Source organism: Notamacropus eugenii, chromosome 5 (genome assembly GCF_028372415.1).
Source record: "Notamacropus eugenii isolate mMacEug1 chromosome 5, mMacEug1.pri_v2, whole genome shotgun sequence".
Classification (NCBI taxonomy): domain Eukaryota; kingdom Metazoa; phylum Chordata; class Mammalia; order Diprotodontia; family Macropodidae; genus Notamacropus; species Notamacropus eugenii.
Window position 1 is genome coordinate 76,747,887 of NC_092876.1, and position 72,089 is coordinate 76,819,975.

Genomic DNA, 72,089 nt, shown 5'->3' on the forward strand with positions numbered 1-72,089 from the left:
ACAATCCTTGGGTGGGATTCGAACCCAGCTCCTCTGACTCTAGATTCACTTTACCATTCTGCCCCCCTTTTCTTCTGGGAAAAAGACTAGTGACACCAGCTACTGGGGCTGCAAACAGAGCCATGTTGAAGAACTTGAGGATAACAGCACAAGAGCTAAACCATTATATCATTCTCTGCAGAAGTTACAGATTGCATCTACTGGGAGTTGGGAAAACTGAAAGAGACATGAAACCTATATTGGAGAACCGAGGGAGGGATATTGTGGGGGGAATGCTCCACCTGGACGATACTATAAAGCACTAAAAGAGAAGTGACATGCGAGTTCTAAGTTGTTGGCAGAAAGCTATAGTTAGCTCCATACATTGAGGATCTAGAGAAGGTATCACCTATTTGGAACCCTTGATACTGAATAACTATAAGTGATGGTAGCTATTCAGGTCTTTGAGGAAAGGAAGGACTGCTTATTAGTGGGTGCCAGAATTATCCTTGAGCTTTGTATAAACTTTGGCTTCCTTCAGCTTTGGGAAATGTGTGCTCCTAAGGAGAATGAGTGATTGTACACTGGGTCATGTAATATAATCAAATTCCTAAATTTTCTAGATGGGAGCAATGGCTGGAAATGTGAGAAATCTGCCCCAAATATGCCTAGGCTCTATGTACTTAAGATTTTCTGGTGCAAGAGTTTCCCACCACCCCACAAAGAAATAATGTAAAGAAGATTGAGGAAAGGAGTGCATGCTTGAAAGTTTGTTTCATGAGAGTTAACCTGTTCTTAATGCATGAGGAATTATATCTGATTCCATCCTATGTGTCTGAAAAGGGAGTCAACTTGAGTATGAGAATAGTTAGGGGAACATATGTTATATATGAGACAAAGCAAAAAGGTGGAACTCTGGTATGTGAGAAGCTGTAAGGAAGAATTGGTCTATATATGTGTTAGGGTTGGGGGAAAAAATCTTCCTCTGTGTTGAAAGGAAATAAATAGTAGTTTGTCCTGTGTGTTAGAAGGGTTAGAAAAGAACCTACCCAGTTTGGTGGGAGACTGTGGGAAGGCTTCCCTATCTGTGAAGGGAAGCTGCTACATATGTAAAGAAATAGGGAAAAGTCTATCCTATCCTATGAATGTTGAGTTTGAGAGGAGAATAATCTGTTGCCAGATTAATGTTCCTTTTGTGTAGATCAGCTCATATCCCTCCTCCACTCAAAATCCTACAATAACTCCCCTGTTTTTTCTCAAGTAATGTTAAAAATTCTCCATCTGATATTCAAAACTTTCTACAATCTGGGATTTCTGTACCTTTCTGAATTCCTTTATATAACTCTCCTCCACATAATTTTCATTCCAGGCAAATTAGATGATTCTACCCTATCCACTCACTCAGCCACACACACATACTCTGTCCTTCAGCACCCCTACTCCTTTGTTTTCTTTTAAACTATTTTTATTTTATTTAATATTTCCCAATTATGAGTGAAAAATTTTAACAATCATTTAAAAAAAAATTTGAGTTCCACATTTCTCTCTTCTTCCCAAGTAATTCTCTCTGGCACTCTCAAGGAGTGGGGAGGTATGGGTGTAAGTGGGTGTAACTGATGACCTTTGACAGCGAATTACCTAATTCCATCCTGCTGCTAGGTGATGATGGCAGGCAGGTCCTAGGGATGGGGGGGAATGTCATTATCAGCACCACAATTTGGTGGATTGTAGTATGGAATAGATGGGGATAGCCTGGACCTAGAGTCCCAACAGACCCAAAGGTCAGAGCACATATGATAAGGAAGAAATAGTAAGAAGTTCACATGTCCAATAAATGATATTTTGGACACAGAGAGGTCTCACTCAACCTATGGCTAAACCAGAGTCCCAATCATTGAAACTATTCCTCAATGGTAGATATTAATAGGAAGTCCCAGATCATAGGCAGAACACAGTGACAGGGAGGCCATTGCTAATTGTCAAGCAGAGATCCCAGACCCAAAGCAATGAGTAAGAAAAACTAGATTCATGTGAGAAATGATGAGACAATGACTCAGATTCTGGGGCATAAAGTGTGTGTGTGTGTGTGTGTGTGTGTGTGTGTGTGTGTGTGTGTGTGTGTGTGTGAAATTTAGTACTAGGGGAAGAAATCAGTCTTTATGTTTTGAAAGCTGGGGACAAAGTTATGACAGAATGGGCAGCAAGGCTGATAAGATTGTCTGGGAGAAAGGCAAAAGGGAAGCTGGAATTCTAGGAAGAGTTCCCAGAGAGAGTCCCAGGGCTCCCTTTGGCAGTGGTTTCCCATTCTGGATAGGTAGGGTGGGAAGTAGAAAGAGCCCCAACCTCAGGGTCAGAACTGAATCCAAGTTTTGTCACTGACACCTACTAGTCATGTGACTTTAGGCAAGTCATTTGACTCCTATGTATCTCAATATCCTGATGTGCAAAGAAGAGGCAATAACCTCACAGGAATTGTGAGGAAAGCAGTAGAGAAAGTAGCCTGTTATTCTCTGGCAGGCAGGTCCTTAGGCTCTGGACTCAGGCCAGTGAGAACCTGTTTCCCTTGAATGCTAAGTTTGGGCTAAGTAGGTCTGGATGGCCAACTTGACCATTACCAGGGACATGGCAGTCGTTAGAGTTGCAGCCTGGTGTCTCTGATCTCACCTTCTTCTTCCTGGTTCTGTAAGGGAAAGAGACTAGTGTTAGGAGCCAAATGTGAGTTCAAGTTCTGGGTGACCTTGAGCAAGCTTTCTGCTCTGCTAGTAAACAAGGATAGCCATCTCTGCCCTGCTCTTTTCCCAGAAGCGTTGTGAGGATTAGGTGAAAAAAGGTTGGAAAGATGCTTTGCACACTGCGAAAGGGCTTTGTAAACTATAAAGTCCTTTACAAGCTATTAAGCCCTTTGTAAAATCCCGTGTAGTAGATGTCCTATAACATTATGCATGTCTGTGTGTTTAGGTGTATATCTCCAACTACCTGTATGTCTGGATTTGTGTGAGTCTGTCTACCTATTCCAGATTATGCCTATCCATTTATGTGCCTTCATGTGTCTGTATGTTTTTTCCACACTGAAAGTTTCCTTGGGCCTGCTCAGTTTTCGCATGGCTTCTAGTTGCCAGATGCTCCAGAGATTTGCCCAGGACATTACAGATGCCTGGAGAAGGTTTGACATGGGTCCACAGGTTGGGCACCAAATGAGATGGCTCTCTAGGTTGGGTCATAAACTTCTATTTCCTCTTTTGTAAAGTTGGGACAGTAGTATTTGCACAGTGTTCTTTTCATAGTAGGTGATTAATAATTGTTCAATTGAATCAAATGTCAGTGTTGGTGGGAGAAAGTTAGAGATAAGATCTGTCCTGGAAATCTAAAGTGAAACAATTAGGCAGTCCCTCTATCTCTCAGACTTTGATCCTAAAGCATTGGAAAAAAGATTAAAAGGTCATATACAGAAAGCCTCATACAAGGGCAGCTAGCTCCTCTTGCTGGGAGGCAGGGGTGTCACAGGAGAATTCAGTGCTGAGAGAGAATTCCAAGGCAGCAACTCCTGCTCACCCCTCAGGAGCCAGGATCTCTCTTTTCTTTGGATGACTTTCACCTTTGAATCAATCTCTCTTGGTTTATCCCCATATTCCTTGTCTCCCATGCTCCACAAAGGATGAGCAATGACAGTCCCCAGAAAGTCCCCAAAGGCTTAAGGGAGGGGAGGGATAAGGAAAGGCTACAGAATGAGTTTCCATGCTAGGTTGGATCATAGAAGGTTAATCCAAGAAACCTAGAGAGAGCATTTATCCAACCCTTCCCTCATCAGGATTCCCCTCTGAAACCTACCTGCCAAGTGTTTATATAGCCTTCACTAGAAGACCTCCAGTGATGAGGAACTCAATTACTTGTTGAGATAGTTCCTTGCACTTTAGGACAGCTTTAATTGTTAGAAAGTTTTTTCTTTATGTTGAGCCCAAAGCTTCCTCTTGGTAATTTCTATCCATTGCTTTTATGGCTTTCCTCTGGGTACAAGGAGAATAGTTGTTTCCTCTTTCACATGTCAGGACTTCAGATATTTTAAGACAGTGATTATCTGCCACCTACAAGTCTTTTCTTCTTCCGGTGAAAAGTTCATTCATGTCAATCAATCGATCAACAAGCATTTATTAAATGTGGGCTTGATGTATGCCAGGCCCTATACTAGGCTCTAGAAATACAAAGATGAATGTTAAATACATCCTGACTTAAAGGAGCCTACATTTCATCAGAAAATACAAGAGGAATGCATGTATGTTTATAAAAGTTATATGCAAAATAGATAACAAGGTGATTTCAGGACGCTAATATTTGGGGGTTCAATTAGCACTTGAATTGGGTCTTGAAGGATTCTCAGGGTTCCAACAGGAGGAAGATAAGACAAAGGGGCATTTTAGGCATGGGGGACATCCAGTGCCAGCTGAGGAAAATCATACCTGTGGTTCTGGTCATATGCCTTGATGTGAGCTATTGAGACTGGGTGCCTTATTCTAAACCAGGAATTTTTAAAATTTCTTATGCCTTAGACCCCTTTGGCAGTTTGATGAAGCCTATGACCATTCCTAAAACTACGTTTTTAAAGGCATGAAATAAATGCATAAAATTAAAAAGGAAGAAAATCACATTGAAATTCAGTTATCAAAATATTTTTAAATTAGTTTGCAGACCACAGGTTAAGAATCTCCTTGCCTTAATGGGAAGAGGTTGGATATGTAGACAGAAATAGTTAGAATAGCTAACAAATTCATAAATGTAGGTCCTGACATCCAAGGAATTCTACCAACCATAGATGATCTATTCAGGGTTGGCATATTCAGAAGGATCTGGGGTCTACTTACCATGAATCCTAGGACACTGGTGCCCTGAATCACCTTGTTACCTAGTTTGCATTTGTTAAAGTTTCCACCTCCCTTTGTGGACCTTAGTATAAAATCACACAGCTCCTAACAGCCTTGGACCACTCCAAATGTAAGTACAATCTAGACATGATTGTTTGGGTTGTAGTTCTGTGTGTCACTTGATTTCCTAGAAGATCAAATCTGAGGGCCAGAGCTGGTAATACCATAAGTCTTTGTATACTTTTTACATAATTGTTTGTTGAATTGAATCAGATTCTATTTAACCATGGTTCTCCCATCAACCACTGTGAAGTCAGTTTTACAGTATATGTGTAAGATTCTTCAAAGTATCTATACCTATTAAATTTCATCTTACTCAATTTGATGCCTTTTTCTAGCCTATTAAGGTATTTGTCCCAAGTCCATCATCTAATGTTTTAGCTTTCCCTCCCAGGGGAAGGTCCTTTGCAGATTTAGTAAGTATACCACTTATATCTTTGTCTAATAAGTCATTTATAATATCATGGAACAAAACATAGATTCTTTGGGCACTCCAATGGAGACCTACCAAGTTGACATCTCTTTGGGCCTATTAGTGACCACTCTTTGGCCATCTAATCAGTTCCAAATTCACCTAGCTGTGTAGTCATCTAGTCTACAAATCTCCATATCTGCCACAAAAATACCATGAGATTATATCCAATGCTATGCTAAAATCTAAACAAATGGTATCTTTGGAATTCACTTGACCTACCAGTCTAGTAACCTTCTAAAAAAATGAGGTTAGTCTGATATAACCTATTGTTGATTAAATCATGTTGCCTCCCTGTGGCCACTGCTTTCTTTTCTAGATGTTCACTCACCCTCATGATAGTAATTTCCATAATTTGGCCAGGAATCAAAGTCAAACTCACTGACTTTTATTGTGCTGCCTCAGTTCTCTTCCTTTTTTTGAGAACTGGACCATTTGCCCTTCTTCAACTCTATGGTGCCCCTCCAATTCTTCACAATCTTCCTGAGATTCCCTGGCAATGCAGTGATCTCATGGACCAATTTTGAAAGTATTCCAGGATATAGTTCATCTGGACCAAATAATTTGGACTTACTCAGAACAGCTAGATGTTCTTTTATCCTCCTATTTATCTAGGATTTTAAATTCCAATGGACCATTTGTGTGTTCAGTCAGTCAATAAGAATTTGTTAAGTGCCTGCTAGACATCAGGCACTATGCTTAGTACTGGGGATATGAAGGAAGAGACTTACCAAGTTGACATTTCTTTGGGACTGTAAGATTCCCTGCTCCCAAGAAGCTCACAGTCTAATGAGGAAGATAGCATGAAAAGAACTACATACAATCAAACTATATACAGGATAAGTCAGAAATAATCAGTGAAAGCTAGGCACTAGTATTAAGAGAGATTGGGAAGAGCTTCCTGTAGAAGGTGGAATTTGAGCTGGGATTTGGAGGAAGCTTGGAAGGCCAAGAGGAGGAGATGAGGAGGGAGAGTGTTCCAGGGAGGGAGGACATAGAGTATGTGGGCGGTGTAAGGTGTAAGAAGATTGGAAAGGTAGGGGTGCAGTGAACTCCAAACACAGGACTTTACATACGCTTTTGACAAATACAGCACTGAAAGTAGGGCCATTCTGAGCTCTCACCCACAATTTTTTGTTGTTATTGTTGGTGAATTGTCCAACTGTTGTTAACCATGAGCCATAGTATTCCAGGTCCTTCTATCCTCCACCATCTCTTGAAGTCCGTCTGAGCTCATATTCATTGTTTCCATGACACTGTCTTTCCATTTCATCCTCTGTCATTCCCTTTTCCTTTTGTCTTCAGTCTTTCCCAACTTCAGGGTCTTTTCCAATGAGTCCTGTCTTGTCATTATGTGGCCAAAATATTTAAATATTCAACTTCAGTATTTGACCTTCTAGCGAATAGCCTGAATTAAATATTGACCGATTTGACCTCATTGCTGTCCAAGGTACTCAGAAATCTTCTCCAGTACTCACAATTCAAAAGTGCTGATTTTACAGCACCCAGCTTTCTTTACAATCCAACTCTCACAGACATACATTGGTAGTAGAAAAACCATAGGTTTTTTCCTATATGGATTTGTCAGTGAGGTATTATCTCTGCTTTTTAGTATACTGTCTAGATTTGCCATAGCTTTCCTCCCAAGCATCTTTTAATTTCATATTTGTAATTGCCATCTGTAGTGATCTTTGAGCCCAAGAATATAAAATCTGATTCTGCTTCCATTTCTTCTCCCTCTATTTGCCAGAAAATGATGGGAAATAGTCCCTTGATATCTCTAATTTTCTTGAAGAGATTTCTTGTCTTTCCCATTTTGTTTTCTTCTATATCTTTGCATTGCTCATTTAATAAAAAAAACCTTTTATCTCTCCTTGCTATTCTCTGGAATTCAGCATTCAGTTGGACATATCTTTCCATTTCTCCTTCCTCTTTCCTTTTCCTTGGCTATGTGTAAAGCCTTATCAGACAACCATTTCACTTCCTTGTTCTTCTTTTTCTTTGGAATGGTTTTTTGTTGCTGCCTCCTATACAATGTTGCAAACCTCTGTTCTTCAAGTGCTCCATCTACCAGATCTAATCCCTCAAATCTATTCATCATCTCTGCTTCATATTCATGAGGGATGCTATTTAGGTTATATCTATATTATCTGAGGGTTTTCCTTCCTTTCTTTCATTTAAGTCTGTATTATGCAATAAGAAGCTGTGATCTGAGCCACATTCAGTTCCAGGTCTTTTTTAACTGACTAGACAGCTTCTCCACCTTTGGTTGCAAAGTATATAATCAATCTAAATTCTATATTGATCATCATGTGATGTCCATGTGTAGAATTGCCTTTTGGCTTGTTGAAAAAGAGTGTTGGCTGTGACCAGAGAGTTATCTTGATAAAACTCTATTAGCCTCTGTCCTGTAAGGCCAAACTTGCCTGATATTCCAATTATCTTTTTATGTCCTGCTTCAGTATTCTAATGATGAATGGGACATCTTTTTCAGGTGTTATTTCTAACAGATGTTATAGGACTTCACAGAACTGAGCAACTTCGACCTCAGCATCAGTGATTGCAGCATAGACTTACATGACTGTGATGTCAAACTGTTTGCTTTAGATTTGAACAGATATTCTGTAATTTTTGAGATTATATCTAAGTACTGCTTTTCTCATCCTTTTATTGACTATGAGGGCTACTGAATTTCTTCTATGGGACTCTTGTCCACAGTAGTATATATAGTGATCATCTTAATTGAATTCACTCATTCCCATGTATTTAACCAATACCCAATATGTTGGTATTTAATTTTCCCATCCCCTGTTTGACCATATGCAGTTTACTTTGGTTCATAGGTTCCTATGATCTTTACAGCATCAGATTTTCCTTTGGTCACTAGATGCATCTGCAACTGAGCTTCCTTTAACTTTGATCCATCCATTTCATTAGTGCTGAAGTTACTTGTAGTTTTCCTCCACTCTTCTCCAATAGCATATTGGACACTTTCTGACCTGAGAAGCTCATCTTCTGATGCCATCTCTTTTATCATTTTAATGCTGTCCATGGAGTTTTCTTGGCAAAGATACTAGAGTGATTTACCATTTCCTTTCCCAGTTGATCATCTTTTGTCAGAATTCTCCACCATGACCTGTTCTTAGTGCTCAGTTTCCTCTGCCATGATAAAGCAAGTGATCCAGGAGGTCTCTCTCTTTCATACAGTGTCATCATTTCCTTCACCTGCAGCCATAGTTCTATTCCTTATTCAGTCTCTTTTTTTCAGTGTTGCTACTCTTAGCCTCACTTTTTTCAGCCCACTATGAGCTTTAATATCAGCCCTATTGACAGTTTTCTTACAGTACTGTGCCATGCTTCTATGTTTATCCTCTTATTGCTGTCTTTGCTTCCATCATCAGTTGACATTTTTAAAATCAGCTAGATGGCGAATTCCCTGATGATCCACATGGTTCTCTTCATGCTACTCCTCCTTTTCTGCCTTCTAGTTTGATATGTGTATAATTCTTATGATCCTATATCACTAATACTTTTATTTCTGTTTCCATTAATGCTCACCCAAATGCTCTCTACTATGTCTCCTAACCACTGCTTCCTAGATTTCCTCATGTAGGTCACCATTCAACTAAAAGATCTCTCCTCAAATTTACCCATGATCTCTTAATTTCAAAATCCAGTGGCCTTTTCTTTATTATCATCTTTCTGAACCACTTTGAAACGCTGGTATTGGTGCCCTCCTCCAGGACACTGTCTCCTCTGTAGATTTTCATGAAACAGTTCTTTCTGGCTGCTCCTTCTCAGTTTACATTGTTATACTGCCAATCATGTCTAGGGTTTCTTTTCTTCATTCTCTAAACTTTCTTTATGATCTTATCAGCTCCTAAGGCTTCAATTATCATCTTTATACATATGACTATGAAATTATATAAATCCAGAACTCTCTTTCCTCAGCTCCCCCTTAAACCCACCCCTCTTCCTGAAACTTGACGATATGTGACCTCTGACTGGAATGTGGCTCTGGAAAGGATATGCTTTGTTCAAATCAAACAAGAAAGGTTAAAGAGAGGGTTTTGCAGCAATCAATCAACATGTACTTATTAAATGTCCATTCTGTTCCAGTTGCTCCTTCCTAATGTCCCTATATCTAACAAGATACCACCATTCTTCCAGCTACCTACACTCACAAATTCAGGCATGCTCAACTCTTCATTCTCCTTCATTCCCATATTTAAACAGTTATCAAGCCTTATTAATTCTGTCTTTACAGCACCATGCACCCATACTCTCCTCACCACCCACATGGTCACCATTCTAGCTCAGGTCATCATCACTTCTCACTTGAATTATTAATTGAATGATTTAAATGAATAACCTCTTATCTGTTCCTGCTCTAATCCAATCTCCATAGAGTTGCCAAAGTATTATTTCCAAAGTATAAGTTTAACCCTTTTGTTGTTCTACTCAAGAAACTCCAGTAACTTATTTTTGTCTCTAGGATCAAATATAAATTTCTGTTTAGCACTTAAAGTCGATCAAAGTTTGGCTCCAACCTACCATCCCAAACTTACTACACATTGCATTCCTTCATATACTCAGTGTTCTAAGCAATTGCCCTATTTGCTCTCTCTCACTTACAATATTCCATCCCATCACTGTACCTTTGCATGGGCTGTCCTTTATACCTGGAATGCACTCCCCCCTCACCTCTGCCTCTTGAAATTCCTAACCTCCTTCATCTGCAGCATCTCCTGCTACATAAGGTCTTTCCTGGTCCCCCTCCCTTATTTCTGGGTCATCTCCCCCCTGAAATTACTTCATATTTACCTTCTATACTTACTGCATCTACTTACCTGTACACATGTTCTTTCCCCTGGTGACATAAGCTCCTTAAGGACATAAACCATTTTAGTTTTTGTCTTTGTATCACATCTCCTTATTTAATCACAAAGTGGAAGTTACTCAGGAATTTTTCTATACCTCTACAATGTGTGAAAAAGTATTTAATGAATTTCAGAGGAGTATAGGGCTTCCATCATTGGATAAAAGGCAGCTGACACCACAGAAGAAGCATCTTATGATTGGTTGGAAAAATCAGACATACTCCTGGGTCTATGTATAAAAACAACAAATTACCTTGGAAGTTCATCAGTCCATCACAGGAAAAATTTCAGTTTGAAGTTCAGGATCTGGAGTCAGAAGTAGAAGAACACACCCCTGAGGAGGAATTACTCTTTGAGAGAAGGAAGGGACTTTTAGACTTTGTCATCTCTGCTCTTCCTCACCACATTATCCACATCATTGGAGAGACCATTTAGGTAGGGATGGACTTTTAAAAAATTGGGGGCTGCAAGAGAAATTTAAATAACAGGGCAACAAAACTTTATAACAAAGGTTAATGACAGCGTGGTCTAATGGGAAGGAGTGATTAACAACTTCTGTTATTTGAAGAATTATATAAACTAGGAGAGTTTAGAGATAATTTAATTAATGCTTTTGAAAACCAAATGAAGAAATTCGAAAAGTCACATGAGGATCCCACTTTATCCCTTATCAGGTGGATGAAGTAGAGAATCTTGCACACTTGGTCCCATAAAGATAACTTCTCTGCATAACCCAGTTCCTTTATGATGGACAGTAAAGGAGAGTGTGAATTTGTTTAGAGAGATGGGTTTGATGGATAAATCTATTATGCTGCTTCTACATGGCATGCCATTCCTTATGGCCAGCCTACTTTCAGTTACAATTAGATCATACCTTCTGGCTGGTGTGCCCCATGTGAAATAGATAGTACAAGTACATCCTCCATTTTATAGATAAAAAAAACTGAGAGGGGGAGTGACTGGATTTGAGGTCACATAGCAAATTAGTGGCAGATCCCAAACTAGAGTCCAGAGCTCCAAACTCATAGTCACAAGCACGTTGTACTACATAACACTATCTCTCCAAGCATCTCCTCAAAGAAAGCCTTGTATTTTTTCCAGTATGAGAAGGGCTGCTGATCCTTCTTCTCTATCCTAAAAGTTATGCAGTTCCTCCCCTCAGCCCCTGGACCTCCCCTTCTCATAACCTAAGCGCACTTTGATCTCTGTTAGCCCCTGGAAGTCCTGGGTTCACCCAGTTCTCTACTACCAGGCATAGTCATCACCACCAAACCTATTGGCTTTCATTCCTTTGAAGTAGCTCTGATGACCTCTTTAGGTAGGGCCAGGGAAGTTATTATGGGGACTAGAGACAAATTCTTTGGGGAAGGAAGAAATGACAGAAAAATGGTGTGTTTCCCAAAGGTGGAGAGTGGCTGGAACAGAATTAATAAGGACTCAGAATGCAATCCCACCCTAAAGGAAGCTTCTCTGGCTTCCTTTAAGTCTTAGAGGAAATCCGACCTTTTATACAAAGGCTTTAAGTCCTTAATGCTAGTGCCTTTCCCATGTTGATTACCTTCTATTTTTCATGTATTTATGGTGTTCAGTCATTTTCAGGCATGACCAACTCTTTATAACCCCATTTGCATTTTCTTGGCAAAGATACTGGAGTGTTTTGTCATTTCCTTCTCTAGCTCATTTTACAGATGAAGAAATTGAGGCAAATAGGGTCAAATGACTTGCCCAGGGTCACACAGCTAGTAAATGTCTGAGGTCAGATTTGAACCAAGGAAGATGCATGTTCCTGACTACAGACCTGATACTTTATCCACTGTGCCATTGACCTGCCCTATTCATCATGTACATAGTTTGTTTATGTGCTGTACTCCCCCATTAGATATGAGTTCCTTGAGGGCAGGGACTGTCTGACTTTTGTCTTTTTTTATAATCCCAGCACAGTGCTTTGCACGTAATAGCTGACTGTCTCAGTGTTCTTCTGTGAAGAAAGCAAATGAGCTATACCATAGGATCACTAAAATCTTTTCCACCTCTGACATTTTATATTCGATGTTCTGCCATCCCTGATAGTCTATGAACACAGTTGAAAGATCCCTCCCAGTTTTAACATTCCACATTATAAGGTCCCTTCTTGCTCTGACATATTTTAAAAGTCCTAAGTTCCCTTCCTATTCTGATAGTCTTCCAAGGCATCTTCTGGCTGTAGCATTTTATGCTCTAAGATGCTTCCTAGTTCTAAGATTTTATGTTCAAAGGTCCTTTCCAGTTTTAACATTTTACATCGTAGCTTCCAAGACATTTTACATTGTAGCTGTCCCTCTTAGCTCTAATAGTCTATTTTCCAAGGTTGCTTCAAGCTCTAACTTTCTTTATTATATTTTCTAGTCGCTTCCTACTCTGACATTCTATAGTCTATAATGGGGTGTATGAGGTGTTTAAGGAGGACTAGCACCTCTGGTATGAGGGTTTCCTGAACCCGTTTCAGGGCTACTCATCCACCTTTGGTGTCCACCTGCCAACCAACTCTCGTCTGTGACTCCAAGAAGTGGTAGCATGCACAGCATCCCCTCCCTAGTAAGACCATGTGGGCAGACACATAAACCAGGTTGAGGATAACCAATAGGCCTCAAAGCCATCAATGAGTTAGAGGATACCTATCCCAGGCATGTGAAGATTTCCCCCAATGGAATGGGCAGATGAGAACAATTTGTTCCAATATTCAAGAAAGTGGTTAAAGCAGGTGCTATGGAGCACTTCGTGTTTGATCAGACATTGAAGATACAGAGATCATCCACTACAACCCTGCCATCATTGCTCATCTTGACTGTATCTTGTCACTGAACTTTGATGACTCAAGACATCACCCCATGATGTCATTGGCCCTTTTCTAGACAAAAGACAAACAACAATATTGTATAGTCCCTTTCTACTCAGACATACTATGTCCCACGGTCCCTTTCTTGTCTAGCAGACAAGTTCTAAAGCTCCTTTCAGTTCTAACATTCTAAGTTCTAAGGTCTTTTCTGTGTTCTAAGTCCCTTCTTACTCTGAAATTACATGTTCTAAGGTCTCTTCAGATCCCAACAATCTGTGTTCTAAGGTCCATTCCAGCTTTAATATTTTATGTTCTAAATTCCCTTCCAGTTCTAAATCCTATGTTCCCAACAGTCCCAATTATTTCCTTCCAATGTGGCACTTGTCCATGACTAATGTCTGGCATCTTCTATGAACTTGAGATGGAATCCTTCTGAGGGTGATCAGAAAGCTCTGCAGTAACCTTTCTGCCCCTTGAAGGTCATGTTATTGGTAGGGAGTGGGGGATGGGATGGGGGAGGAGGCACCAGTGTATAGGAGCATAGAGCAAGGAGGAGACCATATCCTAATAAAAAGGTGGCAAAGTAAAGTGCAAAGAATGCTGGATAATTAACTGTATGGCCTTGGGCAAATCACGTAACTACTCTGAGTCTCAGTTTTTTCTTCTATAAAATGGACATGATAACAATGCTTGTACCACCTACTTAATAATGTTGTGCTCAGGGTGGGAAAAAACTATATGCGCCTTAAAGGAATATAAATTATGATGTCCCTAGAGAAGTCCCCAAGCCTTCTGAGCAACCTGTTGTGTGATCCCAAGGTTATTTAATAGGAGAAAGAGCCCCAAACTTGGAGTTTGAAATGACTTATGTAACCTTGAGCCACCTTTTTCAATTTAACTCTTCTTTTCTGAAGGGATTGGACCAGATGGTCTCTTTCACCTCTGACTTTCTAGGATTCTATGAAGTGAAAGATTTGAAGCTGCTGAAAATTATTCTCCTCCTTTGATTTCAATGACACTTCAGTCTCATGTTTCCCCTCCTACCTCTCTGACTCTTCTTTCATTGCCTCTCTTACTGGCTCTTTATCCTCCTTACTTTAGAATGTGTATCGCCAATGCAATATTCACAGTACCAAGAGCAACTATGAATATGTTGGTATAGTTATGAATTGCCAAGTATAACAGATTCTCCATAAAGAAGGCAGAAGAAAAACATTTATTCAAACACCAGAAAGCCAAATCCATCATAGAAACCAAGAAGTCTATACACATTAGTAGGCTTTCCCACACACAAAAAAATTCACAATCCTAGCAGCCTGCTTCCTCTGTCCTTCCCAGCTCTGACTAGTCTGATCAATTTCCTCTCAGCTCTGCTCCACCTCCACCTCTTCCCATTCCACTCACAACATGTGACTTAGGCTTCCATGTGATTTAAGAGATCACATGGGCCTATTAATGGATGGGAAAGATTTTCAAATTAAGCAAAAAAAGCCACACTAACAATACATTTGACCCCAAGATCTTTCTTATCCGTTACATAGGTCAATGGGGCAACTGGTATCCATAGAACTTTACAACAGTATAACAGGGATCACACAAAATAAGCACATAAAACAATATCTTAGGGTGGGACTTGAGCACAAGCACCCCATCATTTTCCCCTAGAATGAATGAGGCCTAAAATCTTAGGAGTAAAGGTCTCTTCCCCTATAGCTACTTCCCGTTGAAATTGGACATAGAGCTGTCCCTAACCCAAGAGATACCATCAAGAGGTCAGTTCTTTAGCTGGCATTCAGAGCTTGGTCAATGCCAGGTCCAGGGGTGACACATCACTATCATGGACAGGGGGTGACATCCAGCTTAAGCAATCAGGCATCTACACGTAGAGGGTATTAAACCTGCAGAAAACAAAACTGACAAACAAGGAGAACAGACAAAAAGTCAAAAAGAAACAAGGAGACAACAACCAGAAGCAAGACAGATGTAGGGTCAGCCATATTTCTGGAATCCAGGAACCCACTACATAGCCTCATTGCACTGCATTACAGTTTTCTAATTTGCAGTTTTGGAGTTGTCACTCTAGCTAGAGGTATACTTTCTTTAATCTGAGCCGGGGCGTGGCCACAAGGGTTCAGGAGGAACTGTAGGGGCGGTTCTTACTTCTCTATTCTGCCTAGTACAAAGTCTCTTTTCTCAGTACATTTTGTATAGTTCATTAGTTGGAATACCATCTATACTTCCAAAATCTAAACCTGCTCTCAATAGAGCAGTAAACAATTCTTTTCTTGTCAATCTATTCTGACTTTGAATCCGCTGGCTATTTACTCTTATCTCTCAAGAAAATTTATCTTTTCCCCAGTCCCCTAAGTCACTTAACTGTGAAATCTTGTCCAGCCCCTCTGAAACAGGGTACCCTATTTCCCCAATTAGTAGAGTCAGAACTTGTGGCTTATAAGCAGAAGGAGCCATCTTCACTATTATATTCTTTGGGGAAACTGCTAAGGGGGCATCATAGTACTCATCTGTGTTTCCAATCATTATGGCAGTCTTCATTAATTCCTCCTTTAACTTTCTCAGACAGTCCCTAAGTGAATACAATACCACAGTCTCTCTCTACTAGGTCACATAGAGTCAGTAGGATCCTGCTTACTGCATCCTTCTGTAGCCAAAGCTAACAGATGAGTCATGTTACCTCCTTGCATATTATAATCTTTAAAAGCTTGCTATACAAAAGGATTCTAATACCCAGGAATTCCAAGCAATTCACACCATCTATAGATACTCCTCTGGCCCCTTCATCACTGATTCTCACTATCCAAGATATCATCCTTTAGGTGAACTGAGTCAAAGTATCTCTGACCTCTGAGTAAAATCCTCAATTATCTCCGTAAACAATGTGTTGCTCCCCTGGTTCTCCTGTTTCCATCTTAGTATTGGGCATGATTCTGCCTGAGAAGGTTCTCCCTCTAACACTGTTTCAGTTTTCTACTCTGACTTTGTTACATTTTCCTCCCATGCACTCTCCTGGCAGTTGTCACCATGGCAGCTAGGCCGAGTCTGTACAAAGGCTGCATGCAAACTTCTTCTGCCAGCTTTTCTCTTCTTCTAGCTAAATGAATAGCTTTTTCTTCTACCACCTGAGACCCTTTAGCTTGCTCTTTTAAGAAGAGCTCAAATGCTAATAATTCCCATGCAAACTAGCTCTTTTTCCATCTGAATTTTTTTCCTTTAGCAGCTCATCTCTGCTTTTACACATAATACAGTAACCTGTTAATAAAATCCAACCTCTCCTACACAGCCCTGCCAGTTCTTCCCCTGGTTTTATTGATATTCCTTGCAAACACTTTTCCAAATCTCTAGGTTTCCCCTCCTGTAACTTCGATTCCCAGTTTTCACAGGATCCAGTGATTTTAGCTCATTCTCTTTCTAGGGAGGAATTAAGGTAAATTCTCCCATTCTGGGAATATTCATTTCTTCTTCTAAAGCCTTTCTGCCTCCAAATAGAGATTTTATGCCCTGCTATCCTGTTCATAACACCAAATGTGTCACCAAGGCAATATTCACAGCACCAACAGCAACTACGAATATGCCAGTGTAGTTCTGAATTGCAAAGTATAACAGACTCTCCACATAGAAAATAGAAGAAAAACATTATTCAAACACCAAAAAGCCAAATCCCAACACCAGGAAGCCAAACCCATCGTAGCAACAAAGAAATCCATGATAGGAACCAAGAAGTCTATACACATTAGTAGGCCTTCCCACAAACACTCACAATCCTAGTTGCCTGTTTCCTCTGTCCTTCCCAGCTCTGACCAACTTCCCCTCAGCTCTGCTCCAGCTCTGCCTCTTCCTGTTTCACCCATTCAGCAAGCTTCTCCCATCACATGTGACTTAGGGTTCCATGTGATTCAAGTAGGTAACATGGGCCTATTAATGGATGGGAAAGATCTTAAAAAAAAAATACATTAATAGTACAGAATGTGAATTGAGGATGGATTGGAGTAGGGAGAGTCCAGGAAGACCAATTAGGGAGCAATCACACTAGTCCTAGTGAAAGGTGATGAGACTCAGAACTGAGGGATAGTCGTATAATTAGACAGGAAGAGACATTTGTGGGAGATCTTGGGAAGGCAGAAATGGCAAGATTCAACAAAAGATAAGATGGGTGGGGCAAATGACGATGTCATTCCCTTCATGACACCATTTGGGATTTTCTTGGCAAAAATACTGAAGTTGTTTGTCATTTCCTTCTCCAGCTTATTTTACAAAGAGGAAACTGAGGCAACAGAGTTAAATGATTTGCTCAGGATCACACAGCATCTGAAGTTGGATTTGAACTCACGAAGATGAATCTGACTCTAGGTCCATTGCTCTATTCACTCTGCCACCTAATTGTCCTGTTTCATTCATACCTTTGTTTATATATCATGTTCATTTCCCAAAATATCCCCTCCTTTTTTCCCTACCCAGAAAGCTATAATTGTAACAAAAATTAAAAAGGAAAAGACAGTTCAGCAAAAACACCCAACATAGCCATCAAATCTGACAATATAATGTTCCTCTCCCAAAATTCCCCCACTTCTATGACTGAGAATGTATTTTCTCAGCTTTTCCCTGGGGTCAGTCTCCATCACTATACAGCATTCAATTTTGTTGTACTGGTTTTTGCATTTACATTTAAGTGCTTAGGACAGGATCTCGCACATAGTAGAAACTTAATAAATGTTTGTTCACTTGGCATTGACGTATTCACGATGTTTATTTTTTTCTGGTTCTCCTAACTTTATTCCACATTGTTTTATAACAAGTCGTACCACGTTTCTCAGAATTCTTCATATTTGTCATTCTTCACAGTTCAGTAAGACTTCATCACATTCATATACCACCATTTTCAGCTAGTCCCCAATCAATGAGCTCCTACTTCTACCCTCCCCCCTGCAGATCTTGGCTATCACAAAAATATAGTGGTATTTAAATAATTTTAATAAGAAAGAAAACATTGGTAGTTTACCAGAAACATGCCAGACATACCTGAAACCCAACATAGCACAGTGTGGAAATTCATGTCTACTAGTCTGGGGGACTGCATCCCTGCCCAGAGTCTACTGCAGGCTATTACCACAGATAACCACCAAGACCCTTCAACAGCCCTACTGCTAAAGTGGCTTTCACAAATGGAAACCTCCTCTTGACAAGGGTAGCCCCACCTAGAATCACAAAATTTGAGAAATGGAAGGGATCTCAGTGGCTATTTAGCCCTACTCAGACATGAAAGGAATCCTCACATGAAAGAAATGACCATGTAGCCTCTTCAGCCTCTTCCATAGTACAGAGGAATAAGCAATTGCCTTAGAGTCAGGGGAGTGGGGTTCAAATCCCACCTCTCATGTTTAGTACTTTTATGACCTTGAATCATCTCTTTCCTGAACATCAGTTTCCCCATCTGTAAAATGAGAAGTTTGAACTAGATGACCTCTGAAATGTCTTCCACCTCTAAATCTATTATTCTATTGCCTACCACTTCTCAAAGCATACCATTACACTTTTGCACAATTCGAATTGTGAGGAAGCTTTTCTTGACATCAAACCTAACTTGCATCTTTGTACCCTATACTCTAGGGTCAAAAAAGAACAAATCTAATTCCTTCTGACCATGACAGCCATTCAAAGACTTGATGTTCCCTGCTATGTTTTTTTCCGGGCTAAACATCCCCAGTTCCTTTTACCTTTGATATCAAAATGCCTGGGGAGTTATCACCCAACCAATATTCCATGAACACACCTCTGGAAATACCAGGCACAGAAGAGTGGGTGGGCTGTTGAGATTTTAGCCCCTCACTAGAAGTAATGAGTTGTCAGGTATTTAGGAGTTATAAAACCATTATTTATTTCATTTTTGTTTTATTAGCAAATATACATTTAATCTAGATGTGAAAGAGTAATCATTTCAGGTCATGTATTATTTAAGGTATTGGTTTGGGAGTGTGAGTCAGTCTAGTCATAATTTATGAATTATTGCTGGGTATTTTCATATTTCATATCCTAGACCAAATGAGACTGAATCATGGCCAAAGCAATAAAAGAACTGTCTGGAAACCAAGCTTGTCAATACATATGCAAAGAAACTCAGGACCTAGACTGGGACAAAGCCCAATAGATACCTGCACAAAAGGTTTACGGCAGGTAACTCAGAGTTTGGAATACCATCTAGTGGCTAATGGAGACATTACATCTTAAAAATCACCACTGAGGCCAAAGCCCTACAAAGGTATACTTTGCTTAACTGCTTTTCTGTCTCTAATACCATCATAAAGTAGGTATTTCTGTGGAGAGCAACAGCCTTCCTCTATACTAAAAAGGAGAAACAACTTCCTTATTCCTATAGGCTACAGCCTGACCACAAAGACTTAACTCTGTGAGCTTTTGCTGACCAGTGCGGGAATGTGAGCCACCCTAATCATAGGATGACATAGTCCCACCGTGAGACTTTCCAAGGGATGTGAGTCAACTTTGTGAAATTTTTCCTGTTGTCCTACGTTATGGAAATCCCTCCCTCTGAATCGACAAATATAAGCCCATCCTCTATCTTTATGTTAGACCATCACAGTCTTTAATTTCGTTGGCATCATTGGACTACATTTTGTGCCTCATGAAACCAACCATATAAAAGAGTTGTTCTGCCTGTCAAAGGGGTCCCTGGTTACTGAGGAGGCTTGGATTCCATTTATTGGCAATCATTAGTCTTGCTAACAAACTGATGCATGCTCACTATGCTAGTGTCTCCCATGTCCCACAACCAAATCCAAAGTTCTTGAGAGAGACCTTGAGAATGTCCTTGTATCTCTTCTTCTGACCACCATGCGATCACCTGCCCCATGTGAGTTCTCCATAAAATAGTCTTTTGGGGCAGTGTACATTTTGATTTTGAACAACATGGCCAGTCCATCAGAGTTGTGCTCTCTGAAGCACAGTTTGAATGCTTGGCAGTTCAGCTCGAGCAAGGACTTCAGTGTGATACCTTATCCTGTCAGGTGATCCTCAGAATCTTCCTAAGACAGTTCAAATGGAAGCGATTCAGTTTCTTGGCATGGTGCTGGTAGACTGTCCATGTTTCACGGGCATACAACAATGAAGTCAGAACGATGGCTCTGTAGACCTTCAGTTTGGTAGTCAGTCTAATACCTCTTCTCTCCCAAACTTTTCTTCAGAGCCTCCCAAATACTGAGCTAGCTCTGGCAATGCATGCATCAACCTCACTGTCAATGTATACATCCCTGGAAAGTACACTACCAAGGTAAGTGAGCATTCAAAACTTCTCCATTTGTTGTAACTGATGGTTCCACGTATGGATGGTGTGGTGATGGCTGGAGCACCCATGTTTTCTTGGTGTTAATTATTAGGCCAAAATTAGCACAAGCAGCAGAGAACTGATACATACTTTGTTGCATCTCAACTTCAGAGGCTGAATTGAGTGCACAATCATTTGCAAATAGTGTTTGTTCAACCCAAAGATCCAAGATTTGGGGATAAGAACTCACCATTTGACAAAAATTGCTGAAAAAACTAGAAAGCAGTTTGGCAGAAACTGAGCATAGACCAACACCTCCCACCATATAGTAAGGTCAAAATAAATAAATGATTTAAACACAAAAGGTAATATCATGAGTAAATTAGGAGAGTATGAAAAAATGTACCTGTCAAGTTGATGAATAAGGAAAGAGTTTATGACCAAACAAGAGAGAAAGAGAAAGACAGACAGAGAGAGAGAGAGAGAGAGAGAGAGAGAGAGGAATTAAAATAGATAATTTAGATTACATAAAATTAAAAATGATTTGCACAAACAAAACTAATGCAGTCAAAGTTAGAAGGAAAACAAGAAACTGGGAGAGGGGAATTTTTGCAGTAAATTTCTCTGATAAAAGCCTCCTTTTTCAAATATATAGGGAATGGAACCAAATTTATAAAAATAAGAGCCATTCCCCCAGTTGATAATAGGCAACTAAAATGAACAGGAAATTTTCGAAAGAAACAAGTCAAAGCTATCAATAACCACATGAAAAAATGCTCTAGAACACTCCTGATTAGAGAAATGCAAATTAAAACATCTCTGAGATACCACCCCACACCTATCAGACTGGATAGCATGACATAAAAGGAAAATGACAAATGTAGGAGGGGATGTGGAAAAATTGGGACACTAATTCACTGTTAGTAGTTGTGAATTACTCAAACCATTCTGGAGAACCATTTGGGACTATGCCCAAAGAGCTATAAGACTATGATGCTGAAATGCCACTACTAGGTCTGTATCCCAAAGAGATCAAAGAAAAGGGAAAAGGATCTATTGGCACAAAAATATTTTTAGCAGCTCTTTTGTGGCGGCAAAGAATTAGAAATCAAGGGGATGCCTCTCAGTTGGGTAATGTCTAAACAAATTGTGGTGTATGGTTGTGATGGAATATTATTGTGCTATAAGAAATGAGGAGCAGGATGATTTCAAAAACACCTGGGAAGCTTTATATGAACTCTTCTAAAGTGGAATGAGCAGAACCAGGAGAACACTGTGTACAATAACAACAACATTGTCAGAATGATCAACTGTGAAAGACTTAGCTACTCTGATGAAGACAATGATCCAAGATGATTCTGAAGGACCCATGATGAAAGCACTCTGACTATAGAGTGAAATGTTCTTTTTTACTTTATTCTCTTGTTTTGGTTTATGGTCTTTTGTGTAGCATGACTGATATGGAAATGTTTTGCATGACTTCATATATCAAATTCTTTGTCTTCTCAAAGAGCGGAGAGGAACCAAAGGGAGGGAGGGAATGTGGAACTCAAAATTTTTAGAAGTGTTAAAAATAATTTTACAAGTAATTTGGGAATATCTAATGAAATAAAAATATTTTAAAAGACCATATAGGTTTAATTTAGTTTTTTCCAGATACTTGAGATTCTGACAGGAAGTTTAGGGTATTGAGCTACCCTGGGACAAGGCTGCTTCGGACAAGGTTGAACTGAGATTAAGCTAGGTTTGGCTAGCCTTGGGTCAGAATGAGTCAGCAGGGCGTGGGTAAGGATCATCAGAAAATAGACACAGATACAACATGTGGAAACTTGACATGTTGAATCAAATCTCAAAGCCATAAAGGACCTTGGGGACATCTAGTCCAACCCATATCTGACTAGCCATGCATTCCACAACATCCCTGACAAGTGAGCATCCAGCAGTGGCTTGAGAACAGCCCACTTCACTCTGGGACAGCTCTTCTTGTTAGGGAGCTTTCTGGACATCGAGCCTAAATCAATCCACTTCTTGAAGCTTCCACCCACTGTTCCTAGTTCTGCCCTCTGCAACCAAGCAGAACTGTCTAACAAAACTTCCAAGTGAAATCCCTTTGAATACTAGAAAATGAAGCTCATGTTCCCTGCTCCCAAATTTCTTTTCTGAAACTTTTTGTTAAGCCATTTTTCAGTCATGTCCAACTCTCCATGACCCCATTTGGGGTTTTCTTGGCAGAGATGCCATTTCCTACTGCAGCTCATTTTGCTGATGAAGAAACTGAGGCAAACAGGATTAAGTGATTTGTTCAGTCACATAGCCAGTAAGTGCCCGAGGCCAGATTTGAACTCATGAAGATGAGTCTTCTTGAGTTCAGGCCCAGAACTCTCTCCACTGTGCCACCTATCTGCCCATCTTCTGGAACTAACCACCCCAATTTCCTTCAGTCACCACATAGCACAGTCTCTAGGTCCCTCTCCACCTTAATTGCCTTCCACTGGATACACCAATTTCTTGTTCTTCTTCCTATAATGTGGCATCTAGATCTGGACACAACATCCCAGATGTGGTCTAACCAGGGCAGAAGACAGTGAGACCATCATCTCCCTGAAGGATTCATAACCATTTTTGTGTCATTGATCCCTGTGGTTGTCTGGTGAAGTCTACTAAAGTCTTCCTCCTCAGAAGAGTACTTTTAAATGAATAAAACCCAATGTTACAAAGGAAATAAAAGATTAATAAAAATAAAGATGTGATTGTTCACAAGTTCCCTAAAATCTACCTATGATCACCTTGGATAGATTAAGAACCTCTAAGAATATTATTATCTATTAATAATCTATTAATGCAGAATATTACATTAGCTTTGAGGATCAAATGGGATATTTGTCAAACATAGCACTGTGCCTGGTACACAGGAGGTGCTTCATAAATGCCTGTTTTCCTCTCTCTCTCTCTCTCTCTCTCTCTCTCTCTCTCTCTCTCCTGCTGAGTCATGTTCTTGACTTGGATTAGTCTTCACAAAAACACTTTATGTCTTTTCTCAGAACAAAATGCCATGTAGCCACGTCTCCTCCATCATGTACTTATGGCTGTTCACGTTTTTGAAAACTCATTTTAGTCAGAGTTACCTACCTCTATGACAAACTTACAGGGTTGATGCTTGGGACTTTGTCCAGGACTTCGAATCACATCTCTTGGTATATTCATATCTAGCAACTCAAAGTGGGTTTTCCTTCAAGGGGAAATCCACACCATAGAATGGTGCCATGCAGAATGGGATGGGGAGACAAAGATGCCAGGAAATTTGCATGCATCCTTTGTTCTGAAAAAGGGAGGTGCAACTTGCCAACTGCTTTTGGAGATACGGCAGTCACGGTTTCTGAAGAGCCAGAAAAGGAAGTTCTCACTGCCAAATGGCACAGTCCAATGTCTGTATGACAGGAGGAGAGGAGGAAGAGAGAGAACCTCCCTTGCATGAGTGACCACCAAGGGATGCTGCAGACAATGACCTGATCATGCTGTTGTTGAGTGATTTTCAGTTGTATCAAACTCCTTGTGACACTGTTTGAGGTTTTCTTGGGAATGATACTGGAGTGGTTCATCTTTTCCAGCTCATTTTACAGATGAGGAAACTAAGGCACACAGGGTTAAGTGACTTGCCTAGGGTCACACAGTAAGTGTCTGAGTCCAGATTTAAACTCATGTCTTTCTGCCTCCAGTTTCAGCACTCTATCCACTACACCTGATCATACTCAGTAGTAAAAACTAGGTGCTGTCAACCCAGTATACAACCCAGTATAACTTCCTAGTTAAGACATGTCACTTGACATCAGAGGGGATGCTGAGAAGCTGTGGATCTCTCTTAGGCTCTCAGGGAGCTGGCTGCCTTTCGTCTCTTAGCTCTGCTTTTCTGTGGGTTGTAAGGCTAAAGGCCTGGTATTTGTCCACTAAGAGCCCATGTCAGACAGAAAAACCCCATCCCTCATCCCAGCCCTGTTCGAGATCAATTGAGGTCATTTACAAAGGTATAATTGCATATAATTCTTTAATCATAAGAAGTGATTTTTTAAAAAATCAATGTCCCTTGTGAAATCACGTACAGGAGAGGATATAGGAAAGAGATGTTCATTTAGCCTAATACTCATATTTTACAGATGAGGAAACTGAGATCAGGGAAGGAAAATAATCTGTCCAAGATCTCACATGCAGCAGGTCCCTCTTACTCCAAAGCTTTCCATCCTACCACCCCAGCAGTGTCTGCTTTGAACTAGAGTGAAGACAGGGTGGAGTGGAGAGAGAGCTCCCTCATCAGCCCTAGACCTTGGCCCACCTTGGTCCAAGGCCATGCAGGAGCTAGCCCACCCCTCCCAGACAGTGGGAAACACAACTCTGCTGAAGATATTAAAACCTAAATATTTATTAGAATGTATTTACACAGAAGAGGCTAAGTGGGAGATAGAAGCATAAGCCAAAGGGAAGGGAGGGACAGGACAGACAGACAGACCAGGAAGGCAGATAGATCTGACTGGCACTGGAGAGGACACAGACACCATTGGAAGGAACAGGATTTATGTTGCATACTTTAACTACAGCGATTGTAAGACTGGGTCTACTTACAGGGCAGAAACACTAGAGGCGGGGTTTGGGGGATAGGGCCCAGAGGTCACAAGAGTCCTTGCCTCCTCAGAGAGGTTCCCCACCTCCTCCCCTCACCTCCCTGGAAAGCATCCATCTGCCTCAGCCCGCCACCCCCCTCCCCAGCAACCCATTCTCAGGTAGGGGAGCAGGGCCAAGAAGGGATAGAGGGAAGACTAGAGGGCAGTTCAGATGATGCTGGTGGGAGCGAAGACAGGGCCCACACACAGAGTGTCTGCGATCTCCCAGCCACAGGACAGGGGTTTACACATGTCCTCTGCGTCCTCTTCTGAAGGCAAAAGCCTGCCTCGGATTGCTTCCCTGTGGGGGAGAGAGGCCCAGTAGTCACAACAATAACATTTGTAGATCTCCTCAAGGTTTACAGAACTCTTTCAACACTGAATATATTCAGTTCAGTTATTTTTCAGTTATGTCTGACTCTTCATGACCCCACTTGGGATTTTCTTGGCAAAGATAATGGAGAGATTTGCCATTTCCTTCTCTGGCTCATTTGACAGATAAGGAAACTGAAGCAAATTGCCCAAGGTCACACTGCTAGTCAGTGTCTGAGGCCAGATTTGAACTCATAAGGCACTGCCTCAGTCAAACTAAGACCTCAAAAAAGCTCTTAGTTTAAAAAAGTTTAGAAAGAACACTGCATCTGGGGTCATCTCCAGTCATCCTTATCTACAGTGTGCCACTGGACCCAGATGGTTCCAGAGGAGAAAGTAAGGCTGGTTATTTTGCACAGCCCTGCTTCACTTAAATCCAGTTCACTTGTATATCATGGCATCACCTTCCTCATGTCATGATCCTCTTTAAGAATGGATAATTAATAACATCGGGACAGAACACTTTACAAATATTATCCCAGTTGGATCCCCATAACTCTGTGAGGTAAGTACTCTTATTGCCTAGATTTTACAGATGAGGAAATTGAGTCTGAGAGAGGTCAAGTAACTTGCCCTAAGGCAAGATTTGAATTCAGGTCTTCCTCACTCTCGTTCCAGTACCCTCTCCACTGTGACACCTCCCTGTCTAAGTCATTAAGAGCAGGAAGGAACTATAGACATCACTGGAGCACTCCAGATTCAGATGTGGAAGGGCTTATAAGAGTCCATCTGTCCTCTGCCTCTCATTCCAGCAGTGATGTAACTGAGTCCCAGAGGGGAAGTTGACTTTCCCAAGGTCACACAAATAGTAAGCGAGCAGAGTCTGGATTCTAAGCCAGTTCCTCTGACTCCAAATCCAGCCCCTTTCCACTATACCACATCCCACGCGCTATGTTTAATACAGTGCCAGATACACAGGAAATGCTCAATAAATGCTCGTTGATTGACTGCCATTCTCCACTTTGGTGTGGTCAGTACCAGGCTAGGACATTTTACTCAGAGCCCCATACCCAGTCAGTTAATAACATGCATTAAACTCTAGCTGTGTACATTGTTCTGAGTGCTGGAGATATAAAGAAAGGTAAAAGACAGGCCTGGCTCTTGAGTACCTTCTTTTGGGCTGGCTCTGCTGTTTGTGTGACCTTGGGCAAGTCACTTCCTCCCTTCTCTGAGTCCAGTGTCCTCAGGTCTAGATTTAGGGGATTGGGAACAGATGAACTCTAAGGATGCTTTCAGCTCTGAGATCTGGAATCCTATGATCCTAAGCACATTATGGTCACAGATAAGTAATCTGAGAAGCAAGAGATCATTACACACTGGGGGAGGGGGTTCAGAGAAGGCTTCACAGAGAGATTTCTCATCTGAGCTGAGCCTTAGAAAGGTGGGGTCAAACTCGAATAGAAAGACTTGGAAAACCACCTACTAACATTATCTCTGTTCTGTTGTATCTTTATTTTGTTAACTATTTCTCAATTACATTTTAATCTGGTTCAACCCACTGTTTGACACCTGTGCCTTAAAGACTCTAACAGGCAGTGATGAGGTGGGAGCATATTCCAGAAATGGAAAAGAGCTGGTGAGAAGGCACAGAGGAGAAAACAGAATACAGATAAGTAATCCAAGGGAATGGGAAGATAGATTGAGTGGTTTGCCGTTTCCTTCTTCAGCTCATTTTACAAACAAAGGAACTAAGGCAAACAGGCTTAAGTGAGTTGCCCAGAGTCACACAGCCCAGTATCTGAAGCAGGATTTGAACTCAGGAAGATGAGTCTTCCTATCTTCATGCCTGGTGCATTATCCTAGCTAGCCCAATAGTATTAAGAGAGGCAAAAGAGAGAATAAGACTGCCTTGGTCAAATGACATTTGGGGCGGTCTTTGGGAATAGTGTTTTAGGAAGGCTATGACAAACAGGAATAGCGTGGGATCTGAGAATACTTCTCCTAGAGAAGAGAGAACTTTGCAGGAACAAATATTTGGAGAGTTGTGACAGGAAAAGGGGATAACTCAGGGAGCTGTCCAAATGCTGAATAGGCTCCCACTCACTGGAGGTCTTCATTCCTTGGTGAAGGATGTTATAAAGGTGCTTCCTAGTACAGGTTGGACTAGATGCACTCTAAAGTCTCTTTGAATGCTGAGATACGATTCTGCCCAGAGCCACTGGTCCAAGGACAACACTCAATTAGTTTTTCATAGAGCCAGGAAGGCTGCTCCCTAGTAATGGCAGGTATTTTGCACCAGCTACCTCTCCACCCCAAGCCCAAACTCCTTACCAGGTGACTCTAGACATAGCGTAAGTAGTCTGGCAGGTTTGGTGCCCACTGCAGGAAGCTGTTGTGCCTACAGTGTAGGCTCCCATGTTCTCAAAGATGAGCCAATCGCCCAGCTGCAGCTCTGGCAGCCAGAGGCCCTCAGCCACACGGTCCAAGTCATCAGAGGTTGGGCCCCAGAGGCTGCTGCTGTACACATGCTGATCTAGAGATGGTTTCTATAGACATAGGAGAGGGAAGGGTAGCAGTCACTAGAGAGGCCCACCATGTCGCTCCCCCGAACAAGGGCCAAACAATGGAGCTGGCAGATGACAGAGACAACCAAGTCACCCCACAGAAACCCAGAGAACTTAGAGACAGGAGAGTGGACTGGAAAGACCTGTGAACTGGGAGTCAGGATCACAGACCTAAAGCTAGGAGGGACTTCTGAGGGCTCCTCATTTTACAAAGGAAGAAAACAGAAAAGAGGCAAAGAATTTGTCAAGTGTTCACTATATATAAGGACTGTACTAAGAACTGAAAAGGCAGCTAGGTGGAGCAATGGATACAATGCCAGGCCTGGGGTCAGGAAGATTCTAACCTCAGATACTTATTAGCTGTGTGATCCTGGGCAAGTCACTTAACCTTGTTTGCCTCAGTTTCCTAATCTGTAAAATGAGCTGGAGAAGGAAATGTCAAACCACTCCAGTATCTTTGTGGAAAATACCCAAATGGGGTCATAAAGAGACAGATACCGCTGAACAAGGAGGGTGAAAAATACAAACAGAAAATCAGACAAGACAATCTCACTGACCTCAATGAGCTTATATTCTAATTAGGGGAGATATATGTAGGAGAGATCAGTTGCAGAAAAGGTGTAATGGCTCAAGGATCCTTAGGGCACGTAACTAAGAAAGGGGGATCTTGGTGAGATGTAGGTAGGAAGAGTAAAACTGAGACTGTTGGAGGACATCCATTAGCATCCCACAGCAGTGTGGTGAGCTCCACCCTCCTCTGGGCAAACACAATTCAGGCTGGGGCTAAGGCTTATTGACCTGCCCAGATCACACAATTTTATAAGTGGCAGAGGCCAGATCAATAGACAGCTGCTTCCTAATAATGACCTCTCATTCTAAACTTGGTGATCTTTTCACCTTATCATCCTAAGCACACCTGCCTCCCAACTCTCCCCACCACCACTCTACACACACGCTTAGATATCAGCTCTTACACTCACTAGCATCATGACTCTGAACAATCATTTCTCCAGGCCCCCTGCTCCCCATGTGTAAAAGAGATGGACACAGCAATGGATCACTAAAGTCCTCTCTAGTTTACAGTCCTATGTCTGGCTCCACCTATGTACCTGGCCCATCTTATTTCCATTTCTTTCCAACAGAAAACCTCTTTTCTCATAAGAGCCAGTTTATATAACAAAATCACAGAATTTCAGAGTAGGAAAGGGACCTCAGCGACCCTGTAACCCCAATCCAGACCCCCGAAAAAAGAATCCTTATTATAGTATACCCAATAAATGGTTATTTGGCCTTTGCTTAAACAGCTCTGGTAAGGAGGAATCCACTATCTTCTTCAGGCATCCCATTCCACTGACAAGTAGCTCTAATTTTTAGGGATTGTTTCCATGTCAACAAGCCTAAATTTATCACCCATTGCTCCGGGCTTCAATCTCTGGAGCAAGAATTGGGGTGCAGGAGAAAAAGAAAGCACTCAATAAGTACCTACTAGGTGCCAGATATTGTGCTTAAGCACTTTACGAATACCTCATTTGATTCTCACAACCCCAGGAGGTAGGTGCTATTATTATCCTCATTCTACAGTTGACGAAACTGAGGCAGCCAGAGGTTAAATGACTTGCTCAAGATCACATAGATGGTAAGTGTCTGAAGTCACATTTGAATTCAGGGCTTCCTGAATCCAGATCCAACATTCTATCCATTGCCCTACCTAGATGCCTAGAACAAGTCTAATCCATCTTCCAAATGGCAGGCCTTCAAATATTAGAACATGACATTAGAACATTGGAACATGACTCATGCTCCACCCTGAAATCTTCTCTTCTCCAGGCTAACCATCCACAATTCCATCATGATTCTCATAGATCATGATCTGAAGGTTCCATGATAGCCTGGGGGCCCTCCTTTCTCCAGTTTATTGGCATTCTTCCCAAAATGCATTTCTGCCTTCCACCTTTCATTCTTTTTTTTTTGCATACATCAGATATATTCCCACCTCACCTCAGATTTCCCCCTGCCAGGGTTACCCTACTCACCATCAGCCTGATCCAAATCCTACTCACTAATATAGCTGAGTTCTCTGGTACACCCTTAGAGTAAAAGATGAAGACACAGATTAAGCACCACTATCCAGGGTTCTAATGATAAATGTTTAACTACCAGCTTTCAGTGATGGGGGGGAAGGGAAATGTATACGTGATAAATTTCTAAGATTAACCTGCATTACTAACTTTTTCCATCACTTTCTTAAGCCCAAACAACCAATAGAACAATAACTTAAGCCCTGATTTGTTATATTTGCTGATCTGGGAAGTGAAAACATTCACAATGAAAATTTAACAATCAGCTCTCTGAAGCCATTTGATCTGGCTCTAGCAAATCCGCTGACCCTATCAGAATTATATTCTAGATCATCTTTTAGAAGACTTCTTCATCAGACTCAGCGTGTATCTGAACATTAATCCCTTGACAAGGAGGGATGGCACCAAACCCTACTAGAAGATAGCCAGACATCCACAGAAAGACATGAAGACAAATACAATCTCCCCAGGCTACCTCCCTGTGGGGATAATCTGTTCTCCCTACACACACCTTAGTGTCTACTAAGATTTTACAATTATATAATCTCAGTTGTTCCACCTGTAATCTGTAGTCAAGCTCCTCTGCCTCTAAACTATTGTGGACTGTGTCCAATCTGGAGAACTCTCTAAAAGTCTCTAGCTCATACTTCAATCAACATGGCCAGCCCATCTTACTTTTCCAATCTCCGTCTTTTATGCCTCTTCTGTATCATTTTTTAATAAGTTGTATTATTTTATGTATTATTTTTAAATCTCAGCCATCTGAGTGTATTCTGTCCTGAACCTTCTTGTAACAAAGAAAAACAGTTAATCAAAAACTATTGATAACATTGATCTCATCTCACAATAAATGTAACAGCTGTTCTCCACAAAGTAGCTTCTTCCTACCCCTCTAGTCTTACACTTAACGCCTTTTCACACACTCTGTTGTCTGGTGATACTGAATTACTTGCTCTTCTCCTCCCTCCTCCATTCTGACCACTGACCTCCCTGGCTTCCTTTAAGACCCAACTAAAATCTCACCTTTGAGTGGTACTTTTCCCTAAGCTCTCTGAATTCCAGCACTTTCCCTCTTATTTCCTACATTTGGCTTGCTTTGTAAATATCTGTTGGCATGATAGCTCCCTCATTAGATTATAAGCTCCTTGAGGGCAGGAACTCTCTTTTGTCTCTTTTTGTAGCCTCAGTACTTAGCACAGGGCCTAGCAGAAGAATATGTGCTTAACAAATATATATTGAATTGAATTTTCCATCTCTGTGTCTTCATGCAGGCTGTCCTCTATTCCTGAAACATTCTGCCTCTTAACATCCATCTCTTAGAATCCTTGGCTTCCTTTTAAGACTTAGCTAAGTACCACCTCCCTACAATAGTCTTTCTCCATCAGCTAGAACACTCCTTATTGTGGTCAGAGGAATATATACACAGAGTTCATCATCTCCAAGGTAGACTGGGCTAGTTCTTTTCCTTAAAAGGTATTGAAAGCATCCTCCTGACTTAACTGACTCAGGAGTCTGAAGGCTTGGGATATTGACATATCTGGGAGTGCCAGAAGCCATACAGAGGGAGTAAAGAGGCTCCATCTGGTTTTTTTCCTCTAAGTGATTTCTTTGATCCCAGAGTCAATTAAGATTTGAGTCTATCTATTTTGGCCTGTGGCCCTACATAGCACTCCCTCAAACCTTTGCCTTACCCTTCAGTTTTATTCTACTGACATTTCACTTTCCCCTTCTCCCACTAGGCCAGGCAACTACAGCCACCATACCAAAAGGACTGGCCCTACTAAACCTGATGGAGTCTTAACCTTGGGAGACTAAGATGTCTGGTTCGTATCTCCTTGTCCCGTTTTATAGCTCCCCTGCCTTCATAAGGGTCACCTCTCACTCCCTTACTATCCTGGACCCATTGACACTGCCCAAGTTAATGATTAGGGGCTCCACATGAGAAGCACAGGTCTTGGTGAACCTAACCTTTCTACCTCTTAAAGGACCACACCTTCACAAGCCTTAACACTGGGCCTCATCACAGTGTGGTGATGACTTTGATGTCTTGAAGGTATGTCAGCAGAAAACAAACTCTGACAAGCTCAAGGTACATACAGGCTGTGTCTGTGACCCTTGCAAGGGCCAGCCTTCACTACTGGAGGAACTGAGCTAAGTCAAAAGAAGCATGTTGGCTATTGATACAAGACAGAACATAAGAGGAAACTACTAGGAGGAAAGATAGTTCATACCCTCTGCTTGAAAGAGCAAAAATAAAGATGCTGGCAGAACTATTCACCAAATATGTTCCCAAAGTCAAGGAGAAGTTTCATTTCATGGGACATTTGCTTTTCTCCTCTTGAAGGGCTCACAAAGGCAATACAAGCAAAAGGAAGCCAAGGAGATGAGTGTGGCAGCTCACTGTGTGTACCTTTGATACTAATAGCTAGTATTTATGTAGCACCTACTATGCGCTAGGCACTGAGCTAAATGTTTTTTACAAATACTATCTCATTTGATCTTCACAGAAACCCTAGGAGGTAGGTATCATTATCATCCTCATTTTATAGTTAAAGACACTAAGGCACACTGAGGTAAAGTGACTTGCCCAGGGTCACATAACTAGTAAGTGACTGAGGCAGTATTTGAACTCAGGTCTCTTTGAATTTAGGTCCAGCACTCTATCTACTACCACCCACTGCCTGTACTACAGAGGTCAAGAGGTGGAGAAATCCTAGGAGGAACTCAGCAACATCTCCAGACCAAGTTGACACGTACACAAATTCCTGGTGATATGAACATGAACAAAAGGGAAGATAGTGGGGGAAAATATGACAGAAAATGTCATTCTTCAACAAGAGAGGCCCAAGACCTATGGACTGATCCAAGATCTCCTACCTGTGTATCCTGAATATTTGCTTCCAGAAGAGAAAAAGGAAGTACTAGATATAGTAAGGACCAAACAACATCACCAAACATGAAACTGGCTATTTGAAGACAGAAGAAATAGATTCAGATGTGGTAACATATGCCTGCAATCTCCAGAGACTGGGGCTAGAGTTGAGAGGTGCATTAGGGCTAATGCTGAACAAGTGACCAAAGGGAAGGAAAGGAAGCAAGGAAGGAAGGAAGGAAGGAAGGAAGGAAGGAAGGAAGGAAGGAAGGAAGGAAGGAAGGAAGGAAGGAAGGGAGGAAGGAAGGAAGGAAGGAACAAAGAAAGAGAGAGGAGGGAGGGAAGGAAAAGAAAGAGGAGAGAAGGGAGAAAGGGAAAGGGAGAAGGAAGAAAGCAGTGTGGGAATTATGTCTAAATCAGCTGGGTACAGTTCAACTTCACAGAATGAACTGTGTAGTTCATTCCCATACAGATTATATAGGGATGAGAAACAATTATGAGAAAGAACTGTCTCCATTCATTGAAGGCACTCAAGGTACAAACAAACAATCGCAAAAAGTTTTCCTCAGCATTACCTACAACCATGTACCAAGCGAAAGATTACACTGTACTAAGTGTATATTATTTTTAAAGGTATTTTACTCAGTGGTTAAAAAAGGTTCCCACTTCATATACACCAAAATATTAATAGCAGCCCTTTTTGCAGTAGCAAAGAATAGTAATAGCTCAGATTTATATAGACTTTTAAGGTCTGCAAAGCACCTACTATCTCCTCTGGCTCTCACAACCACCCAGGGAGGTAGGTGCCATTGTTACTTCCATTTTACAGATAAGGGAAGTGAGGCTGAGAGAGTAAGTTAGTTGCAGTCAGTTAAGTTGCTGAGTCAGGATTCAAAGAACTGGAAACTGGGGAATGGCTAAAACAAAAGAAACTGGCTAGACGAATCCTGATGCAATGGGTGTGATGTTAATAGCCCTGCATTGTAAGAAATGATGTCTATAAAGACTAAAGCGTGGAAAGACTTCTATGAACAGATGCAGAGTGAAGCAAGCAGAATCAGAAAGTCTACTGGATGACGACCACAGGGTAAATGTACAGGCAAAACAGAACTGAACACTGTGTGATTAAAATGACTAAGCTTAGTCTGAGAGAAAAAAGGAGGAAGTACACGCTCCTTCCTCTGTAGAAGTAAGGAACTGTGGGTGTGGCACCTTGCATATATCATCAGACTTGGTGAACGTACCGGTTAGCTTTCTTGAATTGCCTTTGTTCCCTCTTTTTTTTTTAATTCTTTGTTACAAAGGGATGGTTCTCTGCAAGCGGAGAATGAAAGGTAAAATCAAAAGCTACCAATATTTATTTTTGTCTTGGCAGAAGAAAACTGAAGCTTTCCTCCAAGATGATGTCTCCTGCGTACGATACAAGTTTCTTTGATAGATGCAACCAGAGATAATTTTTTCAATGATCCACTGAACAGGAAGGTCACACAGCACGCATAGAGACCACTGATGGTTATATGGAATCCAAAGGATCTGAATTCAATTCCCAGTTCGACTGTGTGACCTTGGGCAAGTCACTCAGTCTCACTAGACTTCAGCTTCCTCATCTGTTAAATGGAAGGGTTGGAACAGATAATCTCCAAGGTCCCTTCCAATCCTATGATAAATTTTGTAGTGAAAAGATTAAAGGCCAGTTCTCTGCTGGCAGAAGTCTTTCACATGTGTCTCCAGAAACTCTGGAAACAGCAAGAAGGATCAATGTCACAGGAAAAAGTCTGTTCACTCTTTTCTTGGTTTGAGGAGGAAGAGCCAAGAAATAGAATGGAGATTGGAGAGACAGGCTAAGAGGAAGAAAGGGTGGTAGCAAGTTCATTGACTTTGGAAAGCTACAACCAAGGGTGTATATAGGTAAATATTTAACAGCAGGCTCCCAAGAAGAATAAAAAAGTACAAAGGACATACTTTTAAGTTTAATCTACATTATTAACACTTTCTGAAGTCTAGATAATCAACAAAACAATAAATCAAACCCTGATTTGTTAGGTTCATCAATTTCAAAGATGTAAAAGTTCACCCTTAAAATTTAGCAATAGGCTCTCTAGAACCCAGTTGGGTCCAGCTGTGCCCAGCACACCCCTGGCTACAACTGTGATTGCCACCTCTGCTGCAGATATTGAGCATAGCTTAAAAGAGGAAGATGCGTGTTGGCCAAAAGTGCTCACCTCTTTTGGACGGTGTCCAAATGTAAGACGTATTCCTGATAGTGAGTGAGTTCTTTCAAGATGCTCCCATTTATGGATGACCTCATGCTAATTGCATCAAGCCCCAGAATATCCCCACAGTACTTTAATGAGATTCACAACCACTATTGTCTAGACTATGACATGTATCTGGCTAGACAGCTCATTGAGTTAATCCATCAGTACATTTGCTGTGGTCAGACACTGAAGATGGATAATAAGAGAGGCCAAGGATGACAACTGTGAGTTGTACTGTGCTTAAGAAATTGAATCACACTTCTGATAATTTAATCTTTTTTAACCCTAGTATTTAACTCTACTAACAGAAGCAGTGGGTGGCACCATAGATGGAGCAGTGAGCCTGGAGGCAGGGAGACCCAAGTTCAAATCCTGCCTCAGATACTTAGTACTGTGTGACTGAGCAAGTCTCCTAACCTTTGTCTCCCTCAGTTTCCTCAGCTGTAAAGATGAAGATAATGATAAGACCTACTCTGCCCGGATTATTTCAAGGATAAAATGAGATAACATCTGTAAAGTGCTTTTCAGAATTTAAAGCGCTATGTAAACGCTATCTCATATTAATGTAGTTTTGGTGACGCTGCACGAGTCACACATGAACATCACAATCGTCACCAAAGCAGAAGAACCACTGGATCTTGAATCAGGAGACCTGAGTTCGAGTTCTGGCTCAGCTATTTACAAACTGTGGGACTTTGGACAAATCATATAACTTTTTGGGGTTTAATCTCCTCGTTTGTAAAATGAGGGTAGACAAAATGACTTCTAATATCCCTTCAACTTCTAGTTCGGTGACCCTATCAAATTCCTTCCCATCTCTGGGTCTCACTTTCTTTATGTGTCAAATGAAAGTGTTAGACTAGATGACCTCTGAGCTCCCCCTTCTAGCTCAAAGTCCTGGAGTCCTTAGAATAGTTATGTTCCTGAGCAGCTGAGGATCAGACATCATCCAGTTAGAGTTGCTCAGCGATGCCAGATTGGAGACAGTTGCTCAGGTAGCTAATTCGATCTAAGCTTCAACAGTACTATCAGGGCCACTGAAACACTTATAATGCTGACATTTAGCTGAGGGCTTGAGGACTTTCAGGTAAGAAATGTTGGTTGGATAATCAGCTAAGATTGAAAAACCAAAATTACTTCAAGTGTCATATGTTGAATTTGCATCTCACCTTCCACCCAATGCAGGAACCCCACCTCCAAGACAACTGGGTGAAGTGATCACCCAGCTGCCACTTCTATGACGGAAGGCCAATACCTCCCAAAGTCACCCATTCCATCTGTGCACAGCTCTAGCTATTAGCTTACTTCTACTAAGCCAGTATTAGCACACTGTAACAGAGAAAGTGCTGGACCTGGAATCAGAAGAAGGCAGAGTTTACATGCCATCTTTCATACTCATTAATTGTATAGACACGCACATGTCACTTACCCCTCATCTGTAAAATGAGGAAAATAGTAAGGTTATATCCTCTCTCACAGGAGTGTTTTTTGGATCAAATGAGCTAATGTCATAACACTCTTTGTAAAACTGGTTTTTAAATGTCAGTTAGTGTAAGTATTATTAATTAATTATTATCAGTTTGTTAATATTTTATTGATTGTAATAAATATTGTAATTATAATAATATTGTCATTTTTTTATTATCAGATTATGATCAGTTTTTGAACAGTCTTTTTTCCTTCCTTCCTCATCATCCGAACCTTGAAAGCCCCAAAAGAATAAACAATATAAAACTGAATTGCTTGGAAAGTTTTTATGTAAAGACAGTCAGTCATTCTGTCTCCCCAAAGTGGGGACATTTGATGAAACAGGACATATGACCTGCTTTAAAGGAAATGTGCCAAATACCTCCAGAGAGAGAAGCAGCAGAGACAGTGAAGTTCACAGCGTGAATTCACCAGATGATTACTCAGTCCACTTATCAAGAGCCCCCCAGGCCCAAGAGATGACTTTTCCTGAACACTGAACCTCCACTGAATGACCTCAAATCCTGCTAAATCACTAGCCTCCCTCCTGGTTTTGCCTGGGGACGATCCAGGAAGCAACTGCTAGCACTCCAGGAGTCAGAATGTGTGACAGTCTTAGTGAGACACACTGCATTTGGGGAACCAATTATTTCACTCCTTCTCCCTTTGACCTCTGAGTGGATGGAGAATTGAGGGCTCAGGACCTTTAAAGCCAAAGTTGTTTATTTCCAATGTCTGCCTCAGTTCACGTGTTGTCTCTAAATCATATGTGAGTAACTCTTTCAAGCCACACATAGTTGGGAAGGAGACTAGGATCTTAATGGCAATGGGAACATGAGCCAATCACAAGTCATTGTTGGATTATTTCATATCTCGAACTAAAGGAGACCAAAATTGGCCCAAGGTGATCTGCATATGCCCAAAAGCACTCAGGATGACTGAAGGAGAGTGGGAGGCTACTTTGCACAGCTGTGCTTGTCAGATACAATCATGCACAAGTCAAGACATCACCCTCATGATCCCATGGGTCCCTTCAAGAAAGAAGGTCAACCAACAAAGAGACTCAGAACCTAGACAAGATCCTATAGACTTGTGCTGGAAATTTATGGCTTGGAGTGCCACCTGGTGCCTTGTGCAGAGATTTCACTAGGCTTAGCCATTCTCTAGAGAATCTATGTTTGCCTGCTCTTGGCGTTAGCCGAAAGCAAATGAACCCAAGGAAAGGAACATCCCTGCTCTACACTCACTATTGAGAGGAGATAGCTTGGAGGCTTGTAGTAAGAAGACTTGGGTTCATATCCTGGCTCTTACAGTCCTTGGCACTGTCCAATGGCTCAGCATCAGAAATGGATAAGATTTTATCAGTAGAAATGATATTCAGGGAGAGGCATTAACAACTAATTTATGGCTACCCACTAAGGATCAGGAGACCTTCCCATCTGGCTTGCAACTGAAACCTTCTCTACGCCATAGCTGCCCCATTAGAACGTGAACTCCTTAAGAGCAGAGACTATCTGATTTTTTGGAGCTTAAAGTAGTGTTTTGCACATGGTAAGGGCTTACTTAATTCATGCTTTATCCATTCATTCAGGCAAAAATTAATAGTTCACATTTCTACAACACTTTAAGGGAGTGAGTTAAAATAAAAAGAAACAATGGACTTAGATTCAGGAGATCTGGGTTTGAATCCTGGCTCTCTCATTGACTTGGGCAAGTCACTACCCTTCTTCTGTAGGTGGGCCTCAGTTTCCTCGTCTGTAAAAGGAAGGGTTCAACTAAATACCCTCTGAGGTCCCTTCCAGCTCTGAATCTATAATTCTATAGCCCTGTGACCTGGGAGGAGGGGAAGGAGAAGAGTATTAAGTGGATTAAAGATGATCTCCAAATTCTTTCCCGTTCCTAAGCATCCTTTGTCTCTAAAACTCTGTGATTTGAAAGGTACTTTCTTCATGTCAACCCTGGGAAGGAGCTAGTCTAGGTATCATTATTTGCATTTTACACATGAGGAAACTGAGGCTCAGAGATCCAGTGATTTGCCCAGTCACACAACTAGCCAGTAATAGTACCAAGACTCTTCCGCATGTTTCCAGACTCCAACTCCAGTCATGTTTCCAGTATATATGCTGCCTCTAAAGTTTATCTTGCATACACACCCCTATACCTCCCCCCAAAAGGCTCTGCTATGAAATAAACAGAGATAGAGGGACCTCCTCCTAGGGACTATAGTGATTAGATGTCCCATGGCGATATCTCTATCAAGGAACCTGGCTGCAACATTTTGTTTCTCTTATTATTTCTGCCTACATGAAAAAGATTTTTAAAAGTTAACTTTTTTAATGGAAAAAATTGCCTCCCAGCCTATCCCATTTACCTTCTGCAAGATGGGCATGGGACAAGCGTTGTCAAAGAAGACACAGTTGAAGGCTCCATAGACACCCTCAGAAATATGGTACACGATACTCTTGGGAGAAGCCCCGTCTTCCTCTGTGAAGGGGAAGGGCAGAGGGTCAGGGAGAGCAGTCAGAACTCTGGCCAGGGAAATTCCCTGGGCCTTTTAGGGCAAGGATGGATTCCCCTCCCAGGAGGCTGTCCCTACAGGCTGACCAGGTTCTCCTCTCCCCAAGAGGCCACGCTATTGTTAGTCACCCTCAAAGGGAGAGACAGCATAGCACAGGAGAAAGGTCAATGGATCTTGAGTCCCGGATTCCAATCTCAGCTTTTTGATGGACTACCTGAGTCACATTGGGCAAGTTGTTTTATGTCCCTGGGCCTCAGTTTCCTCATCTGTAAAATGGAGAGGTTGGACTAAAACTAGATGGTCTCTAAGGTTCTTTTCCTGAGAGATTATGGAAGTATCATAGAGCCACAGAAAAAACTGTTAGATTTGGAGGCAAAGGACTTGGGTTGGAATACCAGCTCTGCTTATTACCTCTGTGACTAAGGAAAAGTCACTTCAACCTCTCAGTGACTTAGTTTCCTCTTTCTGTAAAATGAAAATTGTTGGACTAGATGCTCTCTGTGGTTCCTTCCATGTCTAACTCTATGATCTTATAATATTTCTAGCTTTAAATCCTGTGATGCTATGGGTCGAGGGTAGGCAAAGAGGAAAGCACATCCTCCTCCATTCCAGGCATATGCTCTACATATTCAAATACTCTTTGGTATCTATTACCTTGACCTTCACAATATGCTTGGGAGGTGGGGGAAGAAGAGGGTTAAAATCCCAAAATGGCAGAAGTAGGAAGAGTCTCCCACTTCCTCTATCCAGACTGGGTTCCCATGATCAGAATGTTTCTTCCCATCTCTGCCATGACCAGTTCCCACAAATCCTTCAAAACCCTGCCCAACAGCTACCTCTCCTCCAGGCAAGTCTTCCCAAATTAATCCTGGCCAGTTCCAAGCGCTGTTGTCATCCTACATCCCTTTGCATGTGGTTGATGTATTTCTGTTCACACTCTGAAATCGTGCCTGCACACAAGCCCAACTGAGCCTCCCAAGAGCAGGGACACCAAGCTTCCCTGGCCATCTCCCTACCACCTGAGCTCGCATCCAACGTACCATCCATGCCAGCCTGATCTGATGGAATTTCCTTCTTGGCGACAATCCTGATGGCCAAGGTAAAAGCAGAGGCCACATAATAACGTCCAGGCTCGGCCAGAATGTCCACGCCACAGCCTTCGGGAAAGTACATGTCCAAGGCTGAGTTGATCACAGAAGCCATCTGGGGCCAGGAAAGGAAGAAAAGGGAAATGGTAAGTGAGCTATTGGATCCCTTCAGAAAGGAAATACCAGCTCAGAAATCATTCCATGTAGAAATCAAATTCTACTTTTAGAGCTAGAAGAAAGATTTCTTAATCCAATCCTTTCCAGAATAAGGATCCCTTTAACCGACCCCTCCCTCACTCCATGGCTGATAATTCTGGGACCTGGGGCCAAGCAGAACTTGCAAAAGAGGGATTAAACTTGCCCAGTTTGGCCCCAATATTTATGGAAATTGCAAAAAGGCAAGTTTAGGCTTGCTATCAGGGGAAAACAAATATCCTAACAATTAGAGCTGTCCCCAAGTGGAATGAGCTGCCTTGGAAAATCTTTGGAAATCTATAAGCAAAGAGGCTGAAGGGGCTGACTATGTGTCAGGTATGCATGTGATGGTGAAAACTCCTTTCAGGTATGGGTTGGGCTGAGAAGTCTCTGAGATCTTCTCCAAGTCAACATCCTGTGATTTTCCAGAACCTAATCAATCACTCCTCTCGATGACAAAATACTTAAAGACATCTATCATGTCTCCTTTCAGTCTAAACCTCCAGGCTAAACCTCACCCAGTGCCCTCTATAATTATTCTTATGGCATTGGTCTCCAGGTCCCTTGTTTCTCTGCTTCTGAGAGAGAACCCATTACCTCCCATGGCAACTCATTCTGCTTTTAGACAGCTCTGATTGTTAGGCAGGGGCAGTTAGGTGGAGAATTGGATAGTCAGGAAGACCTGAGTTCAAATCCTCCCTCAGATACTTCCTACCTGTATGACCCTGGGGCATGTTACTTAACTCTACTTGCCTCAGTTTCCTCATCTGTAAAATGAGCTGGGGAAGGAAAAGGCAAACCACTCTAGTGTCTTTACCAAGAAAACCCCAAATGGGATGACAAAGAATCAAACAGGACTGAAATGGAACAACAGTTGTTAGGAAATCTTTCCTGATATCAAATTTCCTCTGAACGGGCTCCAGATAATCAATATCTTTCCTAAAATATTGTGTTCCAGATGAGATCTAAATGGACCAGAGTGGAACAGGATCTCCCTTGTTCTAGATACTGTGCCTCTAGTAGCTGTCTTGACTGCCATATTGACCCACATTGGGTATATGGGATCAATTCAATCTAGACAAAGTCTCCCCACCTTATACTTGTTTGGTTAATTACTTGATTCTGGGCATAGACGTTCTGAAGTCCCAATTCTGTTATCCAGTGTGTTCATTATCCCCCTCCCACTCCAGTTTTGAGTAATCTGAAAGTCTGATGAGCCTACTAACTATGCCTATCAGCCAAATTGATAAAAAAAAAAATGTTAATTTGAAGAGGACAGGACCATACTGCATCGCTGTAATCCAACAGCACCCCTTCTTGAGGAAAAAGTCTAGGCAGTTCTCATCTCATTTCTCAACTTAAAAATGAAAAGGGCCCTTAGAGACCCCTGACTCCAACCCCCATCTTTGGGGGGATAAGGAAACTAAAATCCAGAGAGGTTACTGGCTAGAGAGGCAATGTGGCACCAGTGGAAAGAACTGAATTGGCAGTCAAAGGACCTAGGTTGAAATGGGATAAGCCTCTTGCAAGCTCAGAGTTTCCTCATGTGAAAAATGAAGGGGCTGGAAGAAGAAATCCCTAGTATTACTTCCAGCTCTAGATCAACAGAAGGGAATAGGAAAGCTTAACCAAACTGCCCTAGGGAGCAAGTAACAGAGCTAAGATACAAGTTCAGATCCTCTGACTGCAAAATGCAGGGTTCCTACCAATATACAATTTTGGCTCAAAAGGGACAATTTACATCTAGGATGAGAGAGCATGGGAAGGACTGTGATGGGCGAACATCCAAACTGATGGGATTAGGGACCCATTGAAGTATTTCTTTTTGTTTGTTTTTGGAGGTAATAGGGTTAAGCACCTTGTCCAGGGTCACACAGCAAGTAAATGTCTGGGTCCAGATTTGAACTCAGATCCTCCTGACTCCAGAGGCAGTGCTCTATCGATTGCACCACCTCATTGCCCCTGAAGTACTTCCTTTTCAAGTGGCACCCCTGTAGCCACAAGATTTCAAAGGACAGAAGGAACAGGCAGCTGCTCTAGTTCCAAGTCCCACCACTGATGGGAGAGCTTTTCCAAGGATCAAGAGGTCAGGGGGGGACTACACCCTCCAGGAGCCTCTCTCCAGCAAAGATGGCAAAGAAATAGAGACAAGGAAGGGGAACCAATCATCTGAGCAGAGCAAAGTGTTGGGCTGACTTTGCTACTCCCCTATTATAGTGAGTGTGAAAACAGCATCTTTTAACTCCTTGTGTGCCTGTCAGAGACAATATATGCTGTTTTTCCTAGGCTGTGAGTTCCTTAAGAAAAGGGACCACAAGGTATTCTACCGCTTGCAAGTATAGTGATCAAAAGCACCCAGTAGGCACTTAACAAATGTTGAATTAAATTTGTTGTTGTTCAAGTCATTGCTGTTTCTTTATGACCCCAGTTGGAGTTTTTTTGGTAAAGATACTGTAGTGGCTTGCCCTTTCCTCCTCCAGCTTATCTTACAGATGAGGAAACTGGGGTAAATGGGGTTCAATAACTTGCCCAGGGTCATACAACTAGTAAATGGCTGAGGCTGGATTTGAGATGAGCTGACTCTAGGCCTGGCACTCTAACCACTGTTCCACCTAGCTGGTTAGAGAAATAAGCAGCACTGGAAATTCAGGTGCCTCCTCAAAATCCAAAGAGAAATAGTAGGGAGTGATGATTGAGGGGGAAAATACTATGATCTCTATTCAAGAACTGGGCAAGTGACTTCAGCTCAAAGGGCCCCAGGCAAAATTCTAAGACTAATTTTCAGAGAAGACTATCAGTCTGCATTGGTGACGCTAGTTTCCTCATAGGGAGTTCCCTATGCCAATCAGGTCATAGGTCCAATTCCACTGTACCACCCCAAGAGAGTGCTAATAGTACTTAGTCATGAATGTCCACTGCCGCTCTTTCTTCTTTTTGGAGGACTGGAAAGAGCCCTGGATTTGGAGTCCATGGAGGTGAGTTTAATTAAATCCCAGCTCTCCACTTTACTAATAATACCTTGGGATCTTAGGGGCAAATTCTTTTTCCCTTTTCAGGCCTGCATTTCCTCAACTGTAAGATGAATAAATTGCAACAGATGATGTCTTGAGCTTCCTTTTAGCTTAAAATTCTGACTGTTGATTTCATTATTTTTCCAACACTAAAGGGCCTCACCAGGGTTTAGATGAGACTGCTGGGTTCTCAAAGGCTGGAGCAGCAGGGAATGAGCTCTAAGAACTCTCTAAGTTTGGGCCGGTGATGTGCCTGGAGTCCAAAGGATCAGCCCAGCTAAGTGCAGAGAAATTCACCGACAGAGAGCTAGGCACGAGGAGATTAAGTTGTGGGGTCCTAACCACTCAAAATGACCACTAGGCAGGAGGAAATCACAGGTCCCTGGAATGCCCAAGCATTATTATCATCCATATCATTGATATTGTTACTCTAGTTGATGTCCATCCATAGATCCCTTTCACATACCTTACACCTCTTTTGATCCTTAGCAAGAGGACTGTGAGGCAGGCAGGTTAGACAAGTTTTAGCCTTTCTATTTTACAAGGGGGGGAAACTAAGGCTCAGAGAGATTAAGTGACTTGCCAATGGTCACATAGCCTGCCAAGTAGCAGGGCCAGTGTTGAAATCAGCTCTCCTGACAAGTCCAGGAGCCTGACCAAACTGGGGGAACAGGAAGGGGAAGGAAAGCTACAATATAAATAGCCACATCTAGACATCTTAATCTTCCTCCTATTGTTGCGCTTTCCCCAACTCCTCCCTTGGCACCACTTATACCAGCAGCAGGGAAGCAGCCACTGTGTTTCTGGGACTTCACTCAGGTCCAGGGCCTTTCTTGATCCCCCCTTCCCCAAGCTGTGCTTTCAAACTCTTAAAATTACTTTCTATGAATAATGCATTTATTTATCTACACATGTTTAATCAAACAGTATTATCAAGTATTTATTAAATGCCCACCATGTGCCAGGCTCTAGGGATATAAAGGAAAATGAAAGCCTTAAGGAACTTACATTATATTGGGGGAGGTAAATAAAAGTAGATTGGGGGGAAGGGAAGGAGGAAGTCAGAAGCAGAGATCTGAAGAAAGCAAGAAAGTCCTCATCTAAAAGGTGGTACCCAAACTGCATCCCTCCCCACCCCTGGTAGAATGTAAGCTCCTGAGGATAGTTTCCTTTGTCTTTGCATCCAGCACTGGGCCAGTAAAATGGGACCATGGGAGTACATGACTGGGGTCATAGATCTGAATCAATCCTCTTAGATGTTTACTGAATTGAAATGATGGCTGGGCTGGGCTGGCTGGACTAGGGTGCAACCTGCCCTTCTTGGTGGACTTTATTCCCATGGCCTCTGTGCATCCCCACCAAAGCAGGACCCTCTGAGAGGGCAGGAGGGGGCCCACAGATCCCTGGGCTTGTACCTCTTCAAACCTGACTTTGGAGTCTTCATTACCAGGAAAGCCACCTCCAAGATCCAAGATGTGCATCCGGTAGCCCAGCTCAGTTCCCATTTCAAACACCAGGCGAGCATCTGCGATGGATTGAGTAAAGGCCTGCGGGTCGGAGGAGCAGCTACTTCCAACATGGAAACTAAAGAGAAAGAATCCTGCTCTAAGTCAATGGACTTACAGGAGTACGAAGGGAGAGGGAAGGAGGAGAGGAGAGGGAGAAAGGGAGAAAGAGGGGAGGGGAAGGAGAGGGAAGAGAGGGAGGAGGAGGAGATAAAGAAGCCCTTCCCCAACCCTACCAGTCACAGAATTGTAGGTCTTGGAGTTAAAAGGAACAATGCACCCATTCTACAGAGGGGGCAACTGAGAGAAAAAGGACTTAGCCAAGGATCATAGAGCAAGAAAATAGAAAAAGGGGTCACCACTTACTCAATATAATGGATTGTACTCTGAGAAGGAAGAAGAACAGGTTTACAAGGGAAAAATTAGGCAGTGTAAAAGCAAAAACATCAGTAAAAATGTACTGGTGGTGCAGTTTTTTTAAAATCTGGGCTAAGGTCTGGTCTGACCTGTAGAATGTTAGAACTCTAAGGGCTCTTTAAGGCCCCCAACTTCAGCTCCCTTGGTTACTGAGGAGGCTGTGTGATAACACACAGCCACTAAGCACAGGGTCATGGCGCCATCACTACCAGGTGGGTTTTGTAATCTGTCCCAGGCCCTTTCCAATCTCAGACCTGAAAAGGTCAGCTGGCCCCACAGGTTACCAAATCAGTGATCCTTGCAAGGCCTTCTGGGATGCCTCCATCCAGAGTGATCCCTCAAAGATCCTCCTAATAACACTAATGAATAATTATAAGAGAAATCCGACTCAATCACGGGAGAGAGGTTAGGCAGCTGGAAACTGATTGCTAGGCGATTTAGTTTTGCCTAAGAACCCATTTTACAATTTCCAGAGCACTCTCACTTCCATGATTCCATCCTATCTTGATATCATCTCTGTAACATAGGCAGGGCAAATAGTAACATCCCCATTTTGGAGACAGAGCAGACCCACGTAAGAATCCATAGTTTGACGGGTTCCCACCCACCCAGAGGAGCCCTCAGGAGCCAGGTCACTAACCTAACACCCACCACCTCCATGTTCATCTTCTTGGCAGTTTCTAGCAGGTGTCTACAGGACTTCAGAGTAGCACCGAGCTTCATGCTCAGGCAGGCAGGAGAGCAGGAGTCATCTGTGGCAATGCGTAAAACCATCCTGTGGGGAGACACGCACACCCCGCCCTCCCCGCTGGGTGGAGATCCACCCCCCTCCACAGGGTCTTCTTACTTGCTGCTCTCCAAGACATCTTTGCTGGGTCAACAGGCTGCAGGCCCACCTGGCTTAGAACCATTCAACCACCAAGTATCACCAGGAGGTGAGCCAGGATGGGCATATACCCCCCCCCAATCCCTAGTCTGAGGGGGTCAAACCCATGGCTCAGCCTGGGTTAATATGTCTTCTACTTTCCTACCACAGGCCACCATCCTCTGGTTTTTAGTCATCTCTTTATTCACCCACCTCTCCCTTCCTTTTTCTTCCCTCCCTACCCTCAATCTAGATAACAGATGCTACCATCAGATCATAGACAGGGAATTCTGTGCCAAAGACATGAAGGCCACCCTGGTCAGATAGCCTCAGGTAGGCTGGACTGGAGAGTGTGAATGGTGCCATATGGCCCAGACAACCTCCTACTAATGACAGGGGCATGTCCCACACAGTGACCACTACAGACAAGTAATAATGCATTTTTTTCCCCATTGGCCATCTTCATTTCATCACTCTCTTGCTCAAAAACGTTCAGTGACTCCCCATTGACCTTCAAAACCATTCCACACCCTTCCCCCTCCCCTGGCATTTTCAGGTCCTCCACCATCTGGCCCCAAGCTTCTAGGCCCAAAACAAACCCTCTATTCTAGATTGAGTACATAGGAGAAAACCAGTATTTATTGTTCAAATTGTTCCTGTAGGTATTTATTGCCTTTAAGGAACACTGGCTAAGGATCTCATGAATCTGTAGGGTCCTTAGTGCAGGGCAAATTGTACTGGGATCTGGAGTTAGAGGACCACATCTGTAAAATGGGCAACATTGGACTCAGTAACCAATGTTTTGCCACTCCCTGTACTTCAGGAGGCCTCAGGTACATCACCTCTATGGGCCTCTGTTCCTCCTCTGTAAGATGAGACAACCTGTAGATACCCTTTCCTAGTCTGGAAGTCTGGTCCTCTGATTGACCCAAGTTCAAATCTGAATTCAAAATCTATGCTCCTATCTCTACAGCTGGGGGATTGTAAAAATCCAGATTTAACAAAGCCACCTACCACCCCATCCTTGCCCTCAACATGCCCCTAACAACAGTTCACATTTCTATCACACTTTTTAAAGGTTTTCAACCCCAAGTGTGCTGCAGCCTGTCCTGCCCAGCTTGAGAGAGAGTCAGTTGTTCAATGTTCAGTGTGACCTTTGACACTTCAGAAACCAGCAAATACTACAAATCAGGGCACATGATTTGTTGCTTTGTTGATTTCCAGATCTTTTAAAAGTGATGGAGAAGATGTCAATATTGTTTAAAAGTATGGCATAGATACAATTTGTCCCCCAGAGAGTCTATCGTTAAACATTGACCAGCACACCCCTTTCTCCAAAGGTAAGTGCTATGGGAGTGTTATTTTCCCCACTTAATGGAGGAAAAAATTGAGATTCTGGCAAGTGAAATGACTGAGAATCAAAGGATCACTAATGTACAACTGGAATGAGCAATCTAGCCCAAATCTTTCATTTTACAGGTAACAATTTATAGTGTAATTTTATATAATATAATAGTATTTTATAGATAATGCACTTGTGTATAATATATGCTTATAATATATAATGTAAAATATACGTACATACTATATATAATAATTTATAAATATTATTTCATTTTATGTTCACAACAACCTGGGAGGCTGGGGCTACAGATGAGGAACAGTGAGACCCAGAGAACTTAAGTAGTTTGCCCAGGATCACACAAACCAGCCTCTTGGCTCCAAGTCTGGAGTATAACTATACTGCCTCTTAATAAAACTTATAATCTCATTATAGAATCATGAAGGCTTACTAATTACATTAAAGGCAATTCAAAAAAAATCTTCATTTTCTGCCTGAGGGAACTAAGGCTCAGACAGAGCAAATTGCTATACCACGGTCACACAAAGCTATTTGTATGAAGAGCCAGGTTTCAGAATCCCAAAATTTTGGGAGATATGGTTGAGGGGAGTTAGATGACCTTTAAAAAGGTGCCTTTTCGATTCTAAATCTGTGATTTGAGGAAATGGCCACTAACATTTATCCCAATTCTGTATCCCAGCTCTGTCTGCGATACGCTGAACTCTCATCGTGAATGATCATCCAGCCTTCTCTTGAAGATTTTCAATTCTAGGAAATCCCCTTCTCCTCCCAAGGGAGCCAGCCTCTTTGGATGGCTCTTTGGGAAAGTATTCCTTACAATCAGCCTACCTGGCAGTAGGGTGGGACCTCGCCACCTTCGCCAGCTCCACCTCGTTGTCAAAGCTGAGCACTCGAATGCCAAGCCTGGCAGCCTGCTTCACCTGGGCAGCCTGCTTGCATGGACTGGTATAGATGATCTTGTGGGCAGGGACCCCAATGTGCCGCAGCAGCTCCATCTCTGCCTACAAGGACAGTAAGGGACTAAGCTCTGGTCTTGCTCATCTTGAACCTCATCCAGCAAGACTCCACCAAGCTGGCCCATTACTATCCCATGGACTAATCAGGCTCTTAGGCTTTCTGCAGGAGTGTGCTACAATTTTAAATGATGGATAAGAATTCAGTGAAAGGCAGCCTGGCCCAGTGGATAGACAGTCAGTCTCAGAGTCATGAAGACCTGGCTAGATGCAAGTTCTATTTCAGGCACAATACTGGCTGGGTAGCTAACCCTAGACAAGTCACTTAAATCTCAGTGCCCCCGGGTCAGCTCTCTAAGACTAGAAGGTGAAGAGAAAGTGTCTCTGTATGGAAATTGAGAGTTTCCACATCAGGAATTCCTTATAGGAAAGAAAGGAAAGGAGGGGAAGGAAGGAAGGAAGGAAGGAAGGAAGGAAGGAAGGAAGGAAGGAAGGAAGGAAGGAAGGAAGGAAGGAAGGGAACAAAAGAGGAGGGAGGAGAGGTGGGATGGAGGAAGGAAGAAAAGAAGAAAGGAAGGGAGGGAGGAAAGAAAGAAGGAAGGAAGGGAGGGAGGATGAAAGGGAGGGAGGGAAGAGGGAGCAGAAGGAGAGAGAGGGAGGGAGGATTACAGATATACGGAACCAGAATAAGAAAAGGGTAGAGAAAGGAAAGTAAAGAGTGTTTGTCGGGGCTAAAGAGTTCAGGTCAGATATACCCCAAAATAGATAGAGTAGCATGAGATGAGACTAAAAAGAAAGGGGTAGGCAATAGTAATGGAGGGCTTTGAATGCTGAGCAAAGAAGAGTTTGAGCAGAAGAGAAATCTGGATAACTCAGGCAATGATCCGTGATAATACTCTGCTCCCTGGTACACTTAGATAGTAAACATTATTAGTTGACATCCATTCAGTGCCTACTTGACATGGTGGGATAGGACACAGAAGTAGATGCAAGGTCTTGACTTAGAACAGCAACTAAGACTGCAAAAGGTCACAGAATCCCAGAAACTCCAAGGCTTTAAGAAGGTAGGGGACAACTTATGAACAACAACAGTTCTGACAAGTGGTTGCCCCACATTGCCCATGAACTACTCCAGTGACAAGGAGACCAAGTCAAACTCGATGTTGTTGAAGGCAGCGCTCCCAAATCTTCCAATAACCTAGGCTCACAACCTCATAGCCATCCTCAGCTCTTACCTCTCCCTCACCTCACCTCCCGCTTTTGTCAATTATGCCTCTACATAATCTCTCACATCAATTCCCTTCTCTGCACTCTTCAAGGCAATCTACCTTTGGTTCAGAACCTCAGGGAGGGAGTCAGGGGGAAAGCTTATGATACAAGGAGATGGAATGGGACCAGGTGCTTCCTAAGAGTTCTTAAGACCTCAGAAATCCCCTTCCAGCTCTGAAAGTATCTATGAGCCATATAAAAGTAGTTGGATAATGAGATTAATAGGGGTCATATTTTACACCCCCATCCATTATCATTCCATATCCTTTCTCCTTTTTGTGACTGAAATCCTTGAGAAGGCCATCTATAATCAACGCTTCCATTTACTTTCTTCTCACTCTTTTTTAATCTCTACAGTCTGGCTTCTGACCTCATCATTTAACCAGAATTGCTCTCTCCAATGATCTCTTAATTGCCAAATCTGATGGTCTTTTTTCAAGCCTTATCCTTCTTAAACCCTCTGCATCTTTTGAAACTTTTGATCATCTGTCTTCCCCTTGATACCCTCTTCTGTCTAGGTTTCCATGACGCTACTTTATCCTGGATCTCCTCCTGATAGTCTGAGACTCTTTCTAAGTCTCCTTTGCTGGATCTGTGGATGCCCACCTAGGACTCTGTGCTAGGCCCTCTTATATTATTATTATCCCCTCTATATTATTTCACTTGGTGATCTCTTATCAGGTCCCATGAAATATTTCCATTACCGTATTTATGCTGGTAATTCTCAGTTATAATTTATCTAGCCATCCTAATCTCTAGTTCTCTCCTAATCTCCATTTCCAACTGCCTTTTAGATATCTCAAACTAAATGTCCTGTAAGATATATCTTAAGCTCAACATGTCCAAAGCTGAACTTATTCTCTTTCCCCACAAACCCTTCCAAATCTCCTTATTATGGCCAAAGATACCACCCTCCTCCCAGTCACCAAGGCTCAAAACTAGGTTCATCATTCTCAACTCCCCACTCTCTCATATCCAATCAATGTGTTGCCAAGTCCTGTTGATTTCACCTTTATAACATCTCTCTTATGTACCCCCTTTCTTCCCTCTGACACCACCGCCATCTTAGTGGATGCCCTCATCATCTCCTACCTGAAACAACTGCAAATAGCCTGCTGGTTTGTCTCCCTGCCTCAAGTCTCACTTCATTCCAGTCCCCTCCACTCAGCTGTCCAATTAATCTTTCTAATGTGCAGGTCTGACCATGTCACACACACACACACACACACACACACACACATGCACACACCACCACCACCACCATCACTACCACCACCATTCAATCACTTCCCTATCATTAATGGTGGTCTAGTGGTCCCCTGTCACTTCCAGGATCAAATATATAATCCTCTGCTGTCATCCAAAGCCCTTCCACACCTCTCTTACCTCTCCAGCCATACTGGACATTTATCATCCCCACCCCCACCCCCACCATCCTTGCTGTTCCTTAAATAAACAGGAAATTTTCACCGGCTGTCCCCTATACCTGGAATGCTCTCCTCCTCACCTCCACCTCCTGGCTTCCTTCAGGTTCTAATTAATAAGATCCTGCCTTCTACAAGAAATCTTTCCTGATTCCCTCTCTGGTACTTTTCCCTTATTGATTATCTCTAATTTACCAATTATATATCTTATTTTACAGTTATCTATATGTTTCTGTCCCCTTCAATTGTACTGAATGCAGAGACTATCTTTTGTATTTCTTTGTATCCCCAGAACATACAGTGGGAGCTTAATAAGTGCTTATTGACTGACTGCTAGAAAGACAATCCTATCAGTTGTCTTTAATGAGCACCAATGCTCCACCAGGAATAGCCACAAGGGGGAATCCTCCACTGTCTAGACCAGGAGTCCCTAGAAACAGCTTCTAAACTGGATGATGTCACAGAATTTCCTGTAATTGAGCTCATAGCATCACCTCTACCTAGAACTGACTAGAAAGTGGAGGTTTAGGTGGAGACACATCTGTAAAGAGAGTAGAAAAAAGGGTCAACCTACCTATTAGCCTATATAACGTATAGCTATATCTATTAGCATGGGACTCCCTGCCCTGGCCCTCATTTTCTCCCCACCCTCCCCCAAACCTCCAAAAAGATAAAGCCACTGACCCAGTGGGTCAAGCCCAGGGCCTACAAGTTCCCATTCCACCACCACCCCACCCAGGAAATGGGTCCTGGGGGAGTCCAAGCATCTAAAATCCCCAGGAGGGTTTTCTTTAGTCAGCCTTGGGAGAGGAAGGAGGTAATAAACAAGTGAAAACTAAGTCAACTCTATGCTGAGTAACAACAATCATAAAATGCTCTACAAAGGAGAAGGTTTATTACAATAGTTCAAATCAGGACAGATTTCACCCCTGAGCTCATTCTCTCAGCCCATCCAAGTCTTATCTCCTTCAATGTAACCCACAACCCAGATTCATCTTTCTTCCTCTCTGGTTGGTCCAGAGCCTATCCACTCCTCAATATTTTCTATCAAGCCTTCCCTGACAACCCTGACCCAAAGAGATAAAAATGAATATTATTACAACCCAAGAAATGATGAGGCAGATGGTTTCAGGAAACTAAAACCTGGGGAAACTTGTGTGAACTGATGCAAAAGTGAAGTGAGAAGAACCAGAACATTGTACACAGTAACAACAATATTATAATGCTAATCAACTGTGAAAGACTTAGCCACTCAACCAAGATAATGATCCACAATTCCAAAGGACTCATGGTGAAAAATGCTATCCACCCCCAGAAAAAGCACTGATGAATTCTGAGTACAAATTGGAGCATAGTGTTTTTCACTTTACTTTTCTTGATTTTTTTTCAACACAGCTAATATTGAAATATGTTTTGAACAATTTCATATATAAAATCGGTATTATATTGCTTGCCTTTTCTGGCCCCTCAGTGGCAGAGGGGCTAGCAGGAGAGGGACAATCTGGAACTTGAAACTTCTAAAAATGAATGTTATAAATAAATAAAATTGAAAATAAAAAAATTATTATAACCCTTCACATTTTGCAAAATGCAGTAAGGAACCTTAAGAAGTTATCTAATCCAACCCCTTTATTTTACAGATGAGTAAACTGAGATCTAGAGAAGTGAAGTAAGTCTTGCCCTAGAATACAGCTATTGATCAATAAACCAAACTCAAATACAGTTTTCCTGACTCCAAATGTCTGTCAGCTATACTCCAGCTGTTTTCTCTAAAATCTCATGGCCAGGTTCTTCAAGTATTTATTGTTCCCATAATAACAGTTGTTTCATACACAGGCGTCTTTTCACACTTCAGTACTCATTCTATGATCTTTTTAAAGTTTGGAAGCACTTTTCAGTCCTGTAAGGTTAATATTTAGAAAGTTAATGCCCATTTAACAGGTAAGAAAAGTGAGGCTTAGAGAGGTAATCCAAGCTGGGAAATGACAGAACTTTAAAGCTTGAATCCCAAGTTTTCTGATTCTGAGTGCTGTGATTTTCCCTTTTTTGTTGGGTTTGGCAGGGGGGAGTAATGCTTCTTCCACTTTACAACATTTAAGGGCAATCAGGGGGCACCACAGCACATAGTGTGCCAGGTCTGAAGTCAGGAAGACTCATCTTCCCGAGTTCAAACCTGGTCTCAGACAACACTTAGTAGCTGTGTGACCCTAGGCAAGCCACTTAACCCTGTTTGCCTCAGTTTCCTCATCTGTAAAATGAGCTGGAGAAGGAAACGCCAAAAGCTACTCCAGGAGCTTTGCAAGAAAACCCTAAATGGGGTCACGAAGAGTCAGATACAACTGAAATGACTGAACAACAGCAAAAATACTTCAATTCAATAATCTCTTGGTTCCCTTTACTGCTTAATGAACAGTAATAGACTCAAAAAACTGACTGAATAATTGGAAGATATATTTTAGTGACGATAAAAAGCATTGGAGGCGGGCAAGTCCCATATGTCACTACTGACACTGTAGATAACTTTGGGCATCACTAACCTCCTCCTTCCTCAGACTCCCCCAACTGTATGTAACAAGAGGAGAAAGACGGACTACATCATTATGTCTCATCCCCCTTCCTCCAATAAATAATGCCTGTCAATTTCACCTTTGCAACATCTCTTGAATATGCCCTGCCTCCTCTGCCACTTTAGTGCACATCTTCATCACCACCTGCCTGGCTGGACTATTGCACTAGCTAGTGGTGGGTCAGCCTGCCTCTGGTCTCTCCCCACTCCGATACCCTCATTCAGTCATCAGAGTGGGTTTTCCTAAAGCATAGGTCTGACCATGTCCTCCCCTACTCAAAATAAACTCTAGTGACTCCCCATTGCCTCCAGGATCAAATTTGGCTTTCATATAACCTAGCCCTCACCTGTCTTTCCAGTTTTCTTATACCTTATGATCCCCTCCTACCAAAGTACTCTTCAATCCAGTCCTTGCTGTTCCTAGTATAAGACCTTCCATCTCCCAGACTACATGCATTTTCATTGGTTGTCTCCCCTGCTGGGAATATGCCTTCATTTTTTTTCCCCCTGGCTTCCTTTAAGTCCTAGTTAAAATCCCACCTTCTACAGGAAGCAATTCTTATTTCTAGTACCTCTCTCTGTTGATTATTTCCTATGTATCCTGTATATGTTTCTGCATAATTGTTTGCATTCTCGCAAAACTCCTTGAGGGAGTTTTCGTTGGTATCATTCAGTTGTTTCAGTTATGTCCAACTTTGTGGGTGGAATAGTTTGCCTTTTCCATCTCCAGGTCATTTTCCAAATGAAGAAACTGAAGTAAACAGGCTTAAGTGACTTGCCCAAGGACACACAGCTAGTAAGTGTCCAAGATTTGAACTCAGGAAGGTGAGTCTTCCTGACTCCAGCCCCAGAGCTCTGTGCACCCTGACACCTAGCTGCCGCAGGAGGGCAGAGACTGTCTTTTACCTTTCTTTGTATCTCTAGCACTTAACACAATGTCTGGTGCTTTAAATTTTTACTGACTGAATGGTTTTAAGTTTCCTCCTACAAGCTAACATTCTGTCAGGTCAGCAGCTAGGTGGTGCAGTGGATAGAACACTAAGCCTGGAATCAGGAAGACCTGAGTTCTGATCTGACCTTAGACACTTAATATAGGTAAGTCACTTAATGCTATCTGTCCCAGGTTCCTCATTTGAAAAATGAGTTTGAAAAGGAAATGGCAAAAGCCATTCCAGTACCTTGGCCAAGAAAACCCCAAGTGGGGTCATGAAGAATTGGACATGGCTGAAACAACTCAACAGCAGTAAAGGTGATCTCCAATGCTAGCAGTCTACATGCTAAGATTCCTATTACTGCCTTTTCCAGCTGGATAGCCTAGGTTCTAAGGTTCACCTCTCAGCTCTGACAATGTATGCTCCAAGCTCTTGAAATGAACTAGGACTCTTGAGGTAGGCAAGAGAAGGGAAAAGGGGAGCATCTCCTTACCTTATTAGCACAACTGAACCCCAACCCCAGCTCCGCCAGGGCCCTCAGCACCCCGGGGCTGCTGTTGCACTTGACGACATAGAAGGGTCTGACACGGGGCAGGTTCTTCAGAAAACGAAGGTGCTTCTTCACCACATCTCCTAGGTCAGCCACAAAGAAGGATGCACCTTTATCCTACACAGAGAGTAGAAGCGAACCAGCATTGAGGCCCTGGGGTCCCTGGCCTTCCCCACGCCCTTTCCCCATCTAAACAGGAAACTTCCAAACACTGCATCACCTCAACCCAGAAGACAATCACTACTAAGTCGCCAGGTCACCTATTTAATTATTGCCCCAATATTTTCTGGGCTAATAGTTGTACAAGGTTAGAATACTTGCACATGCCCTCCCTGGGACTCATTTTTACCTAAAAATGGGAAGAAAAGGGATCTCAAGCTGGAAAAAAATTTAAAGATCATCAAGCCCAATCCCCTTTATTTGTCAGGTGAGGGAAGTGAAGCCCCAGATTCATGGAGTTAATTGTCCAACATCACCAGTAACTGACAGGAGGTCTCTTCTTCACATTCCTGGATTAGCCTGTGTGTATCTGCCAAATGAGGGTCCCTGGCTTTAGAGTCTCTAAGAATCCTTTCCATCTCCAGAGCCCATCAGCCTGCAATTTTTCCCGTCTTCCACTCTAGCTTATTTATCTTCTGCCTATATACATCTTGAAAGGGATTTGCATTATGTGGTTGCTGTTACTTTTTCACTTCAGTCATGTCGACTCTCTGTGACCCCATTTGGGGTTTTCTTGGCCAAGATACTAGAGTCATTTGCATTTCCTTCTTCAGCTCATTTTACAGAAGAGGAAACTGAGGCAAACAGGATTACAGTGTCACAGTGTCTGACGTCAGATTTGAACTTAGAAAGATGAGTCTTCCTGACTCCAGGCCCAGCACTCTATCCACTGCACCACCTAGCTGCTCAAGCACAGGATCATAAGATATTATAATGAATTTAGAGCTAGAAGGTGCCTCTCGGAGGTCTAGTCTAATCCCTTCCCTTATTTGATCGATAAGAAAAGTTAAGACTGATTTAGTGACTTGCCCAAGGACATCCAGGCAGGAATGGAAGACCTATGATACTAACCTATGTCCCAAGTGACACCAAATCCAGGGCTTAACGCACCATACTCCACGCCCACCTTCCTAGCTAGCCTCTGGAACTTCCCCTCCCTGCAGGATATCCAATATGTCCAATTATTCTTCTCTTTTTCCTACCTGTGAGCCCACCAAGGTCAGCTCCTCCAGTAGGTCTCTGGTGGTGAAGCCCTCCTCCACCATCACAAAGTCTGATTCACTCAGGTAGCCAGCCATGCTTGGGAGCCACGGGGAATGCTAGGTGGACCGGCTCCCGCCGCCGTAGAAAGTATGCAACACACTGCCAGGTTTGGAAGAAAGACAGGAAGAGAGGGCCCCACGAAGAGGTCTAGGAACAGTAAGCTTACCCAGGGCCCTCAGCATCCCTAGGCCCCAGTCTGTTTGCTGGAACACACCAGCATAGAAGGGATGGTAGGAGAGTAGGAATAAGCCTCGCCTTGCAGGCAAGTCGAGTCTCCAGGAAAGGCCTCAGGCGCCTGATCTAAGAATGCTGGATATTGTTAGTACAAGAGGGAGGATGAGTTGCAGAAAAATACCCTCTGGGATTAAGAAGAGCAGGTGACCTGAAATCTAATAGCCATTCTGCCCACACTTTCTCTCTGGGCCTCAGGTTCCAAGACCCCCATTATCTGGCTCATCCCTCCCAGGGTCACTAGGCTGGAGCCCTTCCTTTCCTCCCCTCCTCCCCTTAAGGTTTCCTTCCCCTTGGTAAGGGCCCCACTTACCGAGCCCCGTCCTCCTTGGCGGGGGCAGAGCCAGATGCGATGCTAGGGGGGCTCGCAGGTGAGCTCAGAACTTGTGCAACACCCCGAGGAGTAGCTGCTGCTGGGGAGCTGAGGCCCCTGCTTCCCAAGAAAGGAGGGAGGGAAGGGAGGAGGCAGCTAATCAGAATAGGGTGAAGGGAAGAGGAAAGAAGAAGGAGGGGGAAGGCTCTACAGCAGGAAAGGAATTTAGTGACCTTCTGGTCCAAATTTTCCCCATTTTGCAGATGGCAAAACTGAGGCTCCAAAAAGTGTAACGGACTTGTCCAAGATTGGGGGGAAGGAGAGGAAGACCTGGCCCAGGAGGAGAGGGGAGATGGCCCGTTCTATCACCACCCCCTTGGGAACACCCCCTTCCTCCTCCCTTCCACTCACCTTAAAACGCATTTACACGGCTTCTGCCCATAGGTCTCCCCAGCGAGTGAATCGGATCCCGGCGCCTCCGCTCCCCCCGCGGCTCCGGCCCGGCCCTGCGGCCTGCGCCCCGCCCGCCCGCAGCAGCGACTGATTCCACACCCCACCTCCCGCCAGCCTCTCCCCTTATATACCCCCACCCCGCCACGACCCCTCTCGCCCCGCCTCCTCTGACTCTTCCGTAGCCCTAGCAACCGGGCATCGCCAGTCCATTGGTCGATTCCGACACAAAGCATTCGTCCCCGGCCGCACCCTAACCCGCGACACACATCTTAGCATCTTCCCCCATCACCGCCCCTGTCTCCTGGACCTCACCCTCCACATCCTCCGTTCACATCCACCGCATTACGGACCCCACAGTGCAATATGATCCCAAAGGCAAGGTAGCTGCCCCGCAGCGCCAAGGCTCAAGAAGGATGAGCCGGACGTCTTGAATGATAGTGATGTGGGAGGAAGGCTTCCCAGCCTACAGGCCATCCCCTTCCAGTTCTAAATTCCAGATCCGGGGTGGATAGTCCTTCAGGGCCCAGACCCAGTCTATCTCCTCTGCGCTGCTTTTCCCACTCATCCTGGGAGAGAGATCTCTCTCTTCTCTGAGGTTCTGTATCTTATGGAATGGGAAGGTTAGACAGGAGTTGTAGCATTTCCTAGTTGAAAAGGATCCACAGTCACAGTTTGATCATTTATTTGATACTTGGGGAAACTGAGGTCCAGGAGAGAAGTGACTTCCCCAAGGTCACCCAGCAGGCAGCAAAATCAGAATTAAAATCCAGGTTCATAGATCCAGTCATGTTTCCGGTATTCTATGCTAGATGAATGTCTTACAGCCCTAAGACCTAAGTTTCCATTGCCCCCTTGACTCTTGCCATCTAGGCGCAAGGCCTGAGGCTCATACTGTCAGTGCTCTTTCCCGACCTTCTGCCAGCCCCAGCACTGACTCTGGGCACATTGCTTCCCTTCCTCCTCTTTATGTAAAAGGACCAAGGAAAGGTGAGATTTGGGGGTCTTCCATTCTAAATCCAAGATTCTTCAAGGCAGGAAAGTGTAAGCCCTTTGAGGGCAGAGATGGAGCCTAGGAATCCATAGGATCCTAGAGTGTGAGCTGGAAGAGATGTTAGAGGGCATCTAGCCCAAGTCCCTCATTTTATAAGTGAGGAACCTGAGACCCAGAGAAGGATAATGACTTGGCCAATGTCATGGAAGTGATAAGTGACAGACAGTTGTGAACCGGTGTTCTCTGATTCCAAAGTTGATGTTCTTTTCACTGTATCACAGATTCAGGCACAAAACTTAAATATATAGATTTAAATATGTAGATTTCTTTGTAACCCCAGTGACCAACATAGAGCTAGGTAAATAGAGAGCACTGCCCCTTTGTGGGAGAGGAGACAGTAAAGGATTCAACCCTGAACCCTGAACTTTGATGATATACATAAGCTTCCCAGAAATTGATGGCACAACAGAAGGAATGCTGGGTTTGAATTCTGGCTCTGTTATTTACTCCTTGTGCAGTATCAGGCAAGATGCCCAGCCTCTCTGGATTTCAATTTTCAAATCTATAAAAAATGAGGAGTTGGATATGATGATCAATGAGGTCATTTTTAGCTTTGAATTTCTCATGAATTTCACCACCTTCTATAAGCCAATGGCACTGCATTCAACCCCCAGGAGGTTCCCCTTTCATTATTAATCCACACTCAGTTATTATGAGCTGGGAAATATACTAAGCAATGAGGCTACAAATCTAAGAGTGAAGCAGTCCCTGCCCTCAAGGAGCTTATATTCCAGTGGGGGAGAAAGAGAATAGAAACATGTAAGTATACACAAAGCACATAGAAGGTAATTTGGGGAGGGAGAGCACTAGGAGCTTTGGAGGGAAAGTCTCCTGCAGAAGGTGGGGTGGGTGCAGGATTTTCAAAGAAAATCAAAAATTCCTAAAGGCAAAGTTGGGGAGGGAGTGCATTCTAGCAATGAGTCACAGAGAAGGGAGGTGGCACACTGCATGGACAAAACACTGAGAAGGCCAGTATGGGAGGAATAAAAGATACCAGGGAGGTGGTAAAGTGTAAGAAGGCTGGAAAGTCAGGAAGGTGGCACATTGGAAAGAGCCATAATAATCAAATATTTGATCCCAGAGGCAACAAAGAGCCCCTGAAGGTTTTAAGTAGGGGGTAATATGATCAGACCTTCACTTAGGACAATCACTTTAGCAGCGATATTGAGAATGGATTGAAATGGAGAGGCATAAGGCAAGGAGGTCAGATAGGCCAGGTGAGGGATATTGAGGGCCTGAATTATAGTAGTGGCTGTATGAGTGGAGAGGAAGCGATGTACAGGAGAGTAGGTGCAGAGTTAGAAATGAGATTTGGCAAATGATTAGATCTATCAGGATCCTCATGCCAAGACCACTCCTCTCCTTTTACTCTTAGGAGGTACCCTGTTTTCCAGAGCTAAGGCCCAGCAAGCAAGCTGTGCCCTGAATGTAGCATAACAGCAATCATTTGTGTTCACCCTCTGAATGAACTCAGCCACAGCAAAATCCCAAAATTGTCTTATACCAGCACCAGGTGGTCCCTGAACTCAGACAAGTCCCTGAAGAAACCAAATTCCACTCATGAAGCCCTGCTATGAATCATACTTGTCTCATGGTTGCTGTTACCTTTCATTGTCAGGAATACAGTTCACTTCATAGCCCCTAGTCCGCACTAAATTAGGTCAGTTCAGTATCAGAGGATGCCCTGATACATGTGTCTAGTTTCCCTCCTCCAAAGGAAGAAAGAAATATTTTTCCCTGTGACCAAAATTAGCTCTTTGGTTTTATGTTATTTTGTTTTTCAGAGTTAACTGTGGTTGTGATTATCTGTGTGAATTCTGGTATTTTCAGAGTTAACAGCAGTTGCATAATCTCTGTGACTATTTGGTCATTTGTTTTCAGAGTGGACTGATCTACAGGTAGGTAAAAGTGAGCATTCAAGGACAATCTGGAGGTTTTCAATCTGGATGACTAGAAAGATGATCATGTCCAATAATTTGGAAGAGGGATAGGTTGGGGTTTGGAGATATAATGAGATCTATTTTAGATATGTTGTGTCTGAAATGCCCCTTAGAGTTTGTTGGAAATATCCAACAGGCAGTTGGTGCTACAGAACTACAACTCACAAGAGATAAGGGTAGGATCTATAGATTTGGGAGTAATCTACATGGAGGTGATAATTGAATGCACAGGAGCTTATGAGATCACTGAGAGAGTACAGCAATAAAAGAGAAGAGGGCCCAGAACCGAACCTTGGGATACCCCCATGGTTAGTGGTCATAACATGGATGATGAGCCAGCAAAGGAGAAGGAGCAGTCAGAATCAAGACAGTAGTGTCATGAAAACTCAGGTGAAGAGAGCAGTCAGCCATGTCAAATGAAGCAGAGAGGTAAAGGATAAAGATTGAAAATGGCTGTTGAACTTAATGGCTAGGAGATCATTGGTAACCTTGGAAAAAGTAGTTTCAGTTGAATGATAAGAGCAGGTCAGATTATAAGGGGTTAAAAGAGAGTTAGAGGAAAAGAAGAGGAGACACCAAGTGTAGATGGCTTCTTCAAAGAGTTTGACTAAAAAAGGGAGAAGAGGTAAAGGATGACAGTGGGGGATGGTCAGATACAGGAAGGTTTTGTTTTGTTTTGTTTTGTTTTTTTGAGGATAGGGTAGACTTGAGTGTATTTGGAAACAGCAAGAAAAGAACCAGTAGATAAAGACTGAATACTGGTAAGAGGAAATCTGCTTAAGAAGATGAAAAGGGATCAGATCAAAGGTGCATGTAGAAGGTCTGTTCTTAGTGAGGAGAAGGGCCATCTCTTCACTGGAGATGAGAGAGGGTGGGGAATAGTGTCAGTATGTTATGAGAAGAGATGAGTTGTCAGCTGAGGAGGAAGGGAGAAAATGGAGTGGAAAGTCTTAATTATTTTTTGTGAAGTACTTCCCAAATCATCCCTGAATTCCCAAACCAAGACCCATAGAAACCTGATCTCAGTCCCTTTGTGCACTGTTTCCTGAGTCTTCCTCCTTCTCTTGTCACTTCCATCACACCTGAGTTTGTCCTCTCATTCCATTTTCTTTTCTCCTCTCTGTCCTCCCAAACCACAAGAGTCCTAGTCCTCCTTTATCATTTGTTCTTTCATTTCCCCTCTCCCAATAGAAGGAAAAACATGGAAGTACAGATTAGTGTCACCACTACTTCATAAATAGAATATATCATCACACAAAGACAAGCCTGTCCATCACAGAGGCAGACACTTAAATGACTGGTAAATACCAAAAAGAACCCTCTAATGGAGTACCATAGGACTCTATCCGTGGCTATTTAATTTTTTTATTAAATTTCATTATTTTTATTAATGACTTGGATGAAGGCATTAATGGCAAGCTTATCAAATTTGCAAGTGATTCAGGGCTGGGAGGAATATGCCAGATGATGAAAGCAGCATCTGGAGTTATCTCAATGGGCCATGACCTAAAAGTAATTAGATGAAATCACACTTTGTCACTTCAGTGATTTGTGGCTTGTGGTGGGTGCTCCCTATTATAATACTAATGGCAGCCCCTCTAGGTCTTAGAATCATCTTCATGACCATCGCCTGAGGGCTAACTTTCTAGTGATAAAATGCTCTGAAATTAGCTAGACTGGTCCTTGGAGGACAGACAATCCATTTCTAGACATGAACTTGAAACACTTTTAGCTTAGTGAGAACTTTCTGAGTTTGTGGTCTCTTGGCACAGGATCCCTTTTGGTCAAGGGAACAGAGAAGGAATGGGGGATGGTCCTTTGAAACAATGAATCCATCCATCAAAGGAACTCCCAGTATGGACTTTCTTTCTGCTAATTTGGTTTACCAATACTGTAATTTATCATCTTAGACAATTGCCTAAGGTGCTGAGAGGTTATACCCATGACCCTCTCTAGAATATTTCAGAGGTAGGATTTGAACCCAGGATTTCCCTGACTGCAAGACCAGTCCTGTATTCCTTATGCTTTTCAGCCCCTTATAGTAAAGCATCACAGATTTAGAGCTAAAGCAATCAGAGAAAATATCTGTAGAAAAGCATCTCTACCTATTCCAGCAGTTAAGAAAATTAAGCAGAGGCAGGATTATGAAAAAGAAGATAAGAAAGGACACTTTCCAGGAACAGAAAAGAGACTGTCCAAAGGCACAGTAGTTGTGAGGGAAGGAATAGCCATTTACTGTGTCTACTATGTGCCAGGCACTACATCAAGGGCTTTACAAATATCATTTCATTTGATCCTCACAACAATTCTGGGAGGTAGGTGCTATTACGATCCTTATTTACAGTTGGGAAAACTGAGATTAAGTGACTTATCCAGGGCTACACAGCTAATAAGTGTCTCTGGATGAATTTAAAATCAGGTCTTCCTGGCTCTAGGGTTGGTGATTTATCCACTGGGCTCCCTAGCTGGTCCCTATTCCCTCTCTATTTGGAGATATCCTGACAAATTCAATAAATAACTAGTAATTCAGTTTGGCCTGTAAGTTGAGTGAATAAAGGGGAAAATATAAAGAAAGTCATTGATTTAAAACACTAAACAACACAGGGCCAAAAAGATCCCTGGGGCATTCCTCTAGAAATGAACTTCCAAGCTAGCATTGACCCATTAATCACCATTCTTTGGGCCTAGTCATTCAATCAGTTTCAAATCCACTTAATTGTACTGTCATAGATATTATCTAGCTCACAGTTTGCCATCCTATCTGTATGGATAGCATGAGGGTCCTGTCCTGGTCAAATGTTTTGCTAAAATCTATACAGATTATATATCTACAGCCTTTCCCTGATCTATCAGCCTAGTAACCCTATTGGACAATAAAATAAGGGTAGACTGGCATCACTTATTCTTGCTGAAGCTAAATTGGCTTTTAAGGTTTGGTTTTCTAGATGCTCATTTACTTCATTCATCTCTTTAATAATATGTTCTAGAAGTGAAATCAAGTTCATCGCCCTGTAGTTTACAGAGTCTACTTTTGGAGCAACATTTGCCTTCTCTAATCCTGCAGTTCTTCACAATCTTTCCAAGATTCCTGACAGAGGCTCAACAGCAGAGGTATTCTAGAGCCAGTTGAACCATCTCCAAAACCACTTGTCAAATGCAGCATGCTCATTTACACTTCAGAAATGCAAATCAGGGCTTGATTCATTCTTTTGTCTAGACTTTTAAAAGTTATGGAAAAAAAAGGTTAACAATACAGATTCAACTTAAAAGTGGTCATTGATAAAGAGAGCATTAAACATTAATAGCATAACTGCTCAACAGTCGCATCCACTAGAGGAATAGGATGAAATAATAATTTCATCTGAGCCTGGTAACTTAAATTCATCAAGATAGTAGGCTCTGTCTTACTATCTTCTTACTGATCAAGGGTTTCAACTAACTATGAATTGTTCCTTTTCCTTTCCAGTCAAAGAATCATTCTCCTTGGCAGAGAAAATGGAAGTCAAATAATAATGAATTGGTTACACCCTCTCTCCATCTGATATCATTGTGTTATCCATCCCCAAACAATGGTCCTATTCCTTTTTTGATCCTCTTTTTTTTCCAGTATACTTTTATTTTTTAGAAAACTACCTTGATGTTATCTTAAACAACCTCAGCTGATCTTCAGCTCTAAGTCTACTGACACTTCTTTACAGGACCATGTCATGCCTTTGCCTTTCTTCCTTCACCCATCTTCACCTCCATCTCCTGTACATGTCTTTTTAAAATAGATTTTTACTGGTATCTTTGACTTTTATCACCTACATTTCCTCTCCATCCTTCCTCCTCCCCTTTCCCCAAGATCCATCTCTTATAACAAAGAAACTTTTTTTAAAGGAGACGAGAGAAAAAAAATTATCAAAATCAATCAACACATTGAAAAGTGTTCTTGCCTTTTTAAAGTGCAAGTTGATCAATGAGTTCCCTAAATATCTACATTGGTCTCTTTAGACATCTCCTTTTCTTCCTCATTTAAGTTGTTTGTATATGTCCTCAGATTTTCATTCTTAGGTGTTTCCCATTCCTCCTGAGCTGACTTCCTCTATAGTATTTTAAGCCATGGAATCCTACCTAACCTTTCTTTGAACCTTTTGAAATCTGCTTCCCCAAACCATAAAATGCATGTCAGACTATGGGCTGTTTTAACAAGTTCTCAGCATTTATCACTTGATCTCCAAATTTCCCATTATTTCAACTTTAGTTCCTTCTCCTTGGTGAGAATAAGATTCAAAATAGCAATTCCCCTTGTCACTTCCTCTACCTTTTATAGACACAAATTATCATAAAAGTAAGCCAAGAGTTTATTAGCTGGTCTACTTTGGCAACTTCAATAGATGCAAAGATATCAGAAGCCACACATCACTACTATGTCTTGCCCAAGTCAGACTTGCTAGATCAGTTTCTCAAATTTCTCTTCTATTTCTTCATTCTTTCCAAAATTGATCATGTGACATAAGTCTCATTACAATATTACTTTTTCCTCCCTCATTCTTCATCCTTTATCTTTATTTGCTCTGTGAGGTTTTAAAGTTAAGAGAATGAGGGCTGAAATGGTACACTCTGGAAAGGAATGGGTTTATAGAGATGAATGGTGATGAATTTTGTTTTAGGGAGTCTGAGGAAAGATATCCAGGGAAAGCAAAAACTTGAGGGAGAGATTGAGAGTGCCATACAAGAATGCATTGAAGGAACTGGGATTGTTTCATTTGGAAGGATTGGAGAGAAATGATAGCTCTCTTCAAATACTGGTAATAACATCACGTGCTAACATTGTTCTCTTTGGCCACAAAGGGAAGGACTAGAAGCAGTGAATAGGAGCTGCAAAAAAAGCAGGTTTAATCTTGATGTAAGGAAACCTTCCTGCCAAGTGCAATGGGATGCTTCTAGAGGCAGCAGGTTCCCATCATTGAAACTCTTTAAGTAATTGCAAGATGTCATTATGTCATTTGTTGCGTGTCTCTTACAGGAGATTCATTTGGGACAAACAATAAAACAAGATGGCCCCTGAGGTAGCTTCCAACTTTAAAATTCTGTGATTCTGTGCCTTGGGGAGCATTTGCAGATAATGTCTTCTATCTAAACTTAGCTGTTGCCATGGAGAACAATGAGGGTGGTGGCAATGGAATGTTCTGCAGCTGAAAGGAATTCTGAAGAAGCTGGTGTATAGTGTGGCCTTGAAAAAAGAAAAGGGGAGGGGAGAGGGGAGAGAGAGAGAGAGAGAGAGAGAGAGAGAGAGAGAGAGAGAGAGAGAGAGAGAGAGAGAGAGATGGGGGAAGAGAGAGAGGAGGGAGAAAGGAAGAGGGGTGGGGGGGGGGGGGGAGAGAGATGCACTCTCCCATAGAGCATTTGAGTGAATGAACATTGATTGAGACAATTTTATGTCAAGTTCAACCCTTTGTTGCTTAAGCTGATATTGAACTGCTTGTAGTCCAGTCTCTAAACTCAGCTTTCATTAGCTTCCTTTCAATTCAGTGCAATTCAGAAACATTTATTAAGTTCCAGTGAAAAACCCTATACTCAACACCAAGGATACAAATGGAAAATTATGCATTTCATATTTCTCTAAATTCTCAAGAAAAATTCAGAAGGCACAAATAGAAACTATTCAAATGAAGGAGAAAAGGGGAAGTTGTATAAGGAAACCAACGTCAATGCACAGGAAACTGGTTCATCAATGAAACTGACCTTCTCCAGGTGCAGAATAATATATTTTTGACACGGCCAATACAAGAATTTATTTTGCTTGACAGTGTATATTTGTTATAAGGGCTTTGTTTTACTTTTTCTTTTCCTACAATGGGAAGGGGAAGGGAAAGAATAGAGAGGGGTGAAAAGGAAGAGGGAGAGGGGAAGGAAGGAAGGAAGGAAGGAAGGAAGAAAGGAAGGAAGGAAGGAAGGAAGGAAGGAAGGAAGGAAGGAAGGAAGGAAGGAAGGAAGGAAGGAAGGAAGGAAGGAAGGAAGGGAGGGAGGGAGGGAGGGAGAGAGGGAGGGAGGGAGGAAAGAAGGAAGGAAGGAAGGAAGGAAGGAAGGAAGGAAGGAAGGAAGGAAGGAAGGAAGGGAAGGAGGGAGGGAAGAAGAAAAAAAGAAAAGAGAGGTCACTGAGGCATCATTTTTAATGCAAGAAGAGAGCAGAAGAAGACCAGAAGAAATCACAAGTCAAGCAGGATTACTTTAAGAGTCATAAATTAAATTTAATATATACTTTAAGAAGAAAAGCAAGCTCTACATAATAAAGATCTATAGTTGCGTGCCCAATCCTCTTTTTCTGTTCTACTGTGTGTATGGAAATATTCATTTTCTTTGGTGCCTGTTCAGAAAAAAACCACAAAGAAACTATAAAAAAAAGAAACAATCCCTGCCTTGATAATGTTTAATATAAAATTTTGGAATAATGTCTTTGTTCTCTCTGAAGTAAACTCAGAGAGTGCCTCTTTCTATGTCAGCAAAAGCCAGCCAAGGCCGACTCTACACTCCTTAAGGAGACCTTTAACCTAAGAGGCTATATCTTGAATAATGAGACTTTCCTTTGAATCTTATTATCTATAGACACATACTATGTTATGAATAATGAAACTTTCCTTTGATGAATAATGAGACTTTCCTTTGAATCTTATTATCTATAGACACATACTATGTTATGAATAATGGGACTTTCCTTTGTATCTTATTATCTACAGACATATACTATGTTATGGCATATTAATGGTAAAGAAAATATAGACATCTTAGATCGTAATTTCTATTGAACATTGTTTACCCTTTCCTATGTCAATTATCTGTTTAGGGGAGGAAGCCTGCCACTTACTAGTGGTGGGATTTCTTTCCTTATCACCGAGACATATGCTTACCCAGCTTGAAATCCCAAGGCCTGACTAACATTGCTTTGTTAATTGTCCTGTCTTACTGAATTTATGATTTGCTTAATTAGGAGAGTTTCTTTCTCATGGCAAAATGTACTTAAGACAGATGATTTCTGTACTAGATAGTCAGAGTCACCTCTGACTCCATAGCTCTATGACTGTTATCTTTAAGAGGGAATTAATTAATTAATTAATAACGCATGCCTTTAGTCTGATGTTTTTCTTTAACCGAGTTTTCAGGTTAACAGCCTTCAAGGAGTTTCAAATCTAAGGGGAGCAGGTGGGAGAAACAGACGATGGATGAAGGTTGCTCTCTCCCACCAGAGAGCATCAGGCTCAAATTCTGACTCTGACGTATGCTACCTGTGCTGAGTCAATGATCTTGGTGCCACAAGCTCCTTTCAAAGGTTATAAAGCACAAAATGCCAGCAATTTTTTTTTGTTTTACTATTTTTGTTTTTACATCATTTTTGTTTTGTTATTTCTCACCCCACCCCCACCTAAAGAATTTTCCCTTTTAAGAAAGAAAAATAGTTAATCATGTGGCACAGTGACAGCCTGACTGCTAATGTGACTGTCCACATATATAGTCCTTCACCTCTCCAGGGAAGGGAGGGAGATTCCTATCTACTTTTGAGATTTTCTGTTTCCTCCATCACTATAAATAAACACATAAGGGAGTGACTCAATGAAAAAGCATTTATTGATTACTCTGTGCAAAGCACTATGCTTAATTTTGGGGATGCAAATGGAAAAACAAGGTAGTCCTTGCTTTCAAAGATCTCGTATTCTTACAGAGGGAGATAACATATATAGAAAGTTTCCGATGCAAATCAGATGGGAGGGTATCAGTGAAGTAGCATCTTCCTTTCCACTCATAAAACCATATTTATCTCTGATATTGAACCATTCGACGGTGCCTAGGACTTAGATGTCAAGAAGTCTCTTTTCCACATCTTCAGTAGTTGTAGCTGCCAAAAAAGCAGGGCTTTTTTCTGTACTTTTTTCTGACCTTCTTCTGTTCTCTTCTCTGCATTAAAGAAAGGATGTCTCAATGACCTTTCTTTTCTTTCTCTCTTCCTTTCTTCTTCCCTTTCTTTCTTTTTGCAGCACTTGTGAAACAGTTACCAGGTAGCAACTACACAAGGATCAATTCCCTAGATGATTGAAAGAACTTAGCCAAAATCAGAGTCAGTATTCGATGGAGGAAGGGATATCACTGCTATTCCAGGGGTTCTTGGACAAACTACCTACCCATTGGTGACAGTCAGTCAGCAATTGCTAGTAGTGGTGGTATGTTGGGCCTTGAGGATGTCACTTCTGTAATGATGCCTGCTTCTACCAAGCACAATTACAGCAATCCCAATACATCATTCTCTCTCATATACCATGAGTTTTTGAGGATTTCTAGGGATTTCTGTCTGTATGTCAAAGTCCTATTCCACCCTAGGCTTTTAAAACAATTTTTTCTGATTTTCATCAGAAATTAATTCCATTAAATTAAAATTAATTTAATTCCATTAAAGATCTATTTTTTTCTTCTTTAGGATTATATCCATTTTTGCAGGATAAATCCTTTTTGGTTGTAAGTCTATAACTTTTGTCTTTTGGAATATCATATTCTAAGCTTCTATATTTATAGCAGATGCCACTAGGTCTTGGGTTATCTTAACTGTGTTCCTTTGACACTTGAATTGCTTCTTTCTAATTGCCTCCAGTAATTTTTCTTTAACATGGAAGCTCTCTGAACTTTAGCTGTGATATTCCTGGGGCTTTTCTTCTTTCGTGAGTAGAAGATTAATGGATTCTTTCTAGCCTTGCTTCATCCTCCCATCTTAATAGTCTTGGTAGTTTTCATTGATACTTTCTTGACATTTTTGGTCATGGTTTTCAAGGTGGCTGATGATTTTTATTATCTCTCTCCTTGACCTGTTTTCCCGGTCAGTTGTTTTTTATATGAAATATGTTATTTTTTTCAGTCTTTTGATTTTATTCTTTCTGGGTGATACAGTGAATAGAGCCCTGGACCTGGAATCGGAAAGACCTGAGTTCAAATCCAGCTTCACACACTTGTTAGCTGTGTGAACCTGGGCAAGTCATTTAACTTCTGTTTGCCTCAGCTTCTATATTTGTAAAATGAGAATAATAATATCAACTGCCTGCCGGGGTTGTTGTGAGGATAAAAATGAAATCATTTTAGCATGCTTTGCAAATCTTAAAGCCCTCTATGAATGCTAGTTAGTTATTAGTATTATTATTTCTTGCTGTCTCAAAGAGTCATTGATTTCTGTTTGGTTTATTCTCCTTCCAATTTATTCTTCTAGAGAATTTATTTCATTTTTATCTCATTCCTCCTAAGTATTCATCTAGTCCTTGTGGAAAATCCATTTTTTTCCTTTGAGTCTCTACCTGAAGTTTTTACAACGTTATGAAAACAGTCCTTTAAATTTCACAGAATTCAATTTCATTTTTAAATTGGTCTTGTTCTTTCCATTGTGATCATTGTGTATGTTGTTTTCCTGGTTCTCTAACTTCACTCTGCATGAGTTCATATAAGTCTTCCCATGCATCTTTAAATTCTGTTTTGTGACAGTCCTCTGGCATAAGGGAGTCCCTCCTAGGAGGACACAAGGTTTTCCTTTCGACTCTTGCTTTCTACAACTGGGCTTACAGTGTCATACTCCCCAGTGTAGATGCAACTTTCAATAGGTTAAGTCTTTATTCTAGTATACAGCTTATCTCTCAGGAAAGCTCATGAGTCAGGTGGAGACATGGGGGGAAACAACCATTTAATGAGCTCAGATGCTGAGAGCAACATGTAAAACAATGGGAATCACTTTGATGCAAAGCTTTATTGCAAGCAATGGGAAAGAATGGGGAGAGAAACAGGAGATCCAACATACAACTCAAGTATACACACTAACATAGATTATAGCTCAAGTAAGGACAGAGTTGTGTTGGGGAGCACAGACACAGGTTCATTCATCAGGAAAGGGGTGCTGGGACAGGAAGTTGTTCTCCTGGAAGGGATGATGTGCTCTAAAGTTCTGTTGTAAGAGTGGGGTTCTTATGCTCTGATTATGAATGACTTCCCTGGAGCTAGCCAATTTGCATGTCAGATCAGGGCAAAATATTGGTTTGGGGATTTGCATGTCAGGGAGAAAAATAAGCTAATGGTAAACAAAATATTATTTGGGAGGTACAGCTATACTAACCTTTGAAAAATGTTATTGTCAGTATTTTTCCATGAGTATGTACCATAAGCTCACAGCCTCCCTTAAGGGACTGTCATGATGATCTCAAGACTGTCAGGCTCAATTTCATAACATCTTCCTATTCATTGTTTCTTATAGCAGAGTAATATCTCATTACTCTCATGTGCTATTTAGTGACTTCCCAATCAATAGACATCTAGTTTGTTTTGAGTTCTGTGCTACCACAAAAGTACTATTATTAATATTTTGGTGTTTCTTTCTGTCTTTGACCTTTATGGGATATATACCTAGTGGTGTGATCTCTGGATCAAAGAGAATGGACCTTTAAGTCACTTTTCAGGGTAATTCTACATTGCTTTCTAGAATGATTAGACCAATTCACAGCTGGGTGATTTATAAGGTCTCTTCCAGCTCAAAAACCTATCATCAGGCTGAACACAAATATGAAAAATAATTATCACTAGAGCTGGGAAGTCACACACCATCTCTAGTGTCAAATCTAAATCATTCTCCCTGAACATGAAGGAGAAATCCACCTAGTATTCTCAGTTAGATCACAGATCATGAAACATTAATGATCCCAGATATTAATTAGCCAAATTTTATCATTTTACAGATAAAACTGAAGCCCAAAGAGATTGTGACTTCCCCAAGGTCACGTATACAACAAACAGCAAAGCCAAGATTTGAACTTTGGTCCTTGGACACCAGTACCAGAACTCTTTCTACTAAAACACACAACTGTTTTCTTCAAGAACAGAAGGAGAAGAAGAAAATTACTAATTTCATCATTCTTTCAGATATACAAAGTGCTTTTCTCACATGCCTATGAAGTAGATAGTACAAGGAATATTCTAATTTTACAAAAAGTGTACCCAAGGGTTAGATACATAAAATTATTTGCTCAGGGTCAGACAATCAGAAAGCATAAGAAGTGAAATTCAAAATCAGGTCTTCAAACTCCAATTCCAGCACTCTTTCTACTACATGACACTGTTGGAAAATCTGTGAATTCCAATTTTCCCACTGCAACAGAGGCCTTGAAATAGAAGACAAAAGTTCTGAGTCATCTTCAAGGATATAAATGCTTTTACAAAAGTATTAAATCAGGATTCTCAGGCATGCCCCAACATTGAAGAGGGGAGAGTTTCAGACAGTTGCGTCTATAATAAATAAACTAGGCAATCTCCAGAAAGCCTAATTATCACAGATTTGTCTTTTTTCAAAAAAATCGACCAATGTAGATATACAACTCAATCAAGCAATCTGCAAGCATTTATTAAATGCCTGTTATGCTCCAGGCATTGTGCTAATCCTGGGGATAGGAAAAAAAACACAAAAATGCAACAAGTCTCTCCTGGCCTCACAAAGCTGCAGCTCAGCTAGAAATCAGTTTGGAGCTGTCCTTGGCCATAGGTGCTGACTCAGCTCACCATTTTCAGCTTCCCTTCTGTTCTTAGCAGAGGTACTGACACCTTGAGACTTACTGTAGTCCTCCGTTTGTACAGG

At 42.0% G+C, this 72,089-nt stretch overlaps 1 protein-coding gene across 1 annotated transcript; it reads right to left on the reverse strand.

The window, feature by feature from the left end:
* Positions 1–24,743: 24,743 nt before the first annotated feature.
* AZIN2 (antizyme inhibitor 2) lies at positions 24,744–57,601 on the reverse strand. Its single transcript, XM_072609788.1, has 11 exons — positions 57,431–57,601; positions 57,020–57,136; positions 56,415–56,574; positions 55,156–55,329; positions 48,347–48,519; positions 45,931–46,065; positions 44,784–44,952; positions 40,115–40,277; positions 38,928–39,040; positions 27,649–27,863; positions 24,744–25,306 (listed from the first exon to the last, which is right to left on the reverse strand). Exons 3-11 carry the CDS (start codon positions 56,508–56,510, stop codon positions 25,174–25,176), a joined length of 1,371 nt encoding a protein of 456 aa, XP_072465889.1. The 5' UTR covers positions 56,511–56,574; positions 57,020–57,136; positions 57,431–57,601; the 3' UTR covers positions 24,744–25,173.
* Between the last annotated feature and the right edge of the window lie 14,488 nt (positions 57,602–72,089).

Bases quoted from the DNA above. Each gene is read 5' to 3' on its own strand.
- AZIN2 (XM_072609788.1), bottom strand. From the start codon at position 56,510: ATGGCTGGCTACCTGAGTGAATCAGACTTTGTGATGGTGGAGGAGGGC. The intron at 39,041-40,114 runs GTACGTTGGATG...TCCCCTTCACAG, and splicing joins AGATCAGGCTGGCATGGATG to AGGAAGACGGGGCTTCTCCC. The intron at 27,864-38,927 runs GTAAATGGGATA...CTATGTCTATAG, and splicing joins CCATGCCCATCTTGCAGAAG to AAACCATCTCTAGATCAGCA.